At 43.8% G+C, this 70,526-nt stretch overlaps 3 protein-coding genes across 6 annotated transcripts in view; 2 read left to right on the forward strand and 1 right to left on the reverse strand.

Moving 5' to 3' along the window:
• Positions 1–2,753: 2,753 nt before the first annotated feature.
• URB2 (URB2 ribosome biogenesis homolog) lies at positions 2,754–21,434 on the reverse strand. Of its 4 annotated transcripts, none has more exons than XM_056343451.1 (10): positions 21,343–21,434; positions 21,033–21,192; positions 19,667–19,843; positions 14,562–17,940; positions 12,476–12,636; positions 11,127–11,237; positions 9,947–10,189; positions 8,807–8,897; positions 7,016–7,155; positions 2,754–3,498 (listed from the first exon to the last, which is right to left on the reverse strand). In XM_056343451.1, the coding sequence occupies exons 2-10, from the start codon at positions 21,156–21,158 to the stop codon at positions 3,301–3,303; spliced, it is 4,626 nt and encodes a 1,541-aa protein (XP_056199426.1). In that variant the 5' UTR covers positions 21,159–21,192; positions 21,343–21,434; the 3' UTR covers positions 2,754–3,300. The 4 variants fall into 4 exon arrangements, with proteins under 4 accessions (XP_056199426.1, XP_056199425.1, XP_056199427.1 ...); XM_056343450.1 differs by having other exon boundaries at positions 21,315–21,383; XM_056343453.1 differs by lacking the exon at positions 2,754–3,498 and adding an exon at positions 7,944–8,052 and having other exon boundaries at positions 7,033–7,155; positions 21,315–21,383.
• A 73-nt stretch (positions 21,435–21,507) lies between these two features.
• On the forward strand, positions 21,508–43,294 carry TAF5L (TATA-box binding protein associated factor 5 like). The gene is made up of 5 exons (XM_056343819.1): positions 21,508–21,730; positions 26,698–26,842; positions 31,643–31,747; positions 34,586–35,310; positions 41,347–43,294. Exons 2-5 carry the CDS (start codon positions 26,701–26,703, stop codon positions 42,142–42,144), a joined length of 1,770 nt encoding a protein of 589 aa, XP_056199794.1. The 5' UTR covers positions 21,508–21,730; positions 26,698–26,700; the 3' UTR covers positions 42,145–43,294.
• Positions 43,295–51,526: 8,232 nt separating this feature from the next.
• The window catches only part of ABCB10 (ATP binding cassette subfamily B member 10), a 27,809-nt gene continuing 8,809 nt past the window's right edge, over positions 51,527–70,526 (forward strand). The window contains exons 1-7 of the mRNA XM_056344768.1: positions 51,527–52,093; positions 62,405–62,605; positions 62,951–63,153; positions 64,682–64,816; positions 66,434–66,580; positions 67,325–67,460; positions 69,037–69,132. Of these exons, the coding sequence (XP_056200743.1) occupies positions 51,736–52,093; positions 62,405–62,605; positions 62,951–63,153; positions 64,682–64,816; positions 66,434–66,580; positions 67,325–67,460; positions 69,037–69,132 (1,276 nt within the window). The 5' untranslated portion in view covers positions 51,527–51,735. The remainder of the gene's footprint in view (positions 52,094–62,404; positions 62,606–62,950; positions 63,154–64,681; positions 64,817–66,433; positions 66,581–67,324; positions 67,461–69,036; positions 69,133–70,526) is intronic.

Raw genomic sequence — 70,526 nt, forward strand, 5'->3', positions numbered from 1 at the left:
GCAGCCCCGGACCCACATCAAGAAGTAAACAAACAGAAAGTTACTGATCCATTTTACACTCAAAGGAAATTACTCAGTATGTTGTCTCTTCCCAGCAGGTAAGAACAGAAAAAATAATTTATTTCTAAACTAACAAAGTAATTTCTACCATCTTACACCACCATCTTTTTTGGCATTTACATCCACAATAGCAAGATAAATCAGGGCTCAAGCCCCACCTCCAGATAAATAGAAAAATCAGCTGATTTTCACAGCAACTACACAAAACCAAAAGCTAAATAAAACCAACATGGTTTTTGTCGGTCATGACTGTTCTTCTTGCTCATCCTGTCTCTTTATGTGTGAGCTAGTTTTGGCACTGCCCGGGCACACAGCACCCCAGGGGCACAGCCAGCAGCACCGCGGTACCCCAGCCCGAGAGCTCTGCCGGGGGCGGGGGGGCATCTCTGCCAGGGCAGCAGCAGCGAGAAGCGCTTGGAAGAGATGCACCGCATCAACAGTTGGAAATCTAGCTGAGATTAACCCTTGCAAAAGCCTGCAATGGCTCTGCCTTTACAAGTTACAATTACTAACAATGCAAGTTCCCTTGCACGAAGCTAAGGCTCAAGTGAGAGGAAGGCTGCAAGCCTGTCGTTTAGCCCTGAGGTGGTGCTTCTTCCCACCCCTTCGTCTTCCCGGTGCTCAGAGCTCCTCAGCTAAGCCGGGCCAGCAGGAGGAAGGACTGCGAACCTCCGAGCGCAGACGGTGCCTTTGCAGCCTTGCAGGATGGCTCCACCGTGTGGCCAAAGGGGGGCGCTGCAGCCACGTGGGGACGCAATACAACAAAGCCTGCTTTCTCAGCAGGTGGTCCTCTGCCAGTGACTTAATTTATTCTAGCTTAAAAAAACCCGGAGCGGTTCTTGGACAAAGACCTAGGATTAGCAAGTGAAATACAGCCTTCTTTTTAACCCCTTTGTAACTTCCACACAGAAACGCTGCTTTGTGTTTCAGAACTCCGCTGCTAAGCCTGGAGAAGGAGGAGGGTTGTGGGGCTGTCACACAGTTTATTTGAAATAAAGGTTTAATTGTGGCAAGGTTTCAAGTTTTCATTCATTCAATCACTGTGTCCCTTTTATAGGAGGAGTTTGTTATTTCCATCGGCCCTCTCCATGTCAGTTAGTTACACATTTTCATTTCCAAGCCAAGAAGCTAGAAGTGATAAAATTTTGAGTTAATATTAATGAAATAAAAGTGGTTATCAACTCAAGTAGTTTACCTCCTTTAAAGCTACGGGTGATTTGTTACTTACTCTGTGGTCTATACTCAGAAGCTTTTGAGCTATGTGTGTGGCTTGCAACCATATGGCTACATCGGGGAGCCTTGACACTTACATGCCAGAAATGCTACCTCACTTCCTTCCCCCGGCGCTCCAAACGTAGCTCTCCTTCTTCTACTGTGCTTTCCAGATGCTCTCCCAGCGCTCATAACCTTCCTTTGTTTTACTAGCACATCAACTGTCTTCACCCTGAAGACCTCTTCCTTTTGGTGCCCATTTGGCTGCGCTGAGCTCATACACGTTTCCCCCCTGGGACCTGCTTCACTGTCGCACCGCCTGGTGGGGCAGCAGTAATTGCCCTTCCCAAGGGTGGCCCACATCAGAAATAAAATACAGAAATGGCACAGTGGTGCGCAGGGTCCAGCTTGGATGGAGTTAACTTGCCTTGCAGCAGCCCATATGGTGCCGTGCTTTGCATTTGTGGCTGGATACCGCTGCTGTGGCTACTTCTGAAGGCTTGCACAGTATCAAAGCTTCCTCTCCAAGCTGCTTCTTCAGGATGTGAGGAGGATCATCTCCAGCCCAAAGGAGGAAGTTTAGCCAGCACAGGAGGCTCCACACGGTGAAGATGGAGGAGGTGAGCAGGCACCGTGTGAGTTGCAGAGGTAGTTGCCCCAGGGCCAGGGGCAGGCGCTGCCCAGGAGCCACCCACGGGCACACCTGCCAGGGACCTGCTGCCACAGCCTAGTCAAGGTCCCAGGGAGGTCTGCGATGTGCCAGCAGTGCCCTGCCAGGGCCACAGCCAGTGGGACAGTGCAGGAGGAGCGTGAAGGGCAGAGCATGGCACAGCAGCCGCTGTCTTGACATAAAGCCCCTGCCAGCCCCAAGGTCCAGCTCTACCTGCCTCAGCTCCCCCCACAGCCCTGCTCACCTCCCTTGTCCGGGCCACGTGGAGTCTCCTGCCCCAGCAAAACTTCATCCTTTGGACTTTGCTACAAGGCAGTGGACCCAGTAAAAGTGCAAAGTCTTCCCCTACCCAGCCCCTACCTTCAGATTAAAGCAGGTAATCACATGAGAGAACGGAGTTTTTACTGAGTCCATGTGTGAAGATAGTTTTACCACTTACATAAAAGTTTAGATTTCAAGAAAATAAACTTCTGTAGTTTAGCTAATGAAAGGGAGCTATTTGACAAAGCTTCTTGCAGGCTCAAATGTGATTAATTTACTGCAAAGCAACAAGGCTCAGCTTAGACCAAAAAGGTCTCAGATAGGTCTTGCTATGTAACATTTGTAACAAGCTAAAAACGTACACCGAGAGTGATCACAGCTCAGATGACTAAGTGTTAATTGCTTAATGACAGTAAATCGACCAGGGCAGTAAATAGCCTTTTTGATTATCAGGAGATCACAGGATAATACAGTTGGGCAAGGTAATTCAATAGGTCAGACCAGGTTGCCAAGGGCTGGACTCAAGAACAAAACCAAACAAGCAAAGAGATACAAACCTTCAAATTTTTTACTGTACTTCCAGTTTTACACAGTAACATACCCTGTGGCTGTGTAACAGTCACATTCTTCAGTGACAAAATATAAAATAACAGCGTACAAAAATAAGCACTTTAACCGCTTTAATTCTGCTTACCACATAAGCGAGAGCAGGCATTATAACCCTCACTGGCTTTTACGCCAGACTGTTGCTTCCACAGATAAGCACTATGATGTGCCAAAGCCTGAAGCCTGACATCTGCTGCCAGACTGCAGCGAGCTCCCCAGGGCTCCCAGTGAGTTCACTGGGGCCAGCACAGGTGCAGCAGTTCTGCCATTTCTGGCACACAGCAGGACCAGACCTAACAGCACATCCTCCCTCCCCATTCCCCTGTTCCCCACTACAAAGGCTGGCTGCATAGAGACAGATGCAATCCACGTTTAGAGGACCCTCTTCAGATTTGATCTCACTAGTCATCCCAAACCCAACAGCAAGGAAGGATTTTCTGAGCACTGCAAGATCAATTCATAACTGATTATGCAGCACCAGGCAGGATTCATCATGCAGTATATTTTTCCTCCCCCTGTTTTTTTGCTTTGTGGTAGTGGTTGTAATCATTATACAGATCCTTAAAGACCTCCCTTACACCTGCTGGTAGCGATGCATTTAAGAACTTGACGTCGCGTTCAATGCAGAGGTCAAGGATGTGATATATCCCTTCTGTGAGATGTTTCTTCACAGCCGGGTGCAAAGTCACCTAGGAGAAGAACAAAACCGCATTAAACTTAAAACAAAAAGGCAAGAAAATACCCCTTTAACAGTCAGTATACATTAAATGCTGACAACATGATATCCAGTGCATCAGACCACCTGGAACAGCCCATTAGATAAAATCCAATATTTTGACTCAAGCAGTATTTTCCTGATTTTTGCAAACGTGTTTTGCAGAACAAGCATGCCCCTTGCAATAAAATCCGCAAGAGGGCTGCTATACACATTGCTGTGGAGGCAAAGACACTGATCATCTCGGAATCACAAGAGAACTCCTCAGCAGAAAAACTACAATTAAAGAAACCTAAAATACTTGCCCTGGATTACACGTTTCAGTTAATTCTGCATGCCGTATGCTACTGAGTCTCAGTTTCAAATGAGCACTTCCTTTAGGCTATCCTGTAATTTACACTGGGTAGTCAATCAATTTTAACTTACCACTTAACAACTTGATACTTACCTAACAGTTTGTATCCAAAGACTTTATAAGTATAAGCCTTAATAAAAGAAGCTTTCAAAAAGCTCAGGAGATGTGCACTTCCTTGATCTGTTTCAAGACCAGGAATCGGGCACCTTGCCTGAAGTCATGCAGAAAGTTGAAGAAATACCACAAATGACTCGGGACTCAGTGCCCTGCTCCTGCCATTACCCTGCTCAACCCCACAACCAGCAGAACCGCCACTACAGCCAGGAGTATCAGCACTGACTCTGGAGTCCTCAGGTGCTCCAGGCTAACCGAAATTTCTCCTATGCTCACAAATCACTTCCTAAGTACTTCGCTGCCTGAGGCGGTGCAGGCCTCTGGCATAATCACATTATTTTTGCCACAGAACCATGTCTTGTCTTTGCTGCATCCCCAAATGAGCTTTATGCCTCCAAACCTAAGCTTCTGCACTCCAGGCCTAATGAAAATTACATAAAAAGCTGTCATTAAAATTCAGACTTCTTTCTTCCTGAGGCAACTAATAAACTTTCGGCTAATGAAGTGCACTCCTAATCACTGTGACAGGCTCCTGCTCTTTCTCTGCCCTAAACATAAAACAGCTAATATATTTTATTAGACCTGCTAACATAGCTGGGAAAAACATACAGTGGGTATTAAGGCACATAAGACTTTCTGTGACCCTGAAGAGTTTGCATATCCAAAAGTTGGTCATGTTTTCCCCCTCTATGTCAGTTATCTATTGGCTGATTTATAACAGATGCTATTTCTCCCTGCACCATGCACCAAAGTAACAGACCAGGTTCAGCATCACAACTCCCAGTGAATGCACTGGGCTGGGCTCTCCCTTCCTAGGGCAGAGAAATGACTGCAGAGAACAAGGGTGGGAAAACCCACAGCTATTAACAAGATGGACCAGATGTCCCACTTGGGATAAGCAGATACCTCAGAGCTGCAGTTAATGGAACTGCATCCCTCACATCACAAATTAATCTGGACCCGTGCCTTATTTGGGTCATTCTTGCTTTGCAGTGCAGTTTCCTATAAACAACCTCCAATAACACTATGGGAAGCACAACCAAAGATTTAAACAACTGCCACTACTGGCTGGCAGTTAATTATGCTTGTAAGTGTTTTATGGTCTATATAGTTAGCACAACCAATTTGTCAAGCATTACAGAGCTCTTGATGTGAGACATTAAATGTGTGAAGAGGTATTTCACTATGCTGAATTAAGCAACAGCTCATAGACAACAGGGGAAAAGCACTGTCAACAGCATGAAAGAGGCTATAGATGCCACCCACTCCAACAAGGAATCTTTCTAGATTAACACAAAATAATTCACAAGGATAATTAATTTCCTGGTATAAAGAGGAAGCACTGAGGGGACTGTTACACAGCTACTTTAGGAGTAAGTGACTGTTTGGGCCAGTAGCTTTCACCAGTTTTGGTCTGCAGACCTTAAAAGGGTTCCAGGAAGTGTGCAGATGCCCATACACAGACTTAAATCTACCAACATGTTTTTCTGTTACCTTTGATGGACCTCCAGGGTCTTCAGATCACAGGCTGAAAGCCACTGATCTGGAGTCTGAAGTGATGAACGGTTAAAGGAGTTTCTCTCTCCCTCTGCAGAGCAACATGAAAGACGTGTACGTGCCTCTCAAGACAGGCATGATGAGGCCTCCCCTTCCACCAGTATCCATCAATTCCAACCAGCCTAATGAGCAATAAATCATTGCCTACTTGTGAGCTACCTATTCTGTCAGACAGAAAACGCCTTTGTCACAGCATCTGGTGGCTCACTACACCAATTCCCCTTTCCACACCCAAGGGTTCCATACATACATTACTGACCTGTGGTTTCAGCTATCACACTTTGATTTCCCAGTGCAAGTACGGCACAAAACCTTCCTAGAAGTCTCATGAGACTTTGTCTTGAGGTAAGTGTCCTTTCAACTTTAAAAGGTCATTTGACAATTCAAGTCAGGCTTTCTAACTCACATTCAGTGGTGAACAGATTACAGATTTCAGAGACAGAGCAGCAGTCTTAACAGTAATTCAGTTTACTAAATTACTAAATCCCTAGTATTTGCTGAACTACTATGTTTACTACCTAAACAATAACCAATTTACCAGGAACACTAAAAAACATGGCTAAAAACTCACATATCCCGCTGTTTTGCTCACAAACCTCGGAAAAAAGCCAGGTAATAGAAAAGGCAGCCGAGTTTAAGATCCATAACAACCTTCGTGGTTACTTACATTGGTTACATCATAATCCTTCAGAAACATAGCACCAGTAGGGATATTTTTATAGTAAGAGAGCCTAAAAACAAAGACTAAAATTCCTTTCTGTATTTTAGCCCATGCCCAGACCAGAGTCACAAATAAACCATTTACAGGTAATTGCAACACACGCAGCATTCAAACCCTGGTGAAATCTAAATCCATCAGGCTGAACAGAATGACAATTTGAACTTAGGTCTGGATGTCAGAAGCTACTGACCTGGCTCTGGCATCCCTAATAGCAGGAGCAGTTGTTTCAGTAAGGATCAGAGTATCTTTGGTAAGGGAGAGTTACTGAAAAGCTAATAATTCTCCAGCTTGGTAACATTTTTCCCATTCATTTACTCATTTTGACCAGATTAAAAGATATTTTCCAGGAGAATTTTTCTCCATTGTTTAGCCAGATGGGGCCCTATCTGCTCAGTTCTGGACAACTGAGACTAGCTGGGAGAACCACCTAACACAACAGGCAGGAAAAGCAACACCTGACATGACAGAAAAGCAAAGCAGTTCTGTAAATAGGCATTGCACTGTTTTGCCTTAAAAAGCCCCCACAGCTCACACCTTTAGAAAGTTTTCAGGAGCTGAAGCTGGGTAAGAAAGATTCTCAGGAACTCTTGCTCGAAGTAACAGTGTCTAGATCAAACCTGTATCCCCACGAGGCACAGCAACTTTCATAACTTCACAGATTTTACACAACTTAACACTTTGGAACAGGAATTCCAAAGCCAGCACAATACCATGGCACTTTCAAGATGAATGAGAACATGTTACCTTCTGCAATTCAGTCACATACTGAGCCACAATGAAAGCAGAAAACACAGTGAAGTCCTCCATTTCTGCAGCAATATGAGTATACATCCGTTCCACCAAGTGTGCACACTTCAGTATAACTTCAAACTCATCAGTGTTGCCTAAAACAGAAAAAGATGTGCAGCCTGGCATTTGAGGCTTAAAAACACTAGGAAAAAAACACCAAAGAATCATCACCCAGTCTTCCATGATTCTTGAACTACATGAAGCCAATGCCAGCTTGCCCAATTTATCTTTTCTTATGAAGCCCCAGCTGAAAGGCCCCCAACAACACACCATACGCATCTCTTACAGCGGTTATCTTGTAAGAGCACGCTGATTCCGACTCCTTGTGCACTGCAAGGCAAAAAGTATTTGTTACAGATGTTGAAGTGCTAAAAGCAGCCGCTACTGCTACAGTCCCTTCCATGATTCAGTCCCAGCTAGCACTGTGGAGGAGAGAACAAGGAGACAGGAAAATTATATTCTCTACCTACAGAAAATCAGAAGACATCTCTTAGAAACAGCATAGTAAGAAAGCTTCCTGATGAGATCTATTATGTGGAATATAGCAGCAGAAGCCACATCGCTGGAGATATTTAAAGTGAGGCTGGAGAGACCACCTGAGAATTTACTCAGTAGGCAACGAATGAAGGTAACACAAACAAGGGAGAAGGAAATTCCAGAAACTCTTTTCTTGTAAACTGTTACGAAAATAGAATAATCCTGCATCAACTTGAGGGTGCCACATACCTGTATATTTCCCGTTACCCCTGCCTTACGTAAACATATTGCAGAAGCAAGCAATAATTCTCAAATTCTCAAAGTTTGGCACCAGTTCAACATACCCTTTTTGTCTATCACTGAGCCTTTGTTAGTATATTCCTCCATGACACACACATACACTTACACTTGCCCGCAGCTGTGGGCAACATATCAACCGAGATAAATCTGAACATGGCATAATCTGTAGGACATCAGTGGAAAGCCGGGATACCAGTTGACTTCATGGCCTGCAACTGATTGTCTCAATAAGTCACTGCTATTAATGACAGGATATTTGTGTCCTGACCAGCATAAAGCACAGGATGATTACCTTCATCACTGTGAACATCTTTGACTTGGCTACTTCAACAATGCAAATTCTTTAATAACTTCCAGTGAAGTCTTATTTTTTTTCTTCCTTTTGAGATATTTAACTACCCTAATTCCAAATCCTTGACTATACAGATATATCAGCTAATCCCAATTGATACTTCAGATATGTGTAATGTTCTGGCTTTAAGCCTAATATAGAACGGTGACAATTCAGGTCTGTAGTAAACTTAGTTCCAGCCTCGAGAAGCTCGATTTAGTACAATCAGTTTGGGGCTAGAACTCTGGCATATTAGCATGGACCACCAGACTTCACAGCCACCGTGCTTTCAGGCACCGGGGGTTGATAGGAAGAGCAGAACCTGGGCACAGCAAGCCTTACTGACTCCTGTAAGTTCTCCTGTGGCGAACACCTTACTCACCTAAAGCAGTGCTGTCTGCATGCAGCTCCACAGGAGCCCCAGTTATCTTCGTAAGCCCACGGACACTAAAAAGCTCATCCTCGGTTTTACATAAAGGACAGACAGGGCTACAGGACTGACTGTTTCAATGCCACAGCTAGCGTTTGAGGACTTTGCTTCTGGTGTCAGACCGCCCATTTCTGCACCTCCTCTTGCAAAGTATACAAAATTCCAGTGTGTGTGTATATATAATGCAAAAGTGGAAAAGATCCGGTACCTCTGTCTCCTTTCTGACGTCCTTCATGCATGACAGAAACAACCAGACGATGGAAACTGTTCAGAAAAGACGGTGCTGCTTTCAACAGCACCTGCAAAGACATGAAGTAAAAACATCTGAGATGATATAGTAAAGGGAGTAGAGAGGGCAGAGGTACACCACCCCACAGGCTGAGGGAGATCAATTCCTGTGAAGGGAACTATATGGTCTATAGAGCTGTCAGGAGCAGAGACTCTCTTCATTGTGCTCCCATACAGTATCTAGAACATGAAAATCCTGAGGCAGGGCTGCAGTCCTGGCCATATTCAAATACAAATAACAAATAAGCATATTAAAGTTACTTCATCTCTCCGAAGCAGCATTTGATTTAGTACCCTAACGTCTAGGAAATTTGTTCTTGCTGGTAGAGAACCTGTGTAGCCAGAATGATTCACAGAACACAGGGTCCAATAACACCACAGATCACTGTGTGAAAACAGCCTGGATAGGCAGCTTTCTACCACCAGGGTTTTCGTAAGGGCATTTTAGCAATGTGTACTGCCTTGCTTTTAGAATTTGCCATTTCCCCATCTTTAGCTTCACCCTCAGTTCTAATACAAATGCATGAGGCCCCTTTCCTTTTTTTCTTCCACCTCTGCCTACATATTCCATGTAGGAGTATCACCAGCCCCCTGCAAGTGCTGGCACATCTTCACTTTCCCACGCCAGAAGGCTGACAAGAACACCAGGATGGTACAACGTTTGAAGGTCACCAACTTCTAACACATCTAAGGCCTGCTTTCTAAGGATTGCAGAATCTTGATCTCCAGTGAGAATGAGCTCCTAGAGCCTGCGACATTTGTGCTTCTAGAAATCAATCATAAAAATAGGGAAAGTCTTATTCTAATCTGGCATCAGATGTTGATAAGCAATCTGCTGCCAAAGAACAATGCAGGCAATAAAACAAAGCAGAAAAGCAACTGAAATTATGTGATTTTGAGATTCCCAGCCTTCTAAATGACAAACAGTACAAAGCATTTTCATACTATCAGGACAAATTCTTTCAAAGCCACTATTCAAAGAAAAATAAAAATCTCATCACGGCCTCTATGTTCGTTCTTTCTACCTTTTTCCCCTCCTCCCACTCCCTCACAGATGTACCTTTGGATGACACTGCACAATAGAGAAGAGCACTTCATGGACTCCCAGGAAGACACCACGATAGTCTTCTGTCTTCAGATGATCCAAAGGGACTGTCAGGAGAATGCTGAATGACAGTGCCACATGGTGTGGATTTAAGAGAATCCCTTCTCCTTGCCTTAGCAGTGCTGCTGCAGTCTCTAGAATAGGTATAACTATGGTGGAAACCAGTGACTGGTCCTGACAGGCCTCTTTGGTTTGCATCTACAAGGATACAGGAAACAGATAACGAGGAGTGCATTAGCCACCTATCACTACCATTTGCACACCAGAGAACCATAATGCTCTGACTTGAGTCAGTGGAACTAGACTGCTGCAAGCTGGACTGACAGGGAGACTCCTGCATTTTTGCCATTTTTGTGAAACGGCATCCTGGGCAAGGATGCACATGATGCCCTTCAAGAAAGCATTGCTGTGAGCGTGGAATTGTAATACTTTCCAGTCCCCTGACAACCACCACCTCTTTGCACCCTCTCACATGGATGCACGGATGCAGTTCTCTTCTTTACAAGCATGCAAACCAAACAAAAAAAGGCATAAATTGCATGCTCATGGTTCCCAGGCACTGCAGAGCCAACCTCTGACAAATGCGGGTCTACAGACACCATCGCTATCAGAGAAGAAAAAACTGCATCACTAGGTTTGTATGCTGTACAAATGAGGGACAGGAAACATGGGTTTCATAACTTTAAGTTAAGCTTCCCATTCATAATTCAGTGAATCTATATTATTATTTCCTTAATACAAGCACTTTTTTTGTTTTGTTTTGCTGCTGTTGGCTTCTGCTATGACACGTGGCTGACAGTTACCTTCTCCTTTGGACAGGAGGAAGGACAAGAGATTTAGACTCTCTTCGCTGCAGCCCAAGCAGTTTCTCACAAGCTCCAGATTACAAGGTGCAGTCCCAGAAAATTACTGATAATAAGAAATGGACAACCTACGCACTGCACTCACAGATTTACTTGAGGAAGGAGGGGAGAGAGGGTCTAGACAAAAAAGCACAGGTGGATGTGGTATGGCTTTGTCTAATATCCACCCCTTTTTTGTTTCTGTATGCCTCTGTGCATGTTAGATGTAAACAACTGCAGACTCCAACAAATAAAATGGATAGGTAATGAAGTTACAATAAAGAGATACTTACAGCTAAAGCTGTGATTATCTGTGGGCTGGCAAACCAGAAAGCTTTTTCTTTGTCTCCGCTTAATGGGCAGCTGAGCAACAATTTGGTTAGCGTAACAGCTGACAATACTTCCTGCAGAAAGCAAATTGATGATCAGTCGTGGGTACAAGATGCACTGGCTGCTTTCAAGTACAGAAGAGCTCTTTCAAGGGCAGTGGCAGTTTTGAGCATTACCAGAGCCTTGACACATGAAAGTCCTCCCACCAACGCATCTCTTTGGAAGCTGTGAAGTAAGCAGCAGCTCAGCAAAACTCAATATGCTGAACAGCACTGGCCCAAATGTACTGCATGCTATATTTATTTCACAAGCAACTTACTGTACAGAAAGGCTTACGTGATTTTTAAGAAAGGAAAGCCTTTTCCTTCAACTGCCACTAGATAACAGAGGGAAGCAATGAGAATACAAGGACAGCAGTATACTATATGCTAAGAATGCTGCATTTGGCAGCAGTTTTTTTCTTACTTGCTGGCTGTTATGAGAGGTTGATAAAAGAAATACATTACAAGCTATTCTAGCTATTCTTAGGTGGCAGGAATTATATGCACAGTACAAGAACTCCAGACACACTTTCAAAAAGATGTATCTAGAATTCATGCAGTACATTCTTGTCTATTTCTGACAAATAAGACAGAGCCAGATAAACCCCCAAGTTCAATCCAAGTTCCATTCTCATGTCACTGAGCTTTTTATGGAGGTACAGCTGGCTTTTTTGCCAGAAGTGTTCCATATGTCACCGCTGCTGCTTAAGCTGCTCAGGAGAAAGGCTCAGTATTTAAAAGGCTACTGAATGGTACCTGGTTATTACAGAGTATATCTTTATAGAGACAAATATCAAAAGCACAGGTGCAGTTTTGATTTTATGTAAAAATGCCAGCATTTCTAAAAGTCCCTTTAACACTTTAAGAGCAGCCACAGACAAACAGTGGTTAAACTCACTGACTGCTAGTATCTGTCATGCAAGAGCTCTGATAAGCAAGTAGAAAAATAATTGTAGCATGGCCTGTAACATCACAGCTGTGTGGTTTCTGTTAATAATACATGGAATTAAGACTGCTGAGTCCTTAAACGGGACAGAAAGTTTTTCCAGTAGGTTTCCATGATCTTTCCACCTCTCTTAATTTATATCCAGAACATATATACCTCAGCGTGGTTACCAAGCCCTTAAACACGTAAATTAATTTGACTTGACCGCTGAACATAAAGCAGGAAGAGGAAAAAAATATTTATCAGATGTTATTCAGACAACAAAATTTTATCAAGATCCAGGAAACTGAAGAAGGAAGTTGACTAAACTAAGCTCATGCCTTACTTTAGCTTTCTGTTGCCAAACATTCCTCATTTCAAGTCCCTGTAGCACCAGCCTCATTATGGTATAAAACTCCTCAGCCGAGCAGTTTCCCAGCAGCTGGACAAGCACCTCTGTCAGCTCTATCTGCATACTTTGGATCATCTGGGTTGTGATTGCAGGACCTACGTAGTCAAGAGACAGAAGCATGTATTAATCAATTCCCAACACAAGGACTTCAACAGGTAAGAACAGGGTGAACTGAACCTTAAAACAGCTCTGCAGGTACCTTTTTAATACACAAATGCATAGAGGGCCCCATGATTTCCCTTTACCTCCCTCCCTACTAGTGCAATGGATTGCTGTTCTCAAGTATTTCCTACCCTAGGGTTCACAGAGCAGTCATTATACCAATAAAAAGCCTTTACCAGCACGGAAACACTACAATAAAGCGTGTGCCCAAGCCAAGGGAGGAGGCTAAACAGCCCACAAGGCTTTACGACAAATGCTGGCCACAGAGCCATCACAAGTCACAAAAGCATTAGGCTGAGAAAGTTTAGGTCTCTACTGATCATAATTCACACTCCCCACTCACTCCATTATTACTACGTAGGGAGTCCTAGACTAACTTGTATCTTAATTGATTCCGATGGCTTGTTTCTTAGTTCCACAAGTATCCACAGGATCTGTGGCAATGCCAAAAGTCTTCTTCAACAGGAATTCATATTTCACCTCACTGAATACTTTACTTATTCATCAGAAATTCTTACAGCATTTTACAGTGATTAATTATGTCTCCAGGCAAAAGCACTTTACCAATCTTACAACAGTGAAGTGAGGCACAGGATGAGGGAGAGAAAACTCAGGAGAAAAATCACAGCAATTGACACATCCTTATGGTCCCTAGTTCTAATGCGAAATCCCTGCTCTCAGTGCCCTTACTGAACCCCTAGATCAAACTCAACTTTTCAAATTCAAGATCAGATTTTCCATGGAGAGCTGTGCTCTGTTCTTAGCTACCTAATGCCAGTAAAAACATCTGAGATCATGATTGTGGTTCATTTGAGCAATAGCCTCTGAAGTGGAGAGCGCACACCCCAGGGTCTGCACAAGACAAGCCACTGGGGTGTGGGAATTGTAAAGAAAATATCTTTAATAAATAAAATAAAATGTAAAAATGTTTATTTCATCTTCATCTCATGCTTGTTAAACTTTTGTGTATGCTTTGTAAAGTACATAGCATACCAGTAGAGTAGCACATGCATATAAATAAACATATATTGAGGCTGCATGCTCAATTTATTTATTTTTTTACTGATATGTGTGCACAATCAAAAATGTTTGGAGACTACTGCAGTAGAGCATGTTAGCAGTAAGTTCAATGAATTCCAACTCTTTGAAGAAGTCAAAGAGAACCGTTACATCTGTGCTGCGTTTAGTTCCTCTCTCTGAACAAGACAATAAAAAGAAGCCATTAGGTCACACAGCTGGCAAGAACCGTCTTTCCTAGCCCTGGCTCTTTATTTGATGGGGATAATGGGACTGATCTGCCAAATCCCCACAGGGTTTTTCTTCAGAATTTTTTTTAATCAGAATTACAGGTGTTCGGCACGCTTGAGTTAGGTGATTGTCATCATTCTAAAACCTCACCTATCAGATACAAAAACAGATGAGTGTTTTACTGTAAGGTCCTCTGCGATTGTCAGATAAGACACATCCGATCTGACCTGGCACACATCAGCTGCTTCAGCAGTGCCTACTACACCGCCTATATGAGTAGAACATGGCACCTTCAGCCCTACATCCAGAGGAATTACCATGTTCTAGTTACTGTCAAAATGTTCTACAGGGACAAGTAACTCAGGACCTCAACTTTGTTAAGATGTTTGCATCTTCCAGGAGAGGATCGTTACCAAATTAGATGGTGGCTGTGATCCAGGTACCACAACATTGCCTCCTAGAAAATTTTCCTGTTATGCATTTATAAAAGGACAGGCTACTTCTTTAACACAAGTAAACACATAGAGGCTTTTCAAAAAGCTATGTGCCTTTTAACTCGCCTCTGCACTGCAAAATTAGCAAAGGAAGTGGAGAAAGGGAGTTTTCATACCAGAAAGAAGCTTTTTTATAGCAAAAACAACCATGACCGCTGTTTCTTTTCCAGGATACAGCTCTGGCACTGAGCAGAAGATCGTTAGGAACTGCAACGCAGACTGAAGGAACTGTAGATTACCTCCGGCACAGGGCAGCTCTCTCAGTATCTGAGAGTAAAACTTTTGGTACAGTTTAATACGGGGTTGCTCCAAAAACCCACTGGGCTCCTTCTGCCAGCCCTTTTTGACAGCATGGCTCAGATCTGCTTTGAGAAGAGTAGTGACAGATGGTATGAATGCTACAGGCAAAGGCTCGTTTTCAGTGTTACTCTGAAGACCGTCTTCAACAGTTCTGACCATTTGCACAACTACTGGCTCCAACAGAGCAGACAGTACATTCGCAGACTGCAGCTTCTTTTCTGGCAGCTGCTGAAGGTGGAGTGTGACTACGTGACAGAGTGTGGTGAATGCCATGAGCAGTAACTGCCCAGCTGCGGGATTCCAGTTTTTCCAGCCTTTGCTTTTGGCTGCACCACCATCTGACTTGCAGCTTACCAGGAAAGACATGAACTTTTCCAAGTTGAGCCTCACACTTTGCCTTCTTTCAATAATCATCTGAAGAAAGTTTTCCAAAAAGGCTTGGGCTTCCTGGAGATACTGTCCCCAAACAGGAACAGTCAAGACATCAGTGAAGAATTTGCTAGCTGTAAGCTGGGAGGTCATAACAGCCTCAAGAACATCACTGGCGTGAAACACCTTAAAAATACAGCTGGCATTCCTGCCAGCTTGCAAGCACCTCAGGAGGCGGAAGCAGGTACTTAAAAACTTCAGCAGTAACAGCTTGCTGCAAGAGACTCTAGCCCTGGTATTGGCTAGCAGGGACAGGAGCACCAGAAAACACCGGGTACAGTCAGAGGGAAGAAGACTGTCTAGTTTCAGAAGAGAAGCAATTTCTAGCAAACCCAAGCAGCTTTCTAGCTGACTTTCTTTCAGGATGACAGGGCAGCAGCTTTTTGCTAACAGTACTATACACTGGGCAACCTTCTCCAGTGTTTTCCAAGACAAGCTGAACTCATTCTTCTGCAGTTTGTTTTCTGATGGTGCTTCCCACAGATCAACAGATCTGCAGTGAGCCAGCATTTCTTCATGCCAAGGGATATTACCTGCAGACAGCTGTTGAACTGGCTGATCTACCGAATCCTTGGCAGCAGTGGGCAGCACCCTAGCAAACCGACGAATAAGACTGGTCAGAAAAGCACAATGCAGGACCTTCATTTCTGGAAGAAAGGAGCTATGCATCAAACCAAGAGATACCTTCCCAATGCTGATGAAAGACTCCTGGTCTGCGGCAGCTTCCTGATCTTTGGCCAATACTAAGGTCTCTAGAAGCACATTTGCAAGGTACTCTACATCCTTCAGGGACATAAACGGCAACAGGATAGTCAGGTTGGAGATGATGAGGTGCCAGTGTGCTGTGGGGTAAGTAAGATCACTTATTGCGCCGATATCTCCATCCCATGGTTCAGATTCTCCCCTGTTCATGCTGGATCTCCCGGACTCCAGGATGAAAGCTGTAGCATGCTGCAAGGTCTGTAGGTCAGCTTTTGTCTGTATTAAAATCATCTTTATTTTCTGAAGCGTGAGCAGTTCTAAGCAATATTTACTAGTGGAGGCAAAACTATTTGCAAGTTCCATGACTCTCTCCCAGCACTGCTCCTCCACACCAGGGAGTAAAGCTGAAATGCCCCAGTGCCTTGCAGCAGGTTCAGTAACAGCAGCAGCAATTTCAGCTTTTGGAGACACATATTTACTGCAGCTAACACCAAACAAAGTGTCTACCTCAACCCAAGTGTAAACAAGGAGGAGAGCAGAGTCACTGGCCTTTCTTAGCCAAAGGTCTGACTTCTCTTCCTCTCTTCTAGGAGCCTGCAGCAGCTCCATCAGTGGCTGAATTATTCCCTTCTGCATCTTTGCCAGCAGACTCTGAGTGCGAAGGACCACAGGGGAAGGGGTGACATCATCTAGGCTCCTCATGTTGAACAGAAAAGCGTGCAGCACCAAGCTCACCGACAGCAGCTTCAAGGCCATGTCAACTGACCCTTCAACATCAGGAATGATAAAGGTCTGGCATTTCTCCACAAAGAGACACAAAATGTCCAGAATCTGGTTGGGTGGCAGTTCAAGGAGGCACTCATGAAGCTTTACTGTCAGGCCAGCAGAGAAGACAGGCAGTCTCAGCTGATCAGCAGCTGGCTGGCAAATGACTGTCAATACCTCCTCAAAGAGCCGTGGGAATTGTCGCAGCTTGGAGTAAGTCTGAAACATGGTGTTGATGAGAGCCTCCTGGGGTTTCTTCGTGCGTGGCTCAGAGACCTCGGCATCAATCCATGCTGAGGCCACTAAGTCATCCAGGTCTGGCTCTACTATAAGGTGGTTTAATGACATCAAGAGTTTGAGACACCTGAACCAAGCAGGGATGGAAGCTTGGGAGTGCCTCAACAACACCTGTGCTAGCTTGCGGTAAAACCCAAACTGTACCTCCTTGTGCCGGATACGGTCACGGGCAACATTATAGATATCACTGCTAAGCACCAAGTTCAGAAGCTGTTCCAAAGCAAGCAGCTCCGTGCTCCAGTCCGCAGGGGAGAGCATATCCTCCCACACACCCTGCTGTAGGCCAGAGAGCCTGAGACAGCCAAAAAGGCTGCTCAGCATGTGGAAACACACAAGGTGGTTTTCCGCCTTACAGTACGAGTCCAGAAAGAGCTTATATAGCAGGGACACTGAACCAGCCACAGCAGCTCCATGAAGGGCAGGTTCACAAAAGCCACTGCCCAGCTTGGTCTGCACTGTGCTGACTGGTAGCAAAACACTTTTCAAAGCTCCTTTCTTCTTCTCTTGGAGGTTCTGTTCTGGCAGCAGCTCCTCTTTGTAGGATAAGAAAAGCTCAGGCTGGAATAACCCAGCCTGCAGCAAAGTTTCTACTTGGTTTCGGATTTCCCTGCTCAGGTGCTGACGCACATGGTTGTCATCTGCTTGTGTCCAGCTCCTCACAGTTAGCCAGTGTCTCAGGAGCAGACACGGCTGGAGCAAGTGACTTGTCACTTGCCCAAACACACGATTTGGGTTGGTTTGCTGCCTCTGGATCAGGAGGTACTGAGTAAAGGTAAGCTGGAGGACTCTGAACAACTGGGAACCCACAGCATCATCAGAAGCCAGCTGCTGACATGCCAGCTTGGCCAGCTTGCTGAGGAGATCAACCAAGAGCTCACACTTTGCTGTGTAAATGATGGAGAGCGAAGGAGTAGAAAGGATGCCACTGGAGCAACTCAGCACTGTGCCAATGTTTTGCTGTGTTTTTTGAGAACAGGCCTCTGATAACCTTTCGTTTATGACCTGAAGATTGGGGGGGGGGGGGGGGGGGGTAGAAAAAAAAAAAGAAAGAAAAAAAACCCAGTCAATTTTACATACAAAGACAAAGCTCATCATCATGAACCAACATCACCTTCTGTGAACTTTGGCTGCAAGAAGGAAGCAACAGGGACCTGCCAACAGCTGCTGCCAGGCCTCTCACACTGTTGGTCTCAAACTAGAAGCTCCTTTGGCCAGAACTGCGTCCCTGCATTTGAGGAAGCCCTCATTCAGTACATGTGCTACTGGCAACGGCATAAGACTATCCACACTTGATCCTAATAGTTGATCCTGCAGAAAGGGAATAGGGGTAGATTTCCTCCCTTCTTGAACGATCCCCAAAATTATGCTCCAAACATACATGAACAAACCCCCCCACAACACACATCCAACCTTTGATCCAGGAAGTTTATGTCCCTGACCAAGTATCATCTTTATATTTTAAAAAGAGCCAGTTTCCTTGCTGATATCCGGAACATGAAGGACTGTTCTCCCTCTTCTCTGAGGGATACACAACACTACAGAATTAACGTTTATTTGAACTTGCATTTCCCTTCCTTTTCTCAAACTTGATTTCCCTACCATCTTTTTGTCCCTATTTCCCTATCCCCCTCAAAGGGGTCCTTTGATCCCCTTTTCATTTGCTCCCTTTTCTCATCTCCAGATAATCTTGTCAGCAAACAAATTCAGTAACAATTCACAAATCTGTCTCTATTCCAGGGTTAAAAACCTCATCTGTCTCTTTACACTTTGTAGTGGATTGACCTCCTTAGCTCAAACCCCACCAGACTAAAACAGATCCTTAAATTCTGTCCACTGGACCCCTTGCCACCTCTGCCCTCAGTCTTCAGGGTACCCTGGCCTGTACCTCTCACCAAATCTTCAGCCAGACAGGCTTTCACACCCAGATCACATTTATATTTGGCACACTTTCTGCGTAGCACAAATTCAACCCAACCAAATCTCTGTACTTCACAAGTCAATTTCTGCAGGTAAAGACAGTCCCCTCATGCTTCCTTCTAACAGATCACAACTAAAAGGGTCTTTTTTCCAGTTACTTTGCATGTGTTTGCAGCCATACACCAATTCTGCTATTTCTGTAACGAGGAAGCTGAATAAGAAATTACACTTTCTGGTTCAATTCTAAACTGTAGCTGAAGTCTCCCCCATTCACTTTCAGCTGAGGCTAAAATAACAGTATGATTAAGGTCAATAGTAATTCAGTGCCACCACTGTTTAGAGCCATCATAAGAAGCCACAGGATCTGCTGAACGCCACGTCAAAGTGCACAAGTACTCAAGCGAAAGACAGCAATGAGCCCCACAGTGAGGGAAAACCTCTCTCTCCCCAAGACTCCCAGGCAAACCGGCAATACAAAGCAGTAAATAATATAGAAAAGCAACGTACAGAACTGAGCTTTTACTTACCCATTGAAATACTTAAACCAGTTCACTCTCTGATACTTCAAAGAAGTTAAAGACAGAGAGGAAGATCACGATTAGAATACTCTGCCATTTTCAGCCTTAGTACTGTACAAATACAAACCGTATTGCAGAACAGAAACAGAGAAGTTTTTAGTAAAGGTCCTAAAAGCCATCTGATAGAATATTACATATCTCATGTAACACTGACACTGTGAGGAAGAGTCGCATACTGTAGAAGATATGCGCTATTATCCAGCATATTACAAAGTATCCCCAGTTTTAGTTACCTGTGCAATTGAAAAACTGAGACCAATTGTCTTCCCACTCTTTAAGAGATCTTGCAGTCTTCTACTATGGATAATGTTGTCTAAATACACCCAGAGTTTCTCAACAACTTCATCCTCCAGTTCATACTTCTTACTGTAGTATGAAACCAACACATGGCTTACCCAATCAAGTAATACCTGTTAACAAAAGGGAAAAGAAGTAATCTTTAATAACCACCATATAACAACAAGACAAAAGTAGTACTTCTTCACAACTACGGCACTCATGATTTGACAGCCGCTCTACATCCAAGCAGAACAAGCTCTGAATAAGCAGAGAATTCCACCCTTGTAGATTTCAATTCCTAAGAGCTTTCATCCTAAATCCAGTATTGGCCCTGTGCTCCTCCGTACCATCCCAAAACAGCTTTCAGGAGTGAACATCCTAAGGCCCTTTCATCAGGGCATAATTCTGACAGTCAATACTGATTAGAAAATGTAGTCTTTTAAAACAAACAATCAGATGGGTTTCACCTTCAGGCAACTGGTATTCCTTTCATATCCTTCTCTTTGTATGTTTAAATTCATTACCTAGAAATTCAGGCCTAGGAATTTAGAAGTGTGCAAACCCGAAAAGGTTGAAACCTACTAATTTAAATCAGTGATTTAAAAATACAATGATCATGTATGGCTAAGTTTAATATTCTGATTTACTGGAATAACCATAACTCAAAACACAAATCTCAGATGGCACAAACCCTAGACTCCATAAAACTACTAGCTAGGAGGAGCAGCACAAGACACCCCTCACTTGGGAAAACATGGAGCAGACCTTCAGGAAAAAAAAGACTTGAGGGGAGAGAGTGGGTTCCAAGCAGAGAACACCAAACCACTTGGAAGCAAGGAGAAGCCTGTGAATCCACAGTGAGTGCACAACAAGTTTAGAACATCAGAAAACACAAACCTAGCTACAGTCAGCTCTCCCACCCTGAAGTTCTTGCTCTTAACTGTGACCAGAAGCACCAAACTTCACAGCGTCCTGTATAAAATATAATAACCAACGCTAACAACAGCTCTGAAGGGAATGGTTCCTCATCTATCTGGGAGACAGAATGCACACACAACCCTCTCCATAAAAAATTGCTCTTCCTGCCCCAATACAGATCTTTGTGCTGAAGCTACTTGAAATATGTTACAAAAAAATTTCAAATAACCACACAGAAATCAAGAGCCGCCCACAGTTCCACACCAGAGCTGTATCTGCACTGCTACCCAGGGCCAAAAGCTTAAGCAACTAGATCTGGATTTTGTAAATCAATTCATTCCTCAGCAGCAATTAACTACCGCGACTGTTTTCTTTCGCTATTTACCATTAGAAAATACTTACTTGCTCCTTATTAGGCAGAACGCACTGGTGCGAAACCCACGCAAAGCGGGCGAGTTTGAGTTTGTCCTCCCAAGGAGTCTTGGCGCTTTTCAGCTTCAGGTAAATCCCCGAGTAGATGGCGGCCATGGGGGCCGCGCGTGGGGAAGGCGACGAGGCCCGACTGAAAGAAACGCAGTAGGTCGGACAGGCGGCCCCCGCTCGCACCCCCCGCAGCCAGACCCCGCACCGCCCCGCACCCACCTCTCCACCACCAGCGCCACCAGCCCCCCCAGCCCCCCTCACCGTGCCCTCAGGCCCCGCCGCCCCTCACCGCCCCGCCGGGCCCGCGCCGCCCGCTGACCTCCGTCCCCGCCAGGCAGCGCCAGCCGATCGCCGATCGCGGGAGGCGGGCTGAGAGGTGCTTCGCGCCCATTGGCGGCCGCAGGGCGCCTGCGCGCGGGGCGGCCCCAGCCCCGCTCCCCCCCCCCCGCGCCCGCCCGCCCGCCGCGGCGTGTGTCAGCCAGCCATGGAGCGGCCGCCGCCAGCCGCCGCCGGCCCCCGGGCAGCACCGGCCGCACCAGCGCCACCACCACCGGCACCCAGGGGAGGCGGCAGCGGCGGCGCGCCCGCCCGCAGCGCCTGGCGCCGCTGGGCGCAGTGACAGCGCCCCCTCGGCACCGCCGGCCCCCGCCTCCCGCCGCCGCCGCCTGCGATGCTCAGTGAGTGGCGGGGAGCGGGGACCGGCGCGGGGCTGTGGCCCGAGGCCCGCAGGGGACGGGGGGGCAGCGCGGGGCGGGGGGGGGGCGGTGCCGGCCGGCGGCGGGAGCGGGCCCCGGGCGCCCCGCCGGGCGCCTCGTGGCGGAGGCCCGCAGGCCCGGCCCGGCCCGGCCCGGCAGGCGGCTCCCGGGAGGCCGGCGGCCGCGGGCGGGGGCGCGGGCTCGGGTGCGGCCCTCGGGGGCAGCCGCGGGGGGTCGGGGGCGGGGGCCTGCCCTGCGGCTGGGGGGCGGGGGGGCTGCGCTCGTCAGGGGCGGGTTTGGTTTTTTGCCCAGGGTGGGCTCAGCGAGCTCCTTGCCGCACCGCTTCCCTTCCCATCTCCTTTTTGTTAATTTTTTTTTTTCAACCTGACAAGGGAAGACTTTCGCTTTCGCCTCCCCTCGGCCAGCGCTCCGCAGCCCCCCGCCGCCCGGCAGGCAACACAGCCCGCGGCGCCCCGGGCCGGGCTGGAGCTCGGCGGGACCCCGGCCCGGCCCGGTTCTGCGCGCAGGGCCTGGCGGCGGCTCCGCGCCCGGGGCCGGCGGAGGGCGGGGGGCGGTGTGTAGGGGGCAGGAGCGAAGCCGTGTCCTGCCCAGGTAGCGCAGAGGACTTCAAAGGCATGAAGCAGCAAAGGGGTGAAGCAGCGCGCTGCTTGGCTCTGCCTTCGCACGTTAAGATGAGGAAAAAAAAAAAAGCAGCAACACTGAGGAATTGGCAGTGCTTAATCCGTGAGCCGAATCTAGGGCCAATGCGGATGGATGCAGGGTTTTCTAAAATCGCAGCGGTTTCTTCTCAGCCTCTTTGCTCAATCGCCACTGCTCAGGCCAAAGCCACCTCTAGTTCCTGATACCTGCAGCACTTTTCCTATTTTGCACCACCACCACCACGCTGCGTCTCCATGTTGACCCGTCATGGTTACTTGCCTCTTTTTCTGAATTGCAGCTGCTGCATGCGTGAAGTCCCTCATCTCTAGGTCCACGGTTGTCTTCATATTAGTTTAGCCTTCTCTTGTTTATTCTGAAATTTTGTAACTCTTAGATGAATTTAACGTCACAAAATTAAAAATTAGGTAATCTAGAATTGTTGGTAGGTCCTAAATTTCACCTGTAGTGGGTGGTACTTCTCTGCCTACAACTGAAGCCTGAAACACTGTTCTCAGTAGATGGTATTCAAAATATGCTTCTGATGATTGTTTTATTGGTTTTTTATGTTTTATAAGATTGCTTGTCCTTGGTTCTGCTGTGAAGCTCACTAGTCTTTCCTCAGTCTGTTGGAAGGAAGAGGCTGCTGTCCCAGTGTCAAGACAGGAACGCACAATCTTTAAAAGCAGCATTTCCAATACTAGTTTCCAGGCTCTTTTTCCTGTGTCTATACTGGTAATGTTTCAGGGCCGTGGAATCTGCCTAAACCTGTACCTGAGATGTAGCATGGGCAGGAAATTAATTTCCTTGGCCCAGTGCTTAGTACCCAGCTAATTTCCAGCTTTTCTAGGAAAGAGGAACTTGTGATGCGTTTTGTATCATCAGCCGCTCCTCTGGGTTTCTTCAGTGGTTTTGGTTCCTCAAAAAAAATTAACCTTTTTTTTTTTCTTTGGTGCTCCGATTTGTGACACTGCAGAAGGTGCTGCATTGTAGCTGTGCAGACTCCCAATGTGTTCTTCTCTTTTCCCTTATGTATTTTGCTTATCAGTAAAAATGGTTAATGGCATTAGTATTTATTGTTCTCTGGCTGTTTGAGAAGAATGAAGCAGCTGGGACTTTTGAGCAACTGTTCAAGCTTTCTGCAGGCATGGACAGGGAACGCTATATGCTTTTCAGTTTGTTTCATATTTCAATGAAATTATTTTCATTAATTATAGAATGGGTTGAGTTGAAAGGGATCTTAAAGTATCATCTAGTTCCAAGCCTCCTGCCATGTCTTAAAATTGTTTGGAGGTTAAAATGGCAGGATTGTCCTTTTTTGCCTTTAAATTCTGCATCCCTGACCTGTTGTGAGCTGGCTCAGCTTGAACCCAGCTAAAGGCATTTTTGCAGCCTGTCCTTATGTTTATTTTATGATGTACTTTGATTTTGAGGGCTTGATAAAGAATATTTGTAGGAATGTTGGTTTTGCTTTTCTTGCACTTTTCATGACTGCTTTCCCTGCTCCTTGTGACATCACTCTTTGTAGTGCTGAGGGTGAAGTATAAAGGCAAGGTGAATGAAGAAACAAAGACCTGAAATGAAAGTAGAGGTGATAGTGTGGCTGCCAACGGGTGTTTCTCGGTGAAGATGCATTTCCTGTAAGGTAGTTCCTGGTCTGTCACCTGGGAGTAGGGAAAGATATCTTGAGGTACTTAACACCCACTACTGTGACTGCCCGGAGAAGTACAGAAGGTATGGGAAGGGAGCAGGAAGCTGTACAGATTGCATAAAGCAGCTGCGAACACTGCCTTACTAGCCTTGGCTGAAGAAGTGGGGCTTCCCTGTTATCCCCAAAGCTCTGAAAAAGGTCAGATTTGAATCAGCTGTCAGTGACTGCTCCTTTCCCAGGCCCTTCTCTCTTGCTGTTGAAATGTCTGTTCCTTGTGTTAGAATTTGAGACTACTGGATAATCTACTGCTTTTTTTGCCTATCATTTAAAATTTACTGTTTTCTCTGTTGGTCATGTGCTCACTCAGCAGCTTGAAAAGGCTGATCTCGGTGCTTCTCGTGTTTGTCACTGTCATTTCAAAGGGTCCTCTGAATCCTGCATCTTCCACACACCAATTCTTAGTTTCTCTGATCCATTATGAGTTTATGAGGGGAATTATCTGTAAATGTATGCTGTGCCACAACGAATAAGGGTTTTCCCACCAAATCTAACCTAGTGCAGACTGATCGTGTAACTGAAGCAAAAAAGTATGGGCAAGGATATTTCTAGGTGCTCTCTCTTTGCAATTGAACCACAGACCTGAGGCTGATTCGCACAGTTCTGACTGGCTAAACCACTTCAGAAACATCTAGTTGAATCTGTTCCATGCCATTTTGGGAGTGAGTTTCTCTTGGAATAGAAGCCAAATACAACCGTCTAGATGCAAACAGTTTTTAGACCTGAATTAAGCATCTATGAGAGCATCTCAAATACAATTAAGTTGCTACCTAAACTTACGCTGTGTGGCAGACCACGTGCAGAGGCGTTAATGTGGTCCTGGGCAGGTCACTTGTGCGTGAGTCCATGCTGCTGTCTGAAATGCAGAATGGTAACATAATACATCGTGAAGTTCAGTTAAGGGTTTTTTTTAGGAGGGGTGCTAAGATGCCGGTCCAGCCCTGTGTCCTCCCTTCTTTGTGGTCTTCATTAGAATTCTGTCTGTCTTACAGTTCTGTGCAGCAGAAAAAGCATTATGTTTGAGACAAAGTCTCAGATATAATTTCTTCAGTTGCAAGGAAGGTGAAAAGGAAGTTTGCTTTTGGAGTGGAAAAAGTTGTGGTTGAAACGCAAGATTTTAATGGTGCTATCTGGAAATGCTTTGAAAACTCCACACCTGTTGATGCCCCTTCCCCACTCTCAACCATTGCTTCACTTGTGAGAACAAACGGAAATCAAATTTTTAAGGTTTTTGCCAAAGCATATATGGGTTTGCAATTCCGCATGTCTGTTTAAAGTAACTTTTGCTGAAACCTTGCATCCCCATCTGCTTGGAACTTCACAGAGGGCTTATTGTTCTAGCAGCTGAGATAAGCACTAAGTGTGTGTGCATGGGTATTAGAAAAGGCTCATTTATGGTCATATTTTTAAAGCTGTCATTTTGTTAGAAATGCGGTTCTTATAAGGGGGGGAAGGGCATCCTTGTCTGTCTCTCTGAGAAGTTGTGTTTAATCAGGTTTAGCTACTCAAACCAGAAAACCTGTGTGCTTGTAAAACGTGTGCAGGTCATTGATAGTGGGGCTGTAAGGTGTAGAACTATCTTAAGGCAAGCTTTACCTATTATTCTGGTAGAATGAAACTGTTGCTTAGTTCTGCTTTTTTTAAAGCTCTTCAGGTTATCTAAACTTTGGTGTAAAATAGATGGCTATTGCGAAAGGTTGGTGGCAGTCAGGGACGACTGAAATAGCAAGAGAGCTATTGCATTCATCTTACTGAGGCTCTTTTATTACAAGCCAGGGGCCAAAAGCTAGCATCGGGCTCCTTTCAGTATCGAGATACTACCAAGTGGTGTTTGTGAGGATGGCTTTCAAAATTTGTATAAAGGAAACATCAAAGGATTATTTTGAATTATTATTTCCCTAACTTTTGTAGGAGGGAAATCTGGATAGATGGGGGCAGGTGAAAAAGGCAGAAAACTCTGCTTTTGTTTTGATTGACCTGGGTATTTTTCTGGGGGCTTACCTGACTGAAGTGCCAGAAGTCTGGCTCTAACCTTTACGTTCAGGTGATAAGCTGTTGCTTTCTAGGCTCCCCAAGCAGGTATGCTATATAAAGCATTATGATTCTCAAGTTTCCTTCTTTGTATATTAATTCCTCATTCCCTTGACTCTTCTGGAATTGTTTTGTTGGTTGATCAAACATAGGAATCAGAAAACAACTGGAAAATACCCAAACTGCTACTATCAAAAATCAAGGAGGAGAAACATTCCCTTTTTAACGAGTTATTTTTAAAAAAACCAAATGCTTCAGCTCACCACTGTGGTTTTAGTCCAGAATCCTCAAAAGTATTTTTGATTCCTCAGTGAAATTAGTAGAATTAGGCAGCAAAATACCTTCAGGGATCTGATTCGAAGTGTCTAGTTACGCCTTAGTACTGAGAGGCAATCGCCTCAAGGTTTTGTTTCATACTTGAGTAATGAAGTTGTTTGACTTCAGCAATGAAAATACTGAGCCGTTTGTTTTCTATCAGTTTTAATACAGCTGCGGTGTATGTTGATCTCAGTTAACTACACAGAGCCTCATCATCTCTTTCTTTTCTTTTGAGGTCATGAAACGCGTACGCACAGAACAGATTCAGATGGCAGTGTCCTGCTACCTCAAGCGCCGTCAGTATGTGGACTCAGAAGGTCCCCTAAAACAAGGGCTGAGGCTGTGTCAGACTGCTGAAGAGATGGCAGCTAATCTCACAGGTAATCCTATCGTATTTCCCTTGTGTGCTTCTTGGCAGAGTTGTGACAAGTTGAGTGTGTATACGTGAATTTGTCTGCACCTATGGACAGCTCTCCTTCTGAAGTAAAGACACTTGCCAGTGTGAAGTTGGTATGTTACAAACGTTTGAAGAATGGAAATGTGGGTGAAAGTGTAACAAGGTGAGATTTGTGGTCAGTGAAACAGCAGGCTGAAATACCAGGTCAGGGTAGAGAAAATGTGTCTGTTGTATCCCAAAGAACATGAAGCCTGGTGAGCATTGGTTCTTTGGGTCAGAGGTGAGAAGAACCTACATAAGGAATTAAGTAGAAGCAGGAAAAATCAGTTGTACCTTTGTATTCCAGGAGAGCTGTATCACGTGAAATGGAGGTGGTACAGGCTGTTTCTTTTTCTGGCCCAGTCAGCTTTCTAGTTGTGAAAGCTCTGCTCTGTCACTTTTGGGGGGAACAGGGGGGGACTACCACATTCAATGGATGAGACAGTTGATTCTCCTGCATGCTCTTTCTCCTCTTTCTTAAAGTCTTCTGAATCCTGTTAAGCTATTTTCTTTTTAAATCATGTCTGTGATAGTCTTCATTGTAATTATTTTTCTTACAACAAACTACGCTGCTGCTTGAGTGCATACAGATTTTGAATGGACGTAAGCAATGTGGAGGTTATAAAAATTAAATTTACTTGTGAAAGTAATAGAAAATAAATACTGGGCCAACCTTTCGGTGGAAGTGCAAGAAGGAAATACTTTCTGTTAATGAAACTGTTTAGATCATGACAGCATCTCAGGCAAAGAGTGGTGGATACCTTAGTTACTTGCGGTACAACTTGATTTGACAAAACATTTGTTGCAGTATAGCTCTGTGCTTGTAGCTAGATAAGATTGGATGTCAAAATAGGTCTTCCCACCTCCAGAGTATACTGCCATTGTTATAATCCAAATACGAGTGACTTGTGGGTAAATGTCCAAGCTGATCTCTCAGGGGCCTGAAAGCAGTTGTGTAATGTTTTGTTAATGAGAAGTGACTTACATCTTCTTAGTGTTTTTAATTTCCTTGCTCTTTTCAAAGTAATTATCAGAAGTTTGTTGTGACTCCCTGAAATAATACTGGGGGAGATAGGGAAGGAATGAAACCGAAGTAAAATGCTGAATTGTTTTTGATGGGCAGTTTTATGGGAGAGGTGAGTAGAAAGTCAGCGATGAAATGTAAAACTTGGGACCAACTATACTAGGAGGACACAAGAGTATCTGAAGTAGGAGACATGAATTGGATTATAAGCCCTTGCATTTGCATATGGCATCATGGAGAAAAAAAATCTTTTTACCTTGGTAAAGAGTGTGAATGAGTGTTTGATTGGATTTTGTCTTTTTACTAATCTTCCACCAAATGTTATTACTAAATTTCTTCTTATTAGTCTGTATCCTCTTGCCAGTACAAGGGTTTTGTGGCGGGTGATTCAGAACTTAGTCATCAGTTTTCATTAGAACTGAAAATGGTCTGCTCTCATGTATTCAGCTACTAACTCCTCCTTGTCAAACATGCTTGTAGTAAGCTGTCAGTATGCTACAGTTCCATGAATGACTGTTGAAAAAGAACAACCCAGCTTCTTGTTATTCTGACAACAGAGGCTGAAAATACTTTCTGCTGCAGTCACCTTAGTTTTGCAAACTGAATAAAAACTGGCCGGATTCTAAAGCCTGCGGTGCTTTATTTTGGGGAAAGCAATCAAACATTTTTTTCTGAAGTTGTTTGTGCTTGTTCCTTAACCTTGCTTTTTCTGTTCAGCTCTTTTCTTTTGTTTGGCTTTAAATTAATGGAGTTGCTTACTTCTGTCTTCAATTGTGTGATTTCTTCCTTCATAGTGAAAACTGTCCTCTGATTGTGGTTTTAAATAGTTTTGGTTTTCAGTTTTACCTCAGCATTTTTTTTTGTCTTCTTCCAGAGTCTCATCAGTTCAGCCCTCCTCCATTGCTTCATACACATGCTGTATCTGTACAGCTCTGTTTTCACAGAATCATAGAGCAGCCCAAGTTGGAAGGGACCTCAAAGATGATCTGGTCCAACCTTTTGTGGGAAAGGAAGCCCAGATGACATTATCTAGCACCCTGTCCAATCACATCTGCAGTAAAATACAGCACAGAGCTTCCTCGTGACTATCCCATATTTCTGTAGAAAACTAGAAGAATATTTGAGGAAAGAATGTGTGACTAAGGAACAGGTTCCTCCAATAATGCCCGTAGTATACTATCAACATATAGGACTATCTGAAATAATGTAAAATTATATGTCATCACACTCATGTAAAAGAGGAATCAGTTGCTGTTAAACAGTGTTTACAGTAGTCCTGCATTTGTTAGCTGAAAGCAATGCTGCTTGTAGCCAACACACAAGACCAGGAGGGTACTGCCTGAGTTAGGAGTAAGTTCCTTTGAATTTGCTATCAGGTTGCATAGCTGGCTGCGAGTACTGGAAGTGAAGTCAAGGAGCAGAAGTTTCCAATAGATGTTCTTGTGACCTCTGGGGAAGGTGGAAAATAAACTGTGGTGAATTTATTAATGTGTGGGAAGGCTTTGGTCAGTGTTTTATTTCTACAAGGAGAAAAATGCGCTTGAAAATTTACTCTAGTTTTGGAATCAGTTGAGCTCTTGATCTTTTTTGCAGTTCTGGTTGGTGTAAAGTTTTGGGAAGGAAAAGAATTAGAATTTGAACTTGTTGTAACTGGTGTGTAGGGTTTGTTGGGATGGGAATGAGCTCTAGCATCATTACTGAAAGAGCAGGGCATACTTGCCTGATGATTACCTCATCAGACTGTTCCAGCATAGGTAGCCAAAGTTGATGTTCCTCTTTCGGAAGCATGAAGTGTATCTTCATTTTGGAATTAAATTGTTTATGCAGAGAAAGTTGAATAAGTGGCACGGAAGGAGCACTTCATAAAGCCAAGGACAGTAAGTTGGGCTTGCATGCCACGAGCTAGGTGGCAAGTTGTTGTCATTCTTGCTGACATGAGGCCACCAGAACTCTGGGGAGTTGACACTTGTATATAACCCTGTGACACAACGTAAAAGGCAGCCCTCACATTTCTGGTTTTCTTTGCTCTTACAGTGAGTAGTATGAGTGACACTGAAAACTCACTAAGCATTTTTTAGTTGCTATGTGTGCACCCATGCAGTTTACTTTCTCATGCTAAATGGTGATTATATTCATTTTTAAGTCAGAATAGCAGAATTTTTTACTCCAGCTGTTGAGTAATACTGGTATGTGAGCCTGGTGTTCTTACCAGTTTTGAGTTTCTGAAGCAGCCAGGCTGTAGAAAGTGCAGTGTTATCTGTGACTTTTGGCAGATTATATTTGTTTATTTCTAAACTGATGGGAGAGAAGATAGGGTATTGGTGCTGGAATCTGTATTTGTTTTTTCCCGTGAGGGGATGATGAGTACAGCCCAGCTCTCTGTTTCCAAAGCCGAATTGAGCTTGCCCTGGAGAATTAGTAAAACATAGCTCATGTATTTCCCTAAGCTCCAGGAAGATAGACCTGTGTATTACCAGGGAGAGAGTGAGGGGAGAATAGCAACAGGCTGCCTGAATGCCATGTGCTGATCTCTTTTAAATTAGAAGCACTGAGATGAGCTGGAGGCTGGCCTATCTCTCTTTAGCATGTGAACATTTTATGATGTTGTTTATAGACTCCCAGGGCTGTCAGACTGTGCATGAGTCAAATGTTGGAACAGAAAATGATCAATCAGGAGTAGGGAGGCAAGGCGGGGGGGGGGGGGGGGGGGGGGGGCGCGGAGCGGGGAAGGGGCAGGGGAGACTGGAAAAAGTTGAAGGCATTAAGAGTGATGAAAATGGGTTTTGTGGAGGGGAAGTTATGCATTGGGAAAAAAAGTTGGAAAGGAGAACAGTGAAACTCCTTGCCCTTCTGTGTTCTTCTTAGAAGATCTTTGAAGTTTCTAATCAGTGGTATTTGTATATGCTTAGGGTATGTTGGTGGGTGTACATAAACTTGCACAAAGATCCCTGTCGGATTCAGAGAGATGAGCAGTAGAGCAAAGGTGTCTGGTGCCAAAGAAGGAGAAGCCGATTCTCTCTCTAAATAGTTCAGAACCACTTTTATCAGAGTTGATACTGGTTCTGAAAATCAGTTTAACACCATCTTAGGAGACCGTAACAACTGGGTTTGTCAGATGCCAACTGTTCTTTATTGCAGAATCCTCAGGGAAGAAGACACATTTTGATTAAAAACTTGTAAGTGTTTGCTTAGAGAGTCAGTGTGTTTCCACCACCACTTCTGGGAGACTGATAAATGATGATGACTGCGATGAGGAATTTGAGACTTGGGTAGTGGCAGACCTTCTGTCCATGATGGTTGGTGGGTCTCACTAAAAAGAAACTTTGTCTTGGAGAAAGTTGTAGATTGCTTTCCTCATCTTTTCTGAGTGCGAAGTAGTAAAACTGCTGAGTATCTTGTAAAACTGTTAAGAGATCTATGATGGTGTGATTCTGAATTTCTTGGGAACTGAAGGTTATGTTTGAAATCATAAAAATGTATTCTGGGGGGAGCAGGTGAGTTGCTGAGGTTTTTAGAGGGTGGTTTTTTTGAAGCTTTCAGTGTACTTTCTCATTCGTGTTCTGTCTAGGTTGTTAATGCCATGTTTAGATGCTTTGGACTATGTCATCCCAGGAATGTCATCTTGGTGGCTGCGTTGGATTTTATGAGAAGCTTTGTTTCCAGACACACGTGTAAAACTCCTTAAATCCTGATCTAATTTTTACTTACTTTATTTCACAGTCCAGTCTGAATCTGGTTGTGCCAACGTTGTGTCTGCAGCTCCCTGCCTGGCAGAGCCACAGCAATATGAAGTACAATTTGGACGATTACGCAATTTTCTCACAGGTAAATATCAGGAAGCAAGGAAGAGGAAAGTAGCTGCCTTTTTTGTCATTTCAAGGAGTAAAGGACAATATAATAAAATTTATATAATCACGTCCCTAACAATCTTTAGATTTCTGGTTTTGAGGTTGCAGTTACTACAATCAGAAATATTTGATGTTTTGTTGTCTGACTGCTGCTGAGTACCTTTGGGTTTTGTAGATCGCTGACTGCCCGTTCTTATTCAAGCATTTGACATTTGTGGATCTTTTAGACAACAGCATATATATACAGGACGAGCAGGAAGATTAGAGTGGTTTATGTGAAAGGCAGATAACTTAGAAATTAGTGTAGTTCCCTGCTGTCTCCTAGTTTAGGGGTTTAATTTTATTCATAATTGGCTTATTTTTATGGTGGTCTAGAGTTTTAAGGGGGAATTTGTTCCCTTAAATTACTGGCTTTGAGACTGGAGGTGTATGACAGAAAGTAAAAAAATACTCTTGTTCCGTAGTGTAATGCAGAAGACAATAATTATTTTTCTTTTTATAGTTTTTTAATAATTAAAATAAAAGCTACACTTGGGAATGACCTTATTTCTTCTATACCTCAAATGTGGGAAGAAGAGAGCAGATAGGATTTTTAGAGAATGGTACCAAGGGAAGTGAGGTTGCCACTCCTCCCACCTTCAGGCATGTCTGCATTTGTCCAGCGTAAGGATTTGATCCTAGTGTGTGTAACACTAGGATTAATATTCCTGATAGTTGTTCAAGGGAAAGGGAAGGAGGCAGACAGGAAGGCAGAGGCAGAAAATAGTGAAGTCTTAGCCTTGCTGCCTAGAGCAGTTCAACACCATTGGCCTTCAGTATTGGAAGTAAATTTTTATGGTTTAATGGATTTTTGAGAAGTATGATTGCTCTGTTGAGTGATCTAAGTGTCACTTGAGGAAGCGCTGTGCATGGTTTTGGTGTTCAGGTGAACTGTTTTCATCTTTTTTATCCCTCTTGCTCAGTTTTGGGTTCTTGCACGCATGAACTGCTGCTTTTTTTGCAAGGGAGTAACTTGCCAGGCAGCCATAAGGCACACCAGGACGCTTCCCATTTCTGTGATGCCTGTCCCCAGGGGCACTGAGGAGTGGGCAGGGGACTTAAGACCACTGAGTAGTTTAGGACTTACTCTAGAGGTCTCTAGTTCAATCAGCTGCTCAAAGCAGGGCAGGATCAGAGTTTGATCAGGTTGCTCAGGGCATTGTCCAGCGAGGTTTTGAGAATCAAAAAATGTGGAGATTGTTCTGTACCTGGGGGCACCAGCTGCAGGGCTGATCAGGTGGATGAGAATTTTCCTTGCAGCAGCTTTCCTGTTGGCCTTTCACTTTTACTCTGAGGCTGGCTCCTTTTTCTCCATAATGACTCACTAGGTACCGAGGGCAGCAGCTGAATACCCCTTATTCTCCACACTAGACAGACCCAGCTCCTGTAGCGTCTCTTCATATGTTCCTGGGGAACATTTTCGTCATTCCTGTTTCTGCAAACTTCCCATCTCTTCCCTTTTCCCCCCCACTGCAGAGTGAGGTCCTTCCTCTTGTTGCATTTCTGGACCAGAGCACCTTCAAAGAGAAGAGCACCTGCTTAGCTGCTTAGAGCTTTTACTACATATGACCACTGGTTTCACTGGCTTTGGCTCAGTTTCAGTAGGTCAGAAAGGAGAATGATGGCTAAGTATGCAAATACATGTGTGTACACTGCACACCACACAGACTTTGTGGTTACTTAAAGAGAAATGGGACAGAGGCACAGTATGGACCAGAGAAAGTCTGGAAGAGTGCTCAACAGGAGAGGAAAAATAACCTGATGGAAAGGGGGGGGAAAGGAATATGCATTAATGAGTGACAGAAGGGAAGAACAAACTGAAAAGAAGCAATGCTGTTTAAACACCAGCAATGCTGTTTGAGAATCAGCAATGCCTATTTTGTTCCAGTAATGTGGACCATTTGGTTCTCTGGTAACTCGTTGTTGTGGCCCTGTATGTTGCCATGGTGTTCTGCAGCTGGGCTCGGCTCCTTACAGCTCTGCAGCCAGCTGAACATGGCAGGAAAACAGCCCCAAGAAGCTGGAGAAGGAGGTGGGGTGGAGCTGTTGTACCGATTAGCCTCTGCAAGGTACAGCACAGCCTAATTGGGAGATTGTTACACTGTGTACTGGGAATTACTGCTGGGATTTGCCTTGGCAGAGAGAGGGGAGAGAGAGAGAGAAAGCATGCACATGAGCAGGCACAGAAATAAAACAAGAGCGCAGCACACTGCAGTACATTTTGGAAACCAGCTTCCCTTTCCCTGGAGACAAATCAGTTCCATCCAAAGCACCACATGCAAGTTTTATCGAAGCTGAGACGGAAAAAAGCCACCAAAGTTAAGGCCCACACAAGCTGGGTATATAATGATGACTGAAGCATGTTAAATACTATTTTAAGTATAATGAGTAAATTTTAAAGGCCATTTATTGCAATAAACAGAGGGCATAGTTTTTCTTCTTAAATAAACAGGAGAAAAATTCAGCTGTCGTGTTTTATGAGGTAGTATTTTAATAGCTGGCCCACACTTAAAAAGGGTTTTGAAATATCTGCATTTTGTTCTGACAAGGTGCCTCACTGACTTGAAAATCTCTATTCAGATCTGTAATAGGTACCATGTATCCCATACACAGGTGACAGAAGAGGTTCACTTAGATGCCCCAACAAAAGTGTTCTTTTGCTTGCTCTCTGATGCTACTGTCCAGGCTTTTTGCAGTAATTGTCCTTGTTCTGTTTTATTCCCAGTAGAACGTGGATTGAGAAATCATTCAAAGTTTGTTGCTTTTTTTTATATAGATTCAGATTCACAGCACAGCCATGAAGTGATGCCTCTTCTGTATCCCCTCTTCGTCTACCTCCATCTGAACATGGTCCAGAATGGCCTAAAAAGCACAGTGGACAGTTTTTACAGCCGCTTCCATGGCATGTTCCTGCAGAATGCCAGCCAGAAGGATATCATTGAACAGTTGCAGACTACCATGACTATTCAAGATATCCTGTCCAACTTGAAGCTCCGGGCTTTTCTGGACAACAAGTATGTCATCCGCCTTCAAGAGGACAGCTACAACTACCTTCTTCGCTACCTCCAAAGTGATAACAACAACGCCCTGTGCAAAGTCCTGACCTTGCACATTCACCTGGATGTGCAGCCCGCCAAGAGGACTGACTACCAGCTCTATGCTGGTGGGAGCTCCTCACGCAACGAGAGCAACGGCCTAGAACCCAGTGATGTGCCAGCTTCCATTCTGCAAAATGAGGCGGCGCTGGATTTACTGCAGGACAGCATTAAACGTGTCAAGGATGGGCCCCCTTCCTTAACGACCATCTGTTTCTATGCCTTCTATAACACGGAGCAGTTGCTGAACACTGCAGAGATTTCACCAAATAGCAGGCTGCTGGCTGCTGGCTTTGATAATTCGTGTGTGAAGCTGTGGAGCCTGCGTTCCAGGAAGTTAAAATCTGAGCCCCACCTCGTTGATGTGTCCCGCATCCGCCTGGCTTGTGACATCCTGGATGAGGAGGTCTGGATAACCTTCCCCCCACCCCCTCTTCCCCCAACCCTTTCTGTCGAGGTGTTTTGAGCATTGCTTTGTGGAGTATCTAATACTGTCTTAGGGGACTGTGAGGCTGTCCTCAACCTGCCTGCCTTGCCACACAAATTTTATAGCTTGCTTGTGGCCTTGTTCTTTCCTGCAGTGGTTGTAAATAAATACTGCACCAAGGTGCAGTGAGTTTGTGCTGGGGTCATAGTTTGTTAGTCCTAGGTGCTGATCTTCCAGCTGTCCTTGAACAGACGACAGTACACAGATAGCCCAGTAAGGGCAGATGACTAGAGAAGGCACCCTTTCCTGAGGAGCACGCAGCCTTCTTCTGGATGGGAAGATGAAACACAGAGATGCAGGCAGTAAAAACACTGTGGTGAATGAAGACTAGAAGGAAAATGGCTCAGAACACCGTATCAGAAGGGTGGAGAGCAGGGGAGAGATGCAGACAGAGGAAAATAAAGACAAAGTAAGGAAGGAGCTAAAGGAGACTGGTCTGAGGCCTCTGGAAGAAGGAGAGATGCCTAAGTGCAAAATTCTATTTCAGGAATCACTTTAACCAGAGGTGAAGCGTTGGCATGGAAAAATTATGCAAAATGGCTCTGCTAAGGAACCTGCAGTGTAGAAACTTCAGAGGCTTCCCACTCGGGAGTGCTGGAGACAAGGACAGGGATGTGTGTGCCTTCACATGCCAGGCTAGATAGCATCTTCTCATTTACTCTTCCCCCCTCCCCCTTTTTTCTATTTTGCTTTTTGCCTTCTAGTCCCACCCTTCCTCCACTCTTGCCAGAGCTTCCCACATAGCATCTTATATTTGGTTAGAGACTAGAATTTGTGACTCTTCTCTTGTTTAATCGCTTCCCTTTTGCGGGTGGGGGCAGCGGGAGCCCCCAAAAAAACCCCTCATTTGCTCGTGTTGACCGTTTAGCAGGGGAAACATCCTTTTTTCCACTGTTTTTTCTTCTCATAAAAATTACCTAGTGGCAGGGTTCTGTTTATTTTGGAAGACTGAAGAGAGCTTTCTGTATGCCAAGATCTATGGTTAGGGATTGCTTTGTTAGTCAGCTTGAGAACTAGAGGCAGGCATCCAGGTGAGATAGCACAGTGGCATGCTCACTGCTTCCCAGGTTAACCCTTTCTGCAGGGTGAGCAGGTAAGTGGGTCAGACTAGCCCAGGATAGAGCTAGGGACTTGTTTTCATTATAAGCTGCAACAGCTCGTAGGACATGTGACTGTGTATTGCCTGTCATGGAAACCAAAAGTCAATAACCTGCAACAGAGGAGAACTTCTCTGGTAGATCAGCAGGTCACCTCCTTTGGCTCCAGACTATAGAAAAGTGAGATATTGGCAGGTTATCAGGAGTGTGTATTAGCTTTTTTTGGCACGTAGGCACATACTTGCATATTGTACGTGTGTTATGAAACAGCCGTGGAAGCTTGAGTACAAATGGCTCTTGTTGGCTGTTTAATATTTTCTGTGTCCTGCAGTATTTGTGCACAGGTCTAAAACCAGAAACTGGTCAAAGACCAGCACGGATCATACTCATCATTGCCCTGAATGACTTCCAGCACTGACAAAACAAATAGCAAACTGATCAGGAGTTCAAAGTTAAAGGAGGACATCAGCCTGAATGCATTGCTGGTTACATGTCCCAAATGCAAACGAAAGCCTTTAGACTACAAAGGAAATAAATCCCAGTGTCTGCAAGCCCTAAGTGAAAATACACAGGCACCCACAGGGTCGCAGGTGGGAACAGACCAGCATCCACTTGGGTGCCATGGGAGTGGAAGCCACAGATACTAAGACAGCTCAAACAAGACCACCCTGACCACGCTGCAGCTATAGTAATGCAGCTCAGTGTGAACAGGGGCTGTTTTTCAGACTGTCACTGCAGTCTGATCAACAGCAATGCACAGCAATAAATCTGATGAAAACTTTGACAAAGATCAAAAATTCTGAATGTGCTTTCGCATTACTTCAGTGAGTTCTGTAGAGTAACTTGTGAGGATGTTAAACTTGATTGGGTTTTGTAAGGTTTCTACATGTTGCTTGTTTCGCTTGATGTCTGTATAGTTTAATTAGCTTTAGATACTGTATTTAAATAGTAGTGCCTGAAATAATTATTCTTCAGCTTGGTTTCTGATTTGCTGCAAGCAAATAGGTCTTTCTGTTTATGAAGATACAGAAGTCTAAAACTGTGCTAGTTTCAGTGGATCTCGTTCAGGGTGGCACTAAAACTGCACTACTGGGTTTATTAACTCTTTTTGTGTATATACATAGATATATATATATAAATGAGGTTGAGACTTGGCAAAAGTGTTAAGAGAACGTAATTTTTTCCTAGACCACGTAAAGCCTTTGCGTCACTAAGGACAAAGTTGTCTGCTCGGTGTAGTGAATATTGCTCAGTGTGATGCCCCCGTGCACTTCACCAGTGTTGCCTTGCTTCTTGGAAACACAAGCAGCTTACCATTTTGAGATAAAGTAATTCTGTTTTCTTTATAGTAGCATCTCACAAATGTCACTTCATAATCTCTTTTACTTAAGGTCCAGTACAAAAATGCAGTTTTGCAGCTGTGAAAATGGGCGTATTGTCTGTCTCTTTGCAATTTTCCCATGCTCATGGCTGTACTACGTAAATCAACAACAGAAAATAATAATCTCTGTTCCAAGCCACAAGAGTAGCAGCCTTTAAATTCTGTGAAAACTAAGACTTGACCATATTCAGTTCTGCTTCTAGGATTCTGCTTTTTAAGTGGCAGTGGTCCTTCAAGTGGTAATGAGCAGGGATGATGCTGACACTTTGGTGGATGGTACGTGGGAGGGAATTCTGGAAGGAGCGATAAGAAATGTCCTGCAAAGACAGCCCATGGTATCTACTTCTGCATCTTTCCCTGCTAGGAGTTCCCTACTATAGGCAGATAAGAGATCTTTCCCTTTTGACATCTTAAGAACACTTGCAGGATGAGAGAGATCACAACACCCAGGGAAACCTGTTACTAGTTAGAAAAAAAAGGAGGGGTGGGGTGAACTTTTGTTTTGTTTTTTCGAGGTTATCATTGTTGCTTTTTCAGGCTTACTCATTCCCTTGAGGCTTATGCTGGGTGGAAGATCAAGATAATTTTTGTCAGCTAGATAATGTTTGCTGCTCACAAGGTTAAGTGCATCAGCAGTACATTTTTAAGGGTCCAAATGACTGTCATGCAAAATCCATTGCTGATTTAAGTAATAGCTGAGGAGTTGGGCAGTCTGTCCGTAGGTGTACCATTTGGAAAGTGTCCTGTGTAACCAAACATGCCAACGTTTTTGGTCTTTCCAGTTTCTTAATAACATAATTTTGGGGATTCCTATACTTGCTCAGGAAGTTTTCCTGTTCACTGTTGAAGGGTAAATTTGTTTTTTTAGGTTGTTTTAGTAGTATTAGTAGGTGTTCTAGTTCTATCCTACTACTTAAAATCTGTTTTGATAGTACTTATTTTCAAAATGGAAAATTCAAACAGTAAAAGTTAGCTTTTAGTGTGTGTGGATTTAGGTTATTGATTAAAATAGGCTTATGTAACTTAATTTCTTGTCCATTCCAAGGAAATACAAATTGTTCATGCTAACCTCGAGCAGCAACCGTTTCAGAAGGAGCTAATTGATATCTGGGTAGTTTCCAGTGGTATGTTACATCCAGGAAATATATTCAGTGTGTGGAATTGGAATCCTGAAAAAATACTATGAAGAGGGATTTCCTGCCTCCCTGCTGATTTGTAACACAGGTTGCAACCTTCCTATAGCTGCTGCAAATACATACCTACATGGTAGTAGCTGTGGGATGCAAGGAACACCGTGTTTGATCTGACAAAGTAATGAAGCTTGGTTCTGCAAGGCAGTAATTTAGTGGCTGCATTTCAGCTGCTTTATTAATTCGGTCAGCAGACTTGGATAGGGAGGAAACAGAAGAATTCAGCGACGCGGAGGCGTTATAGGCATACTGGGTTTGGTGAGCTATAATACAGTGTGCAGTTGTTATATTAAGTGGGTTTCAAACAGAAGTCGAAGTAAGACTTGCAACCTGTGACTGTGTAGGAGCGTGGTTTTGAATGCTGCAGAAGGCATTGACAAATAAGCTGCTACTGTAATACAAGAAGAAGAGTACATGCTTGTAAGAAAGAGTATGTGCTTGCAGGCAGCCCAAACAGCCCTGTATGAATTTGGAATCACAAAATTAAGTACCTGGACTTGCAGAATTTACAGAAACTATAATACAATATAGGTAAGTTAAATGGGCTTCCACTGGTAACTTGTCAGGAATCTTATGGTCATAATTAAATAGTATAAAATGCTGCAGGTGTCAGCCTCTCTCCTTTAATGTGGTTAACAGCCTAGAGATGCTGTGGATTCCAGCAAGAAAAGGTCTATCAGAGGTAGAAAAAGCAATTTGAATAAGAATGGGGCTTTGCATGCTAGAGCCTGCAATTTCTCTCTGCCTTACCCTCCATAGCAGAGATGAAGTTGGCTCCCAGCCATATCATAAAACTCGCATGGGCACAGACTACTCTGAAGAGAATTAACATTGCTAAACACAGCTTGCTGCTTACTACTCAACACACAGCTGAGATGGAGAAAGACAGCGAGCTAGTTAGCTCAGACTTTGCTCACTTCTGATGTGAGATTTGAAACCACTGGAGGAGAAGGGCTTTCAGGACTACTGTTAAGTCTGAAGCAAAACTGTCTGTGGATCCTGAGGTCAGAGGGACGGGAGATGTCATGTCAGCCAAGAGAGCTGCTGATGACACACTGGCTTGTACTGGTCGTCAGCAGTCCAGCAGCCCTGGGGAACTGTGTTTCCTCTCGGGGCAGGAAGTGCTCCTTCTGCAGGAAACGGGCCAGTTGGTGATGATAAAAGTTAAAGGGGCTGCTCACAAACAAAAGGGCGTTGTGTTATATTTGATGTGCACAGATTGTCTGTGGATGAGTGTTACTGGTTCAGTACTGAGGAAGAGTGTCTGCCTGATAGCCCCAAGGAAGGGTGATCTCAGGCTGCTTACACAGGTGCACCCCAAGCCATGGTTATCATGCACTCTGTCAGTGAGACCTCAGCTTGTCAGGCAAGGACACTCTCTTGAGCTGAGATGTGTTGAAACTTGTAGCCTTTGAGTGTTGAGAGGTGCTACTTGAGTAGACTCAGAGGCTCTTACCCTCCATTGGTAAGCACAGCTCACTGAACGGTTTTTAAACATGAAAGCCTTTACTTGACTATTTGCCCTGGTACTTGAATTGGAGAATTACAGGATAAAAAGGTTTCCAGTGCCATCGTTTTTGTGTTCATTCATCTTCTACCCAAAAACAGATCCTTTGACCTAAATAAGCTGCATACATTTGCTGTTCTTGAAGGATGAGGATGTGAAAGCCTCCTGACGGAGCTTGCATGGAGAAATAGGTATTACAGGTTAACTGGGTTTCTGTTCACATGTGGGACTAAAAATGTCCAGCATTTTTGTCCACCTTGTCAAATATGCTTTGTCTTTCAGTCTCCTGCCTTTTAAGATATCTGTGTTTCTTTTTGTCTTCTGTGAGATTCACTTCCAATAATGACCACACCAAAGAACAGACACAAAGATCTGTTTCAAGATCTTAGCTAAAAGTTTGGTTGAGAGTGGATAGGGAATAACATACGTTTTTAGCAAATATCCTAATATCATAAAATATCATAAATATCATAAAATATCCTTTTTTCCCCTATTTGCACATAGTACCAGGTTAAGATGCCTTCTGGGGTAAGCATGAGGCTACCCAAAATGAAGATAAAACCTTTATATAAGTCTTATCTTGCCATCACTTTCAGCATTGACCTAGATGTAGCAAGTGCGCTAGCAATGTTTGTGCCTCAAGAGTTGCACAAAACGTGCCATGTCTAAAATAACTTCTTCTGTATTAACATCCGCCTGTTTTCCTCATGGTGGTTCCTGTATTTGTTGAACAAATAAACATGCTTTCCTTTCTTGTTTCTTTTTCTCCTCCCCAACCAGGAGGAAGAGGACGACAGCGCAGGCACAGAAATGAAGATCCTGAGAGGACACTGTGGACCTGTGTATAGCACGAGGTTCCTTTCAGACAGTTCAGGACTCTTATCTTGTTCTGAGGACATGTCCATCAGATACTGGGACCTTGGGAGTTTTACAAACACTGTGTTGTACCAAGGACATGCCTATCCTGTCTGGGACTTGGATATTAGCCCCTGCAGCCTGTACTTTGCCAGTGGTTCCCACGATCGCACTGCGAGGCTCTGGTCATTCGATCGGACGTACCCGCTGCGAATATACGCAGGCCATTTGGCGGATGTAGACTGTGTCAAGTTCCACCCCAATTCCAATTACTTAGCAACAGGCTCCACGGACAAAACTGTGCGCTTGTGGAGCACTCAGCAAGGCAACTCAGTGCGTCTTTTCACAGGCCACCGTGGCCCTGTGCTAGCACTTGCATTTTCTCCCAACGGTAAGTACCTGGCATCAGCGGGTGAAGACCAGCGGCTAAAGCTGTGGGACTTGGCATCAGGAACTCTTTACAAAGAACTGAGGGGCCACACGGACAACATAACCAGCCTTACTTTTAGCCCCGATAGTAGTTTAATTGCTTCAGCGTCGATGGACAATTCAGTCCGGGTCTGGGACATTCGGAACACTTACTGCAATGCCCCTGCAGATGGGTCTTCCAGTGAACTGGTTGGTGTATATACCGGACAAATGAATAATGTACTGAGCGTACAGTTTATGGCCTGTAATCTTCTTCTAGTGACTGGAATTGCACAAGAAAATCAGGAACATTAATTATTTTTTTTTCTTAGGGAAGTGGGTGGGTGTATTGAATGCCAGAGTCCATTGCAAGCTGAGATTACTGACTGTGAAACACTTTTCTTCCTCTGTCCCCTTGAAAGGCATGTTCAGAGTGATGCAAATGCTTTAAAATGTCTTGTCCACAAAAGGCCTGTGCTGTTGAATGGAATAAGGAAAAAAGGAGAACTGGTAAAAATATGTATGCATTCTAATCTTGAACTTGTAAGGATGGGGACAAGGGGAGTAAAGCCAGTAGCTTGGGGAAACCAAAAGCCTGGTCCAGACAAGTGAAACTGCCAACCAGATAAGCTGCTGACCTGCACTTAAATATCTTGCATTGATTAATGGGCACATGTTACCTACTGTTAACTGAGGCTTGAGTGTGTGGAGAACTACTGGCCCAGTGTGTTTTGTTTGTTTTGCTTTTGTTTTCCTGGTATTGCAGAGGACCAGCATCTTAAGACCCCTCTATTAAAAGAACATTATCTATTTTCTAAGTGATAGTGTCCTAAATATTACAGCTCCCTAGAGCACTTCTGGAATATTTTGGACTAGCTAAAGTAGAAAATACCATCTTTCTTTTTAGCGAGGGGATGGAAATCTGACCTCAGTTGGGGCCCATCTCTGCATTGTCGTTTGGGTTTGGTTCCTGGTACTAGCTGTGATATTTGTATTTATGTTCCATTAATTAGGAATCTTTCTGAATCTGGTTGCACTGTGTTTTGAGGATGGGAAGACAGTGGGGGTAGAGCAGTGGTTTTAAGGGTAATAAACAACTTGCTTTGTCTGGAGGGAGGACACAGTAGAACTGAAGCGGCTGAGTTTGGACTCCTAATGGAAATGAGGCATGTCAATCCGCCACTGCACCTCACAGAAATATTTCCGTAAATGGAAATTGGCAGTCTAGGGAGAGGGAGACAGGGAGAGACAACATACAAAATGACATGGGAAAAAATAGTATTACTAAATTATTGTGCATAAACAGAGGCAGCTCTGCCAGTGTTGGATTTTTCTCAACATGTTGCAATATCAGTTTCATGAACACTTTGTGAGATAAGTCATCAGCATTTACAACAAGGATCTGCAGAAAAAGCACGTTCTAGTTTGTCATTTGGAGAGATTAAATATTTCTGCTTTCTGGAAAGAGTTATTTTGTATTTTGTTTTCTATTAAAAGCATTTAGTTTAAAAAAAACAACATGGTTTTGTCCCTTTCTGGGAAATTTGCTCTGACTTGCATGGGAAGGAGAGGTCAGGAGCATGCTTCTCTGATGCTGCTTGAGCCAGAGCCCACTTGGCACTTGGAGGCTGAGTCTGGTGGTCTCGCTCACTCGGTGCATGCTGTTTTAATAACCCCCTGCTTGCTGTCCACGGAGCTGACTTGGCAGGTCACGGAGCAGGGTGTTGACACAGCTTTGTAGGTCAGCTAAAACACACGGGGAGGGTCTAGGTGCACCCTGAGGTGGTGTTGTACACCAAAAGGCCTCATTCTGTGGTGCTGCATGACCTGTACTTTGTGGTTTGATGTTCTTTCGAGCAAAGGCACAATCCTAGTATATTCTAGGCAGGCTGTCAGTATTAAATGGTAATTCCCTTCAGTTTACCTCAGACTTTCTGGACTTTCATGAGCAAATTCTCTGAGAACATCCAGTGTAAGAGTTTAGACAGTGGCTCACAATTGCCTCTTTTTTTCTCTTCTTTTTTTTTTTTTTAATGTCTGCTTACATGTCGGTAAATGGCCAAAACCTTTTATCAGAAAAGTGTTTGACCGTTCTGAGATCAGTGACAGCACGTGCTGCAGTTCAGTTCTGAGAGTACCAGAAGCCCCTCTGTACACCTAGAGTTGAATGCCATTGCTAATCTGATGGCTGGATATCAAAAGTGTGAAGCAGCTCAACAATCTCAGACCAGGATCAGGCATTTGAAAAAAACAAAACAAAACCACCAATATGGGAGATGGTTGTATTGCTGATGCTTTGTGCTATGCGGATTCTAAAGAGACCTCCTTCAGATCTATTGAGGTGATACTGCTCGCTAAACTAAACACATTGTATTGTTCAACCTGTAGTAATCTCTGTGTTAGTTTTGAGTGGTTTTGCTTGATTCTGTAGATTCTAGCCCAAAGATTTCATTGTGAAATGACTGCTTTTATATCATAGCAAAGTACTGAAGTGCTTGGCTGAACACCTGTGTGAACACCTAGGGAGGATATGGCTCACTAGTGCTCACTGGAGTTCATTTTGCTGTTTGTTCCCATATGTCCTGAGCAGTGTTTAGATTTAGAGCAGTTGGACTTCAGTGCTGAAGTAGAGCAAACAGCCACCAAAAGGGAGGGTGGGGGGTGAGATGGACAAGGAACAAAGTTTTCCTTTAACATCTGAATTCTACAGTGGAATTGAGGTTTTTATTGGTTGGGTTATTCTAAAGTATTTTGCATACAACAAAAGTGACAAGTAGAGAGACTCGGGAAGCAAATCCTATTATACATAGGCTAAAAGATGTGAAAGTGATTTCTGAGGTGCTGGAAAAACAGTACCACTAATGATGCACTTTGAACCTATACTCTGTGGACAGGTTTTGGTGCTCATGGAATGTAAATGTTTGAAGGCAGGAAGCCAGGAAACAATCTAGACTATGTAAGAAATGTGTGCAGTTGATTGACAGGCTGATTTTCAAGCTAGAACAGGGAGGAAAGTATGAGTGGGAGGAAGGAATACCATTAAGTCTAGCAAAATTTGGACCATAATCTGTGTAGTTCAGAACTAAGTCTGCATTTGCACAGGCCCTTTCCTTACTCTATTTTAAACTTATCATAAACACAAAAGCATTTTAAGTTGATATAGTTAAGGACTCAAATATTAATAAGCATCGTAGCAGGGACTGTTGCTGCTTGTGAGTGTGCGTAACACAGTTCTCAGTCATGTAACTGGGTACATCTTCCCCTGCAGAGCTCTGCCCACTTTATGCACCTCCTGGACAGCGCACAGTGCACTGCAGTGGCTAACAGGAGATGCTTGGAGAAGGGGTATATAGACAGTGGTCTTTCCATGGTTCACACAACTCCTGTCTTCCCACAGTTATTGTTTGTTGGGTTTCGGGTGTTGTTTTTTCAGTAGACCTCCAGAGCTGCATACTATGTATTTGCAGTAGCCACTGATGGATGTAGGTTCCATTAATTTTGTCTCATCCCTTTTCTTAATCAGCTATATACTTGTAACTTCCACAGTTTGTTGCAGCAAGAAGTTCTACACCTTGATTTTATAAGGGGGGGAAAGTTCTTCCTTGGTTTTGACATCCATTCCTTAACCTCTTGAATTCATAACGACAATGAACAGCAAAAAACTTTTTCAAAAGGTGTTCAGGTAGTCCGGGTCACAGTAAACACAGATAAAACTGAGGTACAAGTCCATGCTTGGTCACAGAATACTCACGAAAGGGAAGTGTTACTTGCTTTAATAAACAAACTGCTACACCCATTGACAAGTCTTACCTTAAAGTTGCCCTTCCCACTGTGAGCACTGGCATCTCCTGAGCAGTGTGCTGCCGCACTGTTCAGTCTAAACATCTTAACTTCCCAAATGGTGAAGTTCATTCTATCCCTCCCCATTCTGGTTCCCTTGTGAAAAAGCTGTCTCACAAGTGTTTTTTAAGTCTAAAAACATTTTACAGAAGTGATACTTCCGTTAACGGATCCTTCGGGTTTGCCAAGAAAAATAAAAAGGACTTCAGGCCATTTTGGTAACCTTGTTTCAACTGTTGCTGACTTTGTAGTCCTCCAGGCTCAGCAGGTTCTTCAACCAAGTCCTGAAATGGCCTTCCTTCTGAGTGGTGTCTAGTTGCTTGTGGTGAGCCAGGCTCTAAAACTGTAACATTACAAGACACCAATGTGACAGTTAAATTAACTGCCTGGATGTCCCTTGCCAAAGACTATCCCATCATGCTGCACGTTAGCTATGGGGTTTTTTAAAAAGTACTGGATAGGAGCCCAAACCGACTGAAATAACTGAACAATGCTCACCATGCTCAATGTATTTCAAGTACAAAATACTGGTAAAGTTTGTCTCCAGACTGGGGGGGGGGTGGGGGTGGTGGGGGGGGTTGGGGTTTTTTGTTGTTGTTGTTTTGGGGTTTTTTTCACAATTTTAAACATGCGTTTGGCTTTCTGTTTCCTGGACACAGCTCTACAACAGCACTGAGCAGCAGTTGTACAGAGAAGGTGGTATATTCTAAGTTTAAGACAAGGCATTATTTACTGCATCTGTCATCCCGCAGAAACATTTGCGACAGTGAAATCCTTGAACGAGGCAGCTGTGGAAGCTATTTCTATAACTTGATATCATAGGTGTTACTCTACAACTAAAACATGATCCTGTTTTCAAACAGGAGAAGGAATCAGCTGCATTAAGGTGAGGGTCAGACAAGGAATAAGACTTCTTCAGAAGCCTGCTTTATTGGTAGCTCTGCTTTCCTGCCTAGTCCAGATCTTTGCAGTTCCATTTTGGATAGAATTGTCTTCTCTCTGCATAGGTTTGTGGTCCTCAGTGAAGTCATGGTCCTCTGTTTAGGTACTCCGACAAGCTTGACGGTAAAAATGTTTTGGCATACACAGCCAGCAGATGAGCTGAGAACAGGGCACTTAATGGTGTTTGGTACTGTGCAAGCATATCAGCACATGGGCAGTGCTCCTCTGACACTGCCTGAGAACAGGAGGAAGGAATTCCTTCTGAATCCTTCTACCCTGCTGTTGAAGGGAGGAGGTGTACCGGTATTGCTGCCCCAACTCTGGAGAGCGGGATGGCAGGTGGCGCAGAAGCTATGAGTGCCAGGGCATGACACTGGGGTCATGATGGTGTCCACTTCTATTTACTTGCTATCACTTCTTCCCCCCCACGTAGTGATGCTTCTGTTCACACTGCTACACATCATGCAACACCACCAACTCCAGCAGCTTCGGACGGGGGGCAGGGCAGGGCAGGCAGCTTGTTGAAATAATCAAGCTGCCTTCCTTGCTTATAAATTGCCTGTAAAAATTTCCTTAAATCTGAGTTTTGAGTTTTTCTCTTTTTCCCCTGTAATTTGAAATTGTGTAACAGAGGTAGGCTGTAGCATACTGAACTGCCTGATTCCATCTGAAAGAAGCCTTTGATCTTGGGATATTTTTGGGGATATTTGGTGGATATCCTGAACCACCAGCCCCTAATTTGGAAGGTGCCAGATCAGATTCACCTGAGTGTGAAAGAGAAAGTAAAGCAGGCTACCTAGACAGCAGTGAGTGCCACAGTTGCTGTTCGGTGGCACATCAGTGCTCCAGCTGAAGCATCCAAAGGCTGGGTTACACAGGAGTCTTGGGAAGTTCCTAAAAGCAATGGATAGAGGAGGGGTAGGTGGACACTAAGGGGAACGAGGCCACTAGATAACAAACCACTCTTGCCAGAAGGAGTTTCTTGGTCTCTGGACAGCAGTGATAGTACCTGTCCACTCTGATGTCTGCCTTAGGCCAACCCTGGACCTGGCTTTGCAATAACTTGTGATGCTTCGTAGTTCATGGAGACAGAAAGGACAGTGCAAATAAAAGCAGAAACTGCTGTGTGCTTGCTGCAGTGATAAACTGGGGTCATGCTGTAAAACAGCCCCAGATTAGTGCCAACTGCATCTGGAAGATGGCCATTTGTCTGGCACCCAGAAAAGCACAGCAAAACTTGTGTAATGACAATTTGCCCTTTAGAACTAGCACAAATCCTTCTGGAGCTGCCTGTAGTTCAACACCAGAAATCGACCAAGCCCAAACCATTTGCTCAGGCATCCCAAGGTCTGGAGTTGTGAGCACACATGCAACTTTGTAGTATTTTATGTTAACACATGACAACTTCAACCCATTGCTGGAGTTGAAACAAGGCACATTTGCCCAGATTTTGTTCATTTTTTTTTGTATTGGTGAGCAGCTGAGCTGGAGACTTAATGTGCTGGACTGCTGTTGTTTTTGCAGTTTTGACTTAGCGCACTAGCGGAGCGATCTGCGTGTGGTAAACAAACTGGAAGAGAATAGCCAGAATTTTAGGCACTGTCTTCACTCCTGGCAACTCCAGTCCACTAGTGCAAAATTGCATGACCACTTACGATGAATGTATAACCATGTGTAAGTTTGGGGATTGTTGTGTTGTTTTACAGGGTTTTTTTCCCCAGAAGCAAAGGCTAAACCAAACTGGAACATAAAGCTCTGCTGCATTGAATCTTCCCATCATCTTTGCCAGTCAGATCCCCTTGTCCTGGAGGAGGGAGAGGGTGCTTTGTCTTCTCTCCCTTTTTTTTTATTTTTATTTTTAGTTACTTATCCATAATGATTTATTACATCTCCAAAGCCTCTCAAGAGAAAATGTCCTGTGTTGTCCAACAGCCCTCATCCTGCAGCCACTGCAGGAAACACACAGGTGTAGAGAACCTGCCTTCCTGAAGCACTGTTTGCATCTATGGATTGCTTTATTGTGAGCATGTGGTACTTCTTATCTGCAAAATTACATCAAGAGATCACCTCATCCATCGGTGACATCTGTGTGCAGGGATGCCAGGGCCCCACCCTGCACACCTCATTACTCGAGCTGCATGCATGTGCTCCTCCGGCTCAGGTGCACTGTGCACCTGGCAGTGGGAACTGCATGCTTCAGTCAGGTTTCATGATGGAGATATTTCATTTGCCTTCAAACAGCACTGCTAAAGAACATGTCTTGTGGAATTTTGATGCTCTGTGTTGCTTTTGTACTGCTTGCTTTGCTTGATGCAAGGGCTTTTGTCCTGCGGTGCCTAGCTGTTTCTACTTGCAGATGCAGAACAGGCTACAAAATTATTTCAATATTACACAATAACTAAATATAAATTTAGCATTTGCAGTTTAATCTACAACATGTAACCCCATCAGCTTTCATACACCCAGTCAGGTAACCTGGCGTCAGCACAGGCTGGGCCAGATAGCACGCAACGCCTGAAGCTTTTCTGGAAGACATAAACTTGCATCTCTGCAAACTGTCCTGAGCATAGAGCACGCCCTTCTTGCGGTGCTTGCACCTGCCTCCCTTTCACCTGTATCTTCCCACATTCACCGTGTTTCCCCTCCACACACCCAGCACCCTGCTGGGGAGGGGGCCCAGGCCGTGGCAGGATGGGCAGGGGCCCGGGCCCCGGCCCTTGCTATGGCACCCAGGCTGGCGGTTTGCCTTCTGTACTTCGTCCCAGGACCCAGTTATCCCCCAGCCCCTGGAGGTGCGGGGTGTCCACCTGGGGCTGGCGGGGGGACGCAGTATGTCCCTGCAGCCACGGGGAATGGCGCTGGGCCCCGGGCAGCGCCACGGCACGCAGCGGTGTGTGCCGCCTCACAGCCCCAGCAGGCCCAACTAACTGTCCCTCTTACTAAAAAAGGTGCATTTGATTGGGTCTTCCCACCTTTTACAGATGATCTCACACAGTTTTGGTCCAAAAAGCCCCTTTGTTCAGGAAACGCGGGTTTGGTCGGGCCAAGGCCAGGTAGGGACGCTGGCTGGGACCTCACCCGCGGGAGGCGGCAACGCGCCGCTCTGCCCTTTCAAACGGGGAGCGAATGAATCAGAAACACTGAAACCGCCCTAAAACAGGCCGAGGGGGCGGCACTTCAAGTCAGGATTCGCCCCCTCGCCCTCTCACGGGGCGGCGGGCGGCTCCCCTAATGCCGCGCCGGGCCGGCCCGCAGCAGCTCCGCCCCGGCCCGCCAGTCTCGCTCCTCGCCCGAGGGGGGATCGATTGGTCGCGCCTCTGTTTCGAGGGCAGCTCAGCGAAGTGGCGAGCGCCAGAAACGTCCCCCAGGTGTTCTGCGCGGCCAAGCGGCGTGAAAAACCGCCTCACGCTGCGCCTGGCTCGGGCAGCGCGCGGTGTCCTGCCCCCTGGCGGGACGGGCGCTGAGGGGAGGTCGCAGCCGCCTGTCAGGCGAAGAGTTCATTAAAAGCCTTCGCCGGCGGGCGGTGAAGCCTCTCCCCTGGCGCCCTGGGGCGGGTAGGGGTGAGCTCCCACACGGGCACCGCTCCCAGAGGCCTGGTGTGAAGCAGGGTCAGCACTGGCCTCCACGCCTGCTGGCCCGCCTGCACCTGATGCTGGTCAGCGTGCGTCATCCCACGCCTTGGCGATGGCCTCGGCAGCCAAAAGCTGGCCTTGGTGCTCTTTTGTCCAGGGGCTTTGTTCGCTTTGGTTCTGTGAGGCACATCACGCGCTGGGAAATGGCCACAGGATGATAAATATACAGCTTCTCCTTGCAGCCTCAGAGAATGGCGTTGTAAAGGGCAGGGGGGGGCTGGGTATGAGAAAAAGAAGGAAAAATAAACATCTCGGGTGAGGCTGCGGTGCTGCTGCCCTTGCAGCGTGGGTCCCAAAATGTTTCAGCCGTCACCTGAGGGCTGCAAGGAAGATTTATGGTAATTTACTCAAATATCAAGAGAAACAGCTCTGGCAAGGTGGTGTTTTTCCCAGGATGTGGCTCCATCCCTCAGCACACTCGCTGGGTGTGCTAACCCCTCAATTTCCCTAAAGGCTGGGAATTTGGCTATATCATTTGTGGTAGCAAAAAATTGTATTGATGTTTTCTCCTGATCTTTTAATGCCATTTTACTCATTTGCAGACTTTCAAGTGTGGTTGTTCAAATGCTGCTCTTGCGAACCAAATTTCACAAGCTGGTGTTAAACTAATTCACAGAGAAACTTCACTCAAAATTTTAGAAGTAAAGCGTAGGTATCCCTGTACTGGGCTCCCCAGTGAAGAAAATGGTCAGTGCCCTGCTCTGGCTTCCAGTACTTGCACAGTCTCAGGAAAGCTGTGTCCCCCGGTGACTGTTTCCTTTTCTTAAACCCAGGTTCAGGGCAGCAGATTCTTTGGGAAATGGCTTGTACCCTGAACAGTAATATGTGAAGAAAATGGTGACGATGAAGGGCTGTTCATACAGATCCTGCAGGCTCTAGTCCGAGCGTGGGCACCTAAAGCCTGTTCATATGGATCCTGTAGGCACCAGCCTGAGCACAGGCTCGGGCACATGGTGCCTCTGAAAGACAGCTCTCCTCTGGCTGGAGATTTTCTCTGTTCAAGACCAAGACCAAATTCAAGGACAGAGGCAGGCCGTGCTGCAGGCACAGGCCAACAAGGCCTGATGGCCTCCGCTGTCCTGGCCCACGCAGGCCTGGGAAGGAGGCACAGGGCAAGGGGGGCAGAGCCGAACCCCTGGCGCCTTCTCCCGGGATCGGCGGCCCCGGCCCGGTGGGACTCTGCCGAGCTGACTCGGGCGCCATTTCGACAGGCCCCATCCCCGTCCCCGTCCCCTCCCAGGGCCGGGCGGCGGCAGAGGGCGCTGGCTGGGGGCCGAGGCGCGGCCCGCTGGCCGGGAGGAGGCCGACAACCGCAGCCTTATCAGCGTACCGCAGGCCGACTTCGGCCCGGGCCGCCGCGGGTCCCCGGCTGCCGGCCCATGGGCGGCGGCGGCGGCGGTTCGGAAGCGCCTCCTCCTGCCGCAGACCCGCGCGGCGGGGACCGGTTTCAGCAGCAGCAGCGCCGCCGCCTCGGCTCCGCCGCGCCGGACGCATGGCGGGCTACGCGCCGCGCCTGCCCTGGCTGCTGCCGCTGTTGCGGCGGGCGGCGCCGCCCCCTTGGGCTCGGGCCGTGGCCGGGGCAGCCGGCCTCCGCGCCCCGCCGCGCCCGGCCGGCAGGTGCGGGACGCCCTCCCCGCCGCCGCCGCCACTGCGGCCGCCGGGCGCGCCGTCATGCCGCCGCCGCCGCCTCCTCCTGCTCCCGCCCGTGGCGGGCAGCGCCCCGCGCTCGCTGAGCGCCGCGGCGGGCGCGGAGCCGCCGGAGCCGCCGCGGGGGGCTGCGGGCGCCCCGCCGGGCTTCGAGGCTCGGAGGCTGCTGGCCCTGGCGCACCCCGAGCGCTGGAGACTGACAGGTACCGGCCGCGGCCCGGGGCTGCCCCGCCGCCGCGCCGGGGGCCGCCCTGGGGCTTTGTCCGGGCGGGGAGGGGGCGGCGGGGCGCCGCGGGGCTCCCCTCGCCCCGCCCGAGGGTCCCTGGGGCCGAGCGGTGCGGCGGGCCGGGGGTGCAGCCGGGGGGTGGGTCTCGCCCCGCCGCTCCGGTGCCGGCCTGTGGCGCGGGGGCGCAGCCGGAGCGGCCGCGGTGCGGGGAAGGTCGCATTTCCCTGCCGAGCCGGCGCATCTGGCAGTGTCAGAGCGCACCGTGAAATCTCTGAGCGAGCGTTTGATACGTGTAAAAAGCTAAAAACATGCGTTCTCCCCACCTCCTCGCCTTGCCATCTCTTAATTTGTTGTTGTTCTGAAGGGAAGCCAAAAGTTTTGGAAGTTACAGAACTCCGGTGTTGCTGGTGGTGTTGGTTAGTGCCTCTGTACGTGTTCAGCGCTGGCTCCGCAGGTGGCTGCAATGAATGAACTCTAGCCCGAGACCACATGCAATGAAGTAAAAATGGGAATCCTAAGGGGTTTTTTAAGAAATAAATTGGAGTTCCTTCTCACAAGAATTTCTTGCCTAAAACCTTTGTAAGATGTTTTGGAAATGATTTCTTTCTTTTTAGTGTCTCCATGTCAAACACCATGGTTGTATAAATTGCCCCCTTAACAGTGATAGTATCAACAGCAAAGTAGAAACAAACTTTTCTTGACATTGCTGTTCATGGGATGCTTGTAGGACGATAGTTGTTAGTAAGAAAACACAATCAAATTATTGTGTGGTTTGTTTTTTTTTAAAAAAACACCTTTATTGGTGGATAGCATGTGTGCTGTCATGGTAGTGTGGCCTGTAGGCCTTTGCAAAAACTTGGTTCGTCCCTATGGAATGCGTAAATGGTGTGGGAGAGAAAAGAGGTGAGTTAGGCATGAAGAGGTGGTTTAAGAAATACAAAATACTTTGCACAAGATTTTATTCACTGTCAATAGTTACAGAGCTTCATTACGCGTTGGCATTACATGGCCAAAATAATTTGGATCCAAATGAGTTTTTATAAGAAAGGATGATTTCTGTGCTGTGAACAGCTGTTTTATGCAGCTAATACCTTTGTCTTGGGCATGCAGAATAAAAGCAGGGGAAAATTGGTGGGACAGGGCTGGATGGAAGGGTGAAAAGGCACTATGTTCAGTAAGGCTTCAGTATTGCTCAGGATTATTTTTCTTCATTGGCTTATGAACTAAAATGTAAAAAGCCTTTTGCCAGTAACTTTTGATCAGTCTGTTCAGATTTTGGTGGAGTGTCTGATCAGATAGATCACCTGCTGATTTTAAAATTATTTGTTTTTCCCATTGAAATAGAAACAAATTAATCAGTTATTTTAAGGATGGCTTTTAGGAGTCTTTGGCTTCTAACTGAGAACTTAATTTAGTTCCCTTTACTTGGCATTTGCTGTCAACTTGTTTATCACAGGCAGGGTATGGTATACTTGTTAGTATTGTGTGCTGTCTGATGATGGTTTTATCCAAGTTAAAAAACATCACAGTTACTAAAGATTAGGTACATGCAGTTTTTTCTTTTGAGATAACAAAATGGTCTAAATTGAAGGTTAAAAAAACAAAACAAAAACAAACGAAAAACCAGTACAATTTGATGATACTCAATCATTAGGATGGAAAAAATATTCAAATATAATAACTGCTTTTCAACATCCTCTTGGTCTTGGTTCTGGGAGAGGAGTGAATTTATGTAAAATTCTTCTTCTTAATTGACACTCTACTTAAAAGAAAACTTTTGTTGTTGTAACTAAGTGGGAGGATGGAAAAGCTAACAAGGAAGATACTTTGGGTCATTACAGAGTGCAGGAATAACAAATACTGGTAAAATGCCTTGTAAGTGTTTGTAGGGAAATCACATCTGCCCACTGTGTCTAAAATATGTTAAAATATGTTGTGGTTTGTTCCTCTTGCATCTTTGTACTGAGAAACTAGTCCTTAAAAACTCAGCGTTTCTGGTTCTCCTGCATTCAAAGAAAGACGAAAGTTAATGGTTTCACTGTATGAAACAATAAACCAAGAGCAAAACATGTAATTTCCTCTTCAAGTCCACTTAACCAGTGACCAAGTGGTGTGGGATCTCTTCTGAGGCTTACAGGTGCTGTTTTGTTCTGCAAGAAAGTTGAACTTTTCCGCATCTTTTGCATTTTTATATAACCAGTAGTTGGTAACATAGGTGTAGAGCATTACCACTGTAGGGTGAAGTGATACATACCTCTTCTGTGATTCCATGTGGCACAGGTTGCGATGGTCCGCTTTTGCAGTTGGGCATTGAAATTCACAGTGGCAGAAGGTGAAATAGTTGCAGTGATGGCAGTGGAGGCCTGGGGAGCAGAGGTTGATTTATGAGGAAGTTGGCCAAGACTAGGTTCACCCGTCTTGGTGCATAAAGAAATGGTGTCAGCTGAGGAGGTGCAGGTACAGAGGTGAAGGTGACCAGCTCTAGTTGTGACTGCACCAAAGGAGATGGTCGCATCTTGTTTGTACACAGGGCCTCTTTACCATCTGCTGGCTCAGGACGAAGTGGTGTGGTCTGGCCAGGAGTTCCAGAGTGCTGGCAGTGCTGGCACGCAGCACCTCTTGCAATGCTTTCCTCACAGAAGGATGTTCTGACCCTCTGGAGGCTCTTGGGAATGAAAATAAATGTACCAAATACCATACTGTCAAAAAAAAAAAATATCAGTGTAATATGTTCCATGTTTCATGACCAGTTACTTGTAGAGCCGGGAATACATTATAAACGGGACATGTGTGTTAAATTTTCTTGTTGTTATTTACAGTGGTAAAAAGATGGCTAATACTACCATGGGAATTCACTCTGTTAGTGGCTACAGTTTTGTGTAATGAAATTAGGCGTTTGTAAATTCTGTAGTACCTCCCAGGTTTAACAAAGGAGGGAAGTAATTTCAGGAATTCTTTGGCTGATTCTGTGCAGTCAGGTCAGGTAAACCTGTGTCTTCAGTTAAATTAAGTTCCCGGGGAAGAGGACAGGGCCATTGCTGAAATTGCTCTCTGTGTAAGGCCACAAAAATGCTTTTTCAAAATAACCCCTTTTATTTCCTCCTGCCTCCTTGTTTCTCCCTGTGAGAATCTGTCTGTTGCGCTTTATCAAAACCACACTTGAAGGAACAATAGTTCTATTGAATTGTAAAGTAAGCACAAGGAACTCTGAAATTTTTAATCCGACAGCAAAGTGTGCCTGTTGCCTGTATAACACTGTGCACACTGAGCGAGGTTTGTTTTGTACACAGATCTCTAGGGATGTGCAAGGAATGTTATTTTCTGAAGTTTTATTTTAGAATCTTGGGCATAATTTGTAATAGCTGTTTTGCTGTAGGTTAAAATTTGCCATGAAATCAGATGAGCACTGCCTTATTCATAATACGATTTTTCTTTAAAGTTATACCAGGTGATGCGCTTTCTCATCCTTGAATGTGAAATACTGGATTGCTGTAGATTTATCTTTTATAGTTTCTAATAGGGGATAAATGGCTGTAAGAACAATTCTTAAAGAAAGGCAATAGAAAAAAAATAAAAATGAAGTGTTGTGCCTAAGACTACCTGAGCTTTTTAGGTGTGTTCTTTGTAATGTAGTTGAGAAACTATTTTAACAGTTCGTTTGCTTAGGAATGATTGAGGTAGTAAGCAACTTGAATTCTTCTGTGCAAGATGCAGATAGAAATGTAGAACACAGCTGTGAGTGTTGCTGCTAGAACATCATGCTTTTGGTTATTTATACTTGTACAATTACTTGAGTAGGAGTATCTTTGAAAACTTCAGTTATTTTAGGAAATTAAATCAGGCAGATAATATGTAGTAGTTAGTTTGTAGTAACATTGAAATGGTTTAGTTTTGAAACTTTTGCTCTTGAATGCATTGCAGTGTGAGTTTGAACATCAGCAGGCAATCCACGCGCTGATAATCCATGCACTTATGCTCCCCCTGCCATTTAAAAATTAATTAAAGGTCAGGCAAGTGGTATCTCTCTGAAAAACCAGTTTTCATACACCCATTCCAACCCTGACAGCGAGTCACATTAGTTCTGTACTGTGCATAATGGGAAGGAAGCTAGTGGGAGCTGAGGGAGGGCTTACAAGCGCTAGAATATCCTTCTCTTTGGAACCTGCATTGGACCCCTGTCTTGTAAATCTTGCTGTTTCTGTCACCCAGTAGCTGGGAAACCTCTGGCCAAAATTTGAGTTCACCTCTCAAGTCCATGTGCGTGGCCGCTGGTTTTTGTTGCTGTACGTAGTTACTGTAAAGTGGTTCTGCTCATCTGAAAGCAGCTCAACAACCACACTTAACTTGAATTTTCTGCAGGCAATTCTTGTGGTTTTAAAATCATAATTCCTATATGTATGGTATATACAAAGGTAACACTGATTGTTTTCTCATGTGCGGTGTGCCTTTTGTAGAAATCAAATAGGCTACATGGGTTTTTTTGTTGTTTCTCCACATAGTTTTTTCTTCTGATTTTGTCGATGTTTGGCATGAAACTCCCAGAAGGTCCGAACAGCCTTGTAGCTTCACCACAAAAAGTTTTCTTTTCTGTGGCTAGTTGGTGACAGTTCCTTATCTTAAGTTGGTGGGGAACTGTTAATGAAGCTACTTAAGCAAGAAGTTGCAGAAACAGGAGCTGCTGGCCACTGTGATCAGTTAGGTGCTTATAATAATGTCTCAGCATAAGAAGCTATACTCTCTCTTGCAAACTTACAGTTAATTTATTACTTTCCAACAATTGGTGATGAGAAACTTGGCTGATTTTTATGGCTAAGGAAAATCACTATCATGAGAAAATACAAGAGAAATTTTAAAATACTTTGAAAGGAATTCTGTTTTTTAAGTACCTCCAAACAGAACTCTAAGAGTGCATAATTAATGTTTTATGCTATTTTAACATGTTGTAACAAAATACAGAAATTATTAGTATTTTCCTGCTTTTCTGAGTGAGCTCTATATTTGTGCTGTATCTGGGCTACAGACTAGTGCTTTCTCCTGAAACAGTAGTCCAGGCAAGCTGCTGAAAACATTCAGGGGATTCTAGCTCAGCTATATGAGCCATCCTTTTATTGTGGGTTTTGATAGGACAGTAAGTTTTTAAAAATAGATAGCATGATAGCATTCTCCTTTCTCCCCACCCTGAAATGCTTTTATATTTTTTTTGGGGGGGGTGGGGGTGATGAGATCTGCAAGTATTTTCCACAATGGCAAAAAAAGTGTGAAAAAATAAAATTTCAATGGGTTTTTAAACAGGCCTGTTTGCAACAAGCTGGTTTTAGGTGTCTTAAAAAGACTAGTTTGTGGTACTGTATGTATGGATAATAATTCGTGAAGCAGAGATACAATCTTTCTCAAGAGAAAGTGAAGATACTTGCTTACAGAGTCAAGCCTCCAACTTTGCTTTCGAGCAGAGGTTTTGCACAGCTCTGCTAGGCCTTCTGTCAGGCTGCGTGCCTTGCTACCGCTTCTTCCTCCTCTTCTCTGCAAAGTGGCAGTCTTGTTTGCTCTTCCCTTTCTTGGGCTTCCTCAGATCACTGTCTCTCCTCTGCCTGGAAGGGGACTTCTGTTATTAAATATCTTCTCTGACAGCTCTTCTGACAAACCCTCTATAGTCTACTCTGCAAAGGCTTCTTGATGTTTTGTTCCATGGCAAAAGACTCCTGGCAGGTCTGTCCTGTTTGATCATAGGAGCCTCACTGTGGAGCTATCAAGGATCTATGTCAATTGTGAACACCTCATGACTCAAAAGAGCAGGCTTTTGAGGTGATAGACTTTTTCCATAACTTGCATCGTGTTCTGAGCATGAGGAATTCCACAAGCTGATACTCTGGGGCTTGCTCCTGTGCTGGTATTTTGCTGTGTCCCGCAAACCCTGGACACTGGTCGTCTTCTTGAGATATCGTCACAAAGGCATTGTCTGTCTCTCTTGTTTGATTCTGTCCCACAGTAATTTCTGCAACTGTTAATTTCTCCAAACTTGGATAGTCCTGGTCAGTCAGATGACCCACAGTATACCAGCCTTTGCATGAGCTGTCTTGAAGATATTTTCAGTAAATTGTGCAACTGTATTGTACCAAAGAAAACAGTCTTTGTCATTTGAAAACCTAAACTGCTCTTTTGTGCTTAAAAAAATAACAAAAACCACCACAGATTCAATAACTGCATCAAACTGTCTACAGAAAACCTCTGTAATGATTTTCTATAAACTGTGATCATCACTGGAAACAGTAACTTGCAAGATTTAATATATTGACAATACCTGCAAATTAAGACAACTCCACTGAAAAAGCTAGCAGCTTTCCAAAGTGCACTGGGAATCCAGTATACAGCTGTGCCATCAGACACAAACTGTATTTTTTTCTGAAGACGGTATTACGGTTGTTCTTAATAATGTAAGGAGGACGATTCTAAAAGATTCTTCTTGCATAATAATAGTGCAGTCCAGATATCATGTATGAATTTTAACACAGAAAGAAAACCACACCACTCATACCTAAAACTATACAGAGCATCCTTAAATATTCACAGTGTATTCTGGAAGGTGATTCTAGCTTGAAATAAGTATTTGCAGAACTGACTCATCACAGGGTTGATATTAGCCTTTCGACCTCCCTATACTGATGCAAAACAAATTTCTTGTGGGCCAGGGTTCACCAAACGGAAATGGACTTTACCTAACCAATAAATATAAAATTAATCAGTGCATCTTTCTCCCACAAAATAATGGCTGAAGAGCCCAATCTCTGTGCATGCATATGATAGAATACAGTAGACTTTGTCACTTCAAATACCCTTGTGGAAATTCAGGGTTAAGCTAAAGAAGTCATTATACATTAGAATAAAACTGCACAGACAACTGGTAGAGGACAGACATTCGCAGTTATTGGTAGGAGGGTACTTCTCACAGAGCTTGCTGTCTGACCTGCCAGCCCTGATCTTCAAGTGAAACTAGTAAAATACTTAAAAGTTTCTGGGAGATGACATTCATAATCTTACTGAATAGTGAAAGCTAGCTGCTTTGCCCTGTTGGCTGTGTTACCATGCACTGCCAGACATCATCACCTCATTTTTCTGTCGTTCATCCCTGATCGGCTTGAGGGATCTTGATTCATCTGAGATCAAATCCTTATGGATTTCCATTTAAAACAGCTCTTTCTCTAACAGGCTTGCAAGCAGTTTTTTGGCTTTTATACACTTCCACATACTGTACTGGCTGAGAATGATGCTCTGGTAAGAACCAGCAAAATTAGAAATTTTCACTCTCTTGGTGGTGGTCTTGTATGTAGAAATCTGGTTTACAACTCTTTGGAGGCACTTAGTCCAGGTTCCGAAGAGAGGTTTCTGATAGCTCTGCCGAGTTATTGCTTGTAAATGTGCTGGTTTATCAGTTGGTGACCAGTTCATTGCCCCCAAATACATCTACCATGAAATGAAGTTGTGGATCTGCTGTCAAGAAGCAAGTCCACATTAGCTTTAACAGAGAGCATGTTGATCTTAAAAGTGATAAAGGCATCACCTTGTCTGTGCAGCAATCTGTATTTCTGTGCAAGAAGACAAGCAAAATGTTTGCCTAATGTTTCCAAGAGGATTGCTCAGCTGCTGCTGGAGTCAGCTTGCCTTGCCTTTGCTTCTGTTGCCACTTCAATGTAGCCCTAGTTTTATAAGCTCCACTGATCTGCCTCATGTTTTCTTTATTTTCATCTCATAGCCTACAAAACAGATTTACTCTTAAAAAACAAAGCTTCCAAAATACACTACTTTGTTAGACGTAGCTTACTCTGTTACCCAGAGAATTATGTGAAACTATTACTATAAAGTTTACTCTGCCCTTTTTTCTGTCAGTAACAACCTTCATCATTGCTGAAATGTCTTCGTATCTGGTTGCTGAACACCTCGTGCTCCTCCCTTTAGCCAGTTATCACAATGACAGCTCTTCTTTGAATGAGGTGATAGAATGACTGCTGATTCCTGTTTCTTCAGTTAGTCAACAGTTTAAAACCAAAGAAACAGAGCAACAGCTTGGCATCTGTACTATTTTCTAGTTGTTCTGCTGGTATAATCTAAGTGAGAGTTTCATTTAGGGAACCTTACTTCACATGTGATTTGTGGTTAAATTAAGAATGACAGATATATTGCTTAAGGGGAAGATTAAAAGTGACATCTGGATTATATAAGCATCTTCAGGATTGTGTTACTCTGATATATTATTGACACTTTGTCTAATGTTTGAGTAGTTTAGTAGCCTTCAGTTTGTTTTGTGAATTCGTGTTGCTTTTAGTTCAGTTAAGGCTGTTGGAAGTGAAACCCATGCTAGCTTCAACGAAGAAGAGCCAAATGTAAATCCAAGCCAGGAAGGCTGTACCGCTAGACAGAGACATATGAGATTTTTAGCCATATGGTCCTCTTCCTTCAGTGAATATTTATATATACAGTTCTTATGTCCAGTTCCATCCATAACTGAGAGATTGTTTAGATCAGTGGAGACTGAGCTGCCATGCAGCACCGTGCTTGTAAGCAATGCTTTTGACCATTTCCAGCTTCCTCACAGACCAGCTTTTTCTGACAGGAGATGACCTGGCTTTTGTTGGATTTTTTCCTGATGTTTCACATCTTGAATACACCAATGCAGCCAGCCTGTTAATGAGGTCACTCATTCTTTACCAAGTTTTAGCTCCTAAATAATATGCTTACGAGATGTGGCTATGGCATGGATCACGTAAGTTTGCAGCAGGAAGCCTTTCCTTTTCTGCTCTGGCTTCTTATTGTTTCTGTATCTTCAAGTTAAAAGAGTCCTTTATCTTTCACATGCGTACTGGCCTGAATGTAATACAACGCAAAGATCACAAACCAATCTTGAGTAAGAACCACAGGCTGCAGGTTGGGTGCAAGGGCAAGGCTAAAGCTTGTTTGGGCAGTGTGTGGAGCTCTCTCAGGACCGCTCTGGGGCACTGCAGTGAAGGTGCAGAGAAGCGTTTGCTTCAGGTGGTGGCAGGTACACGGGTTTTGTACCCTGAATTTTTCATGATAAATGCACACCTGTATTTACACTTCAAGTGAAAACTGAAACAAAGATTTCCACTGCGTGTGGAGGTGGTAAGAGGCATCAAACCATCTGTGAGAGATGTTAGAAGTATTGCTTACAGCAGTGTGCTGCTGCGGAGCTCTCTGCTGTCCGTCGTAGAAGGGAGACAAGAAGCTCAGCAGAATGGAACTAAAACTCGGGCAACTTCAGGATTTTCAGTACAGTGTCTTTTTCCCTTTAAAGGCATTACCTGCTAGTAGTTTTCCTTTAGCAATCCTGTGAATGTTACTTTAAGTGTGGGGTTGGTTGTTGGAAAACTATGCTGTATAAATGGCATTGTTTGTTGTGGTTCAGTGGTTTTCATATCAAGTTTGTTCAGTTTTCAGTTAAGATGTTTTTTTTTTCTAGCTCTCAGCCTTCCAAGTTTGGCTTGCCTTTTCAGAATCAAGCTGTGTTCTTGGCTCAAGAAATTTCTTTGTAGATTAAAGTTTAAAAGGCTAAGTCTTGGTCCAGTGCGATTTTCATACTCTGTGATAACAGCTTCAAACAGTTACACAGGTTATTCCATGGGTGATCTTGCAACTGGAATTCAAGAGCTCATCAGCAAATGTACTTCTAATTCAAACTTACACTAGTTTTCTTTTAGACCAACAACAGTAAAGCGTAAACCAAAACAAATTATATAAATTTTGCCAGTCAAGAGTAAATCAAATGCTTTTTTGTTGGGTTTTCTTCCCCAATAAAATTGCATGTTTTAGACTATTCTCAAATCAGATCTTTATTTCAGTCCAGTGTTACCTTCCAGAAAAAAATGGAAGCTTTAACAAGGAAGTAACAAGCATGAATAACAAAACCCAAACCAAACAGGAGTTGAGGGGTTATGCATGAGATAGAGAACAATAACAATTACCAAACTTTCCATAAGGATGACATCTGTGAAAAGTTAACCTTGTTGGATGGTGGTGTAGAAGGTTATACAAGAGAGGCAATTGCAGGGCTGTCATAGTATACAGAGGCTTTCAGGTTCTGAAAATGTGCCTTGCCTAAGTTACTTTATACAGTGACTTAAAATATCCCATTCAGAACTGGACCTAAGAGTGCTGATTATTTAATACTGGCATTCACAAGCTTAATAGACATTTCAATTGAAAAATTATTTCATATGTGCTATTAATAACCTTGCAAATTCAGAGTAATTTCCGTTTCCTTTTCCATGTTGATTTGCAGCTGCTGTTGGCTTTCTGACAGTTTCCAGTGTCATTACCATGTCAGCCCCTTTCTTTCTGGGGAAAGTTATTGACGTTATTTATACAAATCCCAGTGAAGACTTCACTGACAGCCTGACCAGCCTGTGTGCCTTGCTGAGTGGAATCTTTTTATGTGGTGCTGCTGCTAATGCTGTTCGTGTCTACCTCATGCAGACTGCAGGTAAGAACAGAGGCAAAAAGGGGTACCAAGTCATCTCTTTTCACAGAGTGAGGATCTAATCTAATGATCTGAAATAAATTCTTGGCACTGGCTGAGAGATCCTCTTAGAATCAGTAGCTTTTTTTTACCAGATCAAAGGTAAACTAATAGTGCAAAGATAAGTACGTTGGAATAATTGTTCATTTTTATTTACTGTTACATGACACCTTCAAGTTTGCTCTCTTCTGATATATTAAAACTCTGTAATGTGACTTGTTCAGTGCTACATAATCCTCTGATTTTTATATTGTCAGTGTCTGTGTAAAGTCTTGTGTGCCGTGCTTGACTGACTTCTGTTTCTGACAGGACAAAGAATTGTGAAACGTTTGAGAACAGCCATGTTCTCCTCTATTCTGAAGCAAGAAACTGCTTTCTTTGACAAGACCAGAACAGGAGAGCTGATAAACCGCTTATCTTCAGATACAGCCCTTTTGGGCCGTTCAGTGACTGAAAACCTTTCAGATGGGCTCAGGGCAGGAGCACAAGCATCTGTGGGGGTTGGAATGATGGTAAGGTCGTTTCTTCCCTGCTTGTCACCTCCTGTAGTTCCGAGTTTGTTTCAGTTCTGTTAGGTAATGTATGAATATGATTCAGTTCAGAAACTGCTATGTGTTCTTGGATAGAAGTGTATTTCACTGGTTATCCACAATAACTTTTGTGTACTGCATTGCAATGGATGATGTGGCTGTAGCCACTTGATGTTTAGTCACAAGCCAAAGTATTGAGAATGAAGGTTTGAAATGAACTACTGTTGCTGCCTGAATTTGTCAAGCAAAGCACAGGAGGCAAATAGCTTAACTCTATTCTTACTGAAGATATTAAAATCAGTGATAACATTCCCATGGCTGTAGGTAAAATAGGGTGTGAAGGGACTGTTGTAAAATCTGTTGAAGTGCAGTGCATCAGTTAATGTTCCTTGGTGGTCAGTTCATCTACATAAAAATCTCACTTGCCTTGATGTTTTTTGTGGCATTAATTTTGTTACAATATTCTGAGAAAAGATATGTTGGTGGCAGTTATCTTAAAGCGGGTCATTTCTGCTGTCTACTTGGAGTTAAAAACAGCAAAAATTCTCCTCATAAAAATAAGCTTCCAATATTGACAGTTATTAGAAACTGTGAAGAGTTTCCACTATGAAGCTTTAAAGCTTTAATACTTGGTCACTGATAAGAGTTATGGCTTTCTGTATTTATCTAAGCAAATAAGAGTCTGAGGTTTTATCTTACCATAAATTAAATGGAATAGCTTTATGTAAGGCATTCTGCTCAGAAATACTGCCATGATACTGTGTTAAAAGGTGGACTATAAAAGCTTGCCCCGAGTGAATAGATTATTATGAAATAATTATAAAACCTGTCAATTAAGTTGATTTTGAATTTTTCTAGAGATTTTTCTTTTCATGATTTCAAGATGAAATGAAAACACATTAGATCTAATTTCAATAAACCTAATGAAAATAACCTATTTAGGAGCTTTGATGGTTGTTACAAGTGATAAGGTGTTGCAACAGTAAACAAAAAGTAAATTAAATATATCCATTATTCCAGGTTATGAACATTTATGGGTGTAGGGAGCGCAGGTGACTCCATCTGTTCCTTGGTTACCCACAAGGAGTGTATGATATTTCTCCGCTCAAACTTACTGTATTACACCATCTATTTAAAAGTTGGGAAAGTGCTTTAGCAACTATGTAATAGCTTATGTCTTTCATCCCCAAGAGATTTCCTGGTAGGCCTGTTTACTGGCAGGTTAAAATACTCAGCTAAACCACACAGTGAACCAGTGAGAAAGCTAGAAATGAAATCCAGACCACTTTGCTTATAATCCTTTGTTCTAACCACAGGATACATCCCTAGTGCTGTGGAAGAATGGATATTTTGCCTGGAAGAAAGAAAATATGATAAATGAAAGCATGGCAGCACTAAATTACAATCCTACTAGCTTTAGAAAACTCTAGCAAGGGAAGTTGCACTCCAGTATTCCAGCGGTTATTTTTAATCTGAACACTAAACCCTAACACATACCTTTTTCTTGTAGTTTTTTGTGTCTCCCAGCCTTGCTGCGTTTGTTCTGAGCATTGTGCCACCCTTGGCTGTCCTGGCTGTGATTTATGGAAGATACTTGCGAAAACTTACTAAAATGACCCAAGATTCTCTTGCAGAAGCAACACAGGTAATGTTTTAACAGATGCTTTCTAGTTAACATCAAAGTTGCTCTAGTGTATTTAGGTTAATATCTCTGAAGTTACAGATCTTCTGAAGATAATTGTACTGTTCATTGCCCTGAGCCATGCTGAGCCTGTAGTTTTGCACCTGAATAGTATGAAAGGTAAACATCAGTAACACTTATTCATAGATCTCAAAACCAACCATGCTTTGGTGGTCCTGAACAATATCATGTGGAGGTACCAGATGTTGAGAATTTGGAAATATAGGAAAGGATTAGGCTTTAGCTTTGTGAGATCGTTAAAAAACACAACAAAAAACCTATGAAGTCCTGTGTAATTTGGTACCTGAACCATGGTTATGAGTTTGAAACCATCGGAAGCATCCTAATGGATCCATTTTTTAAGAAAACTTTGCTAGCAAATCCTTCTCTGGAATTAATTTTTGATGTTTGACCTTACCGTCAGCTCTTGAATGTTTGTGAGGCTTGATATTTCTTAAACTTCACTGGGCACCTCAGCACATAGCCAGGTATTTGGGAGGAAAGTAGAGGAAGCCGTTGTAGCTAAAGAGGCTGTTGTAGAGGGGCCTTTGTTGTGTTGCTGACTGCTCTGACACATAGCAAAGTGCTAGCAGAGAATAGTAGTGATAGTGACCTCCTCACAGGCTGAGGGTGGGGAAACATTATTAAAAAGCACAGAAATATAATTAGGAAACATGTAGTTAAAATAACCACAGTTGTCAGCTGTTTTAAACTTGAGATGTCCTTTGTTAGGACTTTGCAAATTGACTCTGCAAAAGGAAGATTAGCTGTCTTCTGTTTATCTTCCTCATCCTGTGCTGAAGGGAGGCTCGTGCCTTTGTGAGCCAGGTGTGGGACTTCACATGAACAAGCAATTTTAATGTCCCATTCAAATCTTCATGTTGAATGAGGGATGGAAGAAGGACAATTGCATTTTTATATTGTATTTTTACTCACAAAAGGGGGCCTTCTTTTTTGTAAGACCGTTACAGTGTTATGGTAACCATATATATATATGGTTATGTAACGAAATAATTGGTTACAGTTGAGTTAATTTTAGAATCAATACTTTGCTGTTTAGCAGTTAAAAATAAAATACTGAGTTGAAGTGAGACATTAGTAGTTGAGTTAAATTAATTCCCAATGTTGCTTTGATCAAGTGAGTGGAATTGTTTCAGGAAATAACTGCAGTCTTTCTTGCATGATTTAGCATATAATAGAATATTTTTAATTTTTCCCCTTGCCACATTGTTATTGCAAGTTATTGTGAATAATAATTTTCTTATGTGTGTTGTTCACATCAAATTAAGGTGGGTTTTTTTGACCCTACTTTTATATTTTTCTCTCTCTGCTAATACTTAAGGCAATCTCAAAGTTCTTAAATTGCCTGGGCATGCAGGTTACTTTTAACATAGTAGAATTTAAAACAAAAAAAAGGAGTGAGGGGGGAGAGGAGGGCATGAGAAATTTTCCACTGGTATCCAAAGGAATGTATGTGAACATTAGCTTAGTGACACTGGTTTAACTTTCAAATGTTCTGTAATATGAACGTTCTAAATTGTGTGTCTGTGTGCATTTGTTTTCTTCTTTGCTTTAATGTAGTTAGCTGAAGAGCGTATTGGAAACATAAGAACAGTTCGAGCTTTTGGGCAAGAAGTAGCTGAAATGGAGAAATATGCAAATAAAGTTGATTATGTGCTACAACTGGCTAAAAAAGAGGCACTAGCTCGGGCAGGCTTCTTTGGAGCAGTAAGTGTTTTTGGATGAAAGTAAACCAACCATGTTATGCCAAGTGTCAATTATTTTAAAATTCATTAAAATACTTATAAATCTGCAAGTAGATGAATTGAGTGCAAACAGAACCTACATCAAACTGTGGGAAGACTGAACTTAAATCAGTCTAAATTGCTGTGAAACTCCACCTCAAGATACAGTGGTATGATAAAACCAGTTTAAGCTCTATTTCTACCCTGTGCCCTATACCTGAGCCCATACCTCCTATTCAGGGAAATAAAGGAGTGAAAACCTTCCCCACCCTTAGCGTTTTACAGCTTTGGCTTTCTGATGAGATGAGCATCGATGCAAAGGAAGCTGGGGAGGGAGGGTGGGGTTTTATTTTTTCATAACAGCTTGCAATGAATTTGTGTAATAGTATTCAAAAACTGCAGAATAACTGCAGGCTCTTCTCCTTTAGTGATGGTTAAGAATGTTCGGTGTTCCTTTCCATTGTGGAGAAAAAAACAAACAAAAATGTGTTGCTTGCTCTTTGAATGTGTGTTGGATAGTGTAGTGCAGTGACACTGGATGTCTGTCTGGCTTTTGGATTGCTTTGCTTTAGAATTGGTTTTGTTCAAATTTAACTCAGTCCTCTAAAAATCTAGATAGCCATAGTATGGGAATTCTTTTATTAGAAGGAAAAATCTGAAACAATATTTTAGAGGGTGAAATTTAAGGTGTACATGACAAAATCTGCCTTTCCCTCTTTTTCCTTAGACTGGCCTTTCTGGAAATTTAATTGTCCTCTCAGTCTTGTACAAAGGTGGATTACTAATGGGCAATGCCTACATGACAGTTGGTGAACTCTCATCTTTCCTAATGTATGCTTTCTGGGTTGGAATAAGCATTGGAGGTATGGAATGAGAAATTAGATTTTCTTCACTTCAAAGCATTTCAGTCAGTATGGGGGCGGGAGGGAAGAAGCTCTTAAAAGACCTGGCTTTCTTAAAAAGTCTTTTCCAAATGATCTTCTCAAGAAATCATGCCTAATTCTTTTTCCTGAGGAGTTAAGGAAATTAATAATATATAACTTTATATAAACCTTCCATTTTCACAAAGGAATACAGAGGTTATTTTTGGGGGTTTTTTTTCAATGTTGTGTGTGACAGATACATATTACTTTTCATTTTCTTTGGGTCTAAATTAAGATACTTGGTATAATGTGTAAAGAAGTAATACTGGTATTATATTTTTTACAAAATACGTGGGTCTGTGTTAAACATACTTTGTTTAGAAAAGTGTGTAGATTTTAGTTGTACTTCAATATAGGGTGTCTTGAGCTGGAAGAGTAAACAAAGTGCCAGCAGAGCACTACACTCTGGTGCTAACCTTTTGTTTTTTCCTTACTGACTGACTCCTCCTTGAAGCTCAGACTCTGTAATCTACTGGCCCAGAAACAAACTGTTCATCTTCTTGACAGAGCAGTCTTCACTACTGCATACAGGCAAAAATGAAGATAAGGTACTTGAAGTTTGACAGCTGATTGGAAGGGTTTCTCTTTAAAATGAGTCTGCTACTTTTGATAGACCCACAGGACAGTGCAGTTCATCTGTACTCTTCTAAGATGAAGCCTGATATCGTGGGAAGCACAAAGATGCACCTGAAGGCAAAATTCACAAAACCTGCTTCCTTGAATATCAAAATTCCAGTGGCACCCATTCCAACTACCAAAACCATTTCTTCTGTGCTTAAATCATCCGAGTTTGGTCAGCAGACTGATACCTGGCACTTTGAAAATGTGGGATAAATTAATGTTAAATAAATGAAAAATAAGGTTAGAAACTGATAAAATGTCATTGAATTATAAAACTTTTTTAATTGTACTTAAGATTATTGAAGAATATAGTTCTGCACAGAGCTCATTCTCATGGGGACTCTGAAGTAAAGGTGTCTTGTCACAAGAAGCCTGCCTTCCTTGACATTCTCCACAAGCATCAGTTTAGTCTTAGGTTTTGTGCCCTCCCTCCCACGTGGCGGACTCAGCCAGGCTCCCCTGTAGTAGTACAACCCTGTCTGACAAAGAAGGGCATTCAGAGTGCTTCATTCTACTGAACAGTTTTGAAAATATAGCTGGTTGTATGCAAGGCTGTTTCTCTGAAGTTGGATGCTGTTCTTCCCGACAGATGAATGAAGATGAGTTGCTTTGCTTTTGAGTATATGCAAGCTGAAGTGCGTTACCATTTTCTTCTTTTTTCTTCAGAATGATTTGTTTCACAGAGATAAATGAGAATGGTGAATAGGGATTATTGGTAGCTCTCAAGTGAAAGCAGATAGGATTTAAATCAACAAGTCTGATAGTGTGTTGGAGTAAAAAATCCCCTACACATCTCATGCTTCAGTGCTGGTGATGAAAAGTATAATGCAAATGTTATGTCTCCTATGTCTTCCATTCCTTATGGATGCATAATACTTTTCTGCTTTTTGTTTAGGTCTGAGTTCCTTTTATTCTGAGCTAATGAAAGGACTGGGTGCTGGTGGACGCTTGTGGGAACTCACTGAAAGGAAGCCCCAGCTTACATTTAATGGTGGGTCCCTGGTTTGTTACTGCTCATAAGTTGATTTTTCTCTTACTGGTCACCAGTACTTCAGAAGAATGTGTGTGATATTTGAAGGTAGTACTGACTTACATTCTTTTGAAAGAAACTAGATACAGTGGTAATTCTTCTGACTTTTCCTAACTATGAAATAGATGATGAGAATTTCCTTTAATCAGAAATTTTAGAAGCTGAAAATCTGGTGGGTTTTTTCTTTCTTCTTGAATTAATTGAGAATATGCTTTTAAATATATTACTTTAAAAGTTATGTGGCTGAGGACACGCTCATTTCTAGCTTCTTGGAATATTTCTTTGATGTCATCACCACTTTCTCTTGGATCAGCTTTAGAGTGAAAAGAATGGAAGTAATTAAAAGAAGGGGGGGAAGAAGCTCTGAGACAGCTGTATCTCATATTTCCACTAGGAGGTTTAGCATGCTCATCTCTAATGGCTTAAGAAAGTAACAATCTGAAAAGAGAAGCTTTTGAAACCAGGTGTTTTTCATTAAGAGTTTCTCCGGTTTAAATAGTTCATACTGATCCATGAAAACAGTTCCTTAGCAAGACATGTTGATTTGAAACCTAACTTGCAAGCGCAGACCATTTGAGGCTTTTCAGCAGCACGTGCCAAATGGAATTTTTGAGGAGCTCTGCAGTGGGAGTGGGGGACTGAGGCATGACTGGGAAATGAAAGGAAGGAAGGGGTGGGGAGTCCTGCTTCTTGGGAGAGTGTGGATGTGCAGGTACAGCAGGTGTTGCATTTGGAACGATTTGCACCTCTCCTCACAGCAGCACCGCCCACATTTCTTCCTCCTTTTAGAGGGGCAAGGAGCCACTATAGCACATGGCTTAACCTAATTCACCTACGGGTAATGGAGTGACGGGCCTTTTGCTGTGTGACCAGCCTGCTGTACTAGGCAGTCTCTTAGGTGCTTGTAGCGTTTGACCTGGTAACATGGGCATAATATTTTTCATACAGCTGCAGTGTTCTAAGGGAACAAGGAAGTTTTGAAGGGGAGGTAGTGTCCATATTAATCAATGGAAATGTGAGGAGAGACGAGCAAATTTTGTGGCGGATCAGTCATTCACATGTAAATTCTTTCCATGGGCTGCTTTAGGCCTAAAGATAGGTTTGTGAGTCTGAAGTCACATCTGTTTTTATTAGTATGTTTATAGAAAAATATGCTCACCTTCAAGAGGTGTTAGATTTTTATGGAAGCTGCATTTTTTTAATGCATATTTTTATGATGCAGGAGTCAAATCCAAAACAGAAACTTCATCTGTAAATCTGCCTTTTAAATAAAAATTTAAATATAATAACATTTAAAGAAAAAAAAAGTAGTAACAATTTAAATAATATTTAATTATTTAAATAGTATAATTAAA

The sequence above is a fragment of the Falco biarmicus genome, chromosome 6 (assembly GCF_023638135.1).
Source record: "Falco biarmicus isolate bFalBia1 chromosome 6, bFalBia1.pri, whole genome shotgun sequence".
Classification (NCBI taxonomy): domain Eukaryota; kingdom Metazoa; phylum Chordata; class Aves; order Falconiformes; family Falconidae; genus Falco; species Falco biarmicus.

What these genes read in the sequence shown, in the direction of transcription:
- TAF5L (XM_056343819.1), top strand. Translation starts at nt 26,701, where the DNA reads ATGAAACGCGTACGCACAGAACAGATTCAGATGGCAGTGTCCTGCTAC. An exon ending in GATGGCAGCTAATCTCACAG is followed by an intron (nt 26,843 to 31,642) that starts GTAATCCTATCG and finishes TTTATTTCACAG; the next exon opens with TCCAGTCTGAATCTGGTTGT. An exon ending in GTGACATCCTGGATGAGGAG is followed by an intron (nt 35,311 to 41,346) that starts GTCTGGATAACC and finishes CTCCCCAACCAG; the next exon opens with GAGGAAGAGGACGACAGCGC.
- URB2 (XM_056343451.1), bottom strand. Translation starts at nt 21,158, where the DNA reads ATGGCCGCCATCTACTCGGGGATTTACCTGAAGCTGAAAAGCGCCAAG. An exon ending in TTCTGCCTAATAAGGAGCAA is followed by an intron (nt 19,844 to 21,032) that starts GTAAGTATTTTC and finishes TTTTGTTAACAG; the next exon opens with GTATTACTTGATTGGGTAAG. An exon ending in TTTGGCAACAGAAAGCTAAA is followed by an intron (nt 11,238 to 12,475) that starts GTAAGGCATGAG and finishes TGCTTTCTGCAG; the next exon opens with GAAGTATTGTCAGCTGTTAC.